The 72,089-nt window shown below is 37.3% G+C and overlaps 2 protein-coding genes across 3 annotated transcripts in view; one reads left to right on the top strand and one right to left on the bottom strand.

Annotated features, from left to right (window-relative positions):
* Positions 1–463: 463 nt before the first annotated feature.
* Positions 464–41,036, top strand: LOC145766461 (C-Maf-inducing protein-like). Of its 2 annotated transcripts, none has more exons than XM_082578176.1 (20): positions 464–646; positions 4,205–4,440; positions 5,896–6,024; positions 6,417–6,467; positions 8,086–8,160; positions 8,944–9,033; positions 10,336–10,380; positions 11,493–11,555; positions 18,475–18,555; positions 25,091–25,299; positions 25,505–25,725; positions 25,994–26,129; positions 26,539–26,604; positions 26,859–26,885; positions 29,341–29,497; positions 31,654–31,779; positions 32,469–32,648; positions 36,079–36,225; positions 36,822–36,924; positions 37,381–41,036. In XM_082578176.1, exons 1-20 carry the CDS (start codon positions 538–540, stop codon positions 37,512–37,514), a joined length of 2,385 nt encoding a protein of 794 aa, XP_082434302.1. In that variant the 5' UTR covers positions 464–537; the 3' UTR covers positions 37,515–41,036. The 2 variants fall into 2 exon arrangements, with proteins under 2 accessions (XP_082434302.1, XP_082434303.1); XM_082578177.1 differs by having other exon boundaries at positions 37,283–37,524.
* Positions 41,037–71,754: 30,718 nt separating this feature from the next.
* Positions 71,755–72,089, bottom strand: part of LOC145766715 (uncharacterized) — a 708-nt gene continuing 373 nt past the window's right edge. Inside the window, exon 1 of the mRNA XM_082578422.1 lies at positions 71,755–72,089. This exon is cut by the window's right edge and continues 373 nt beyond it. Within this exon, the coding sequence (XP_082434548.1) occupies positions 71,755–72,089 (335 nt within the window).

A 72,089-nucleotide genomic window follows, 5' to 3' on the forward strand; every position in this document is an offset into this window, starting at 1 on the left:
CAATGTTGAAGAGGAAGTTTTTCGCTTCCACCTTTTATAAGTCTCTGCTTTGTTGAGATATATTAGTTTTGTTGTGGTCAGAAATAATAACAAACTGCACCAAAAAGAGATTTCTTTCCCTGGCTGTAGTTTGTCATTTTACTGACATTCTGTGTACAGGATTTTGACAATTTAGATTTTACTGGTGATCTGCTAAAGGATGAGTAGATGAGTACCGTACCGTAACTCTTGTTATTACATAATTTAAGTTTTGTTAACAAGTTAACAAATGAGCATAATTTAGTTTGCCATACCCCATACCCTATATCTAAATGTAAAGTAGGTCAAATAGTTTCGTTCATGCATTTAACTTGTAGTTTTGAAACCAAATTTTGGAAAGCATTTACTTTTATCAACAGTAATTTTGCAGCTAATGCATGTTTAAAAAGTTATCCTTTTTGATTTTCTGTTTCTACAGCTGCATTTTAGTTAAGCTATACAATATATGTCTTGCAGAATATTGTTAGTTAATATAAGATAACCTATTTCCTATGCACAATGTCTGATAGTCGGACGAACAGTCTTGGAAAAAGTAAAAGTTTTAGAAGGAAGTTCTCTTGGAAAAGAGATAAACGAACATCACAAAGTGTAAAAGTCACATCCAAAGGTATGAGCACATATTATTATATTGTTTGTTTCTGCCCATTTGTCAAAACTTTTCATGTTGCATACGGTATGTGTTTTTAAAATCTGTTTAATATTTAGGCTGTAAGGTATATTTTGACTATGAAAATGACATTTGAGAAATTTGTGGAAGGTTGAAATAGTTTTTATTTAATTTTGTATTTAAGCTGACAAATCAACTTTCAATGGCACTTCAGTACTATAGTACTACTACACCTAAAAAGTAAATGTATATATAAATGATTAAATTTGTAGCCTATTTATTGGGCTATGGTAAGTTCCAATCGTATTCTGTATAATTCCATTGAGCAAAACTGCCATTTTTACATCATTTTGCGTCTAGTCATATATTAATGGCCTCAGTGATATTGGTTAAATGTCTAAAATTGAACCAAACTAAGATTGCTTTTCAAAAAGAAGTTTTGCAAACAAATTATTCAACCATTAAACTGGTTCATAATGTAAAGTAGCAACATTTTCCTGACTTTATAAACTTACAAATATGTTTCATAATGTATCGCTTCTATCCTTATGCACTGTTTTGGTGTCACTGCTTTAAAGTGATTTTTTTCACCCAATGCGCTGTGCTGTCCTATTACCAGATTTATAAGATTTTTTACTGGGAGATAAATTGTCGTTTGTTTTCCTTATTGCTCTCAATTGTGTCAGTTGTAATCACTTCATCAGATCATGATACTTGTGGACACTTTGAGGCCTTGAGGAAGCCCAAGTTTGAGGCAGAGCTTTAGTCTAATCAGCCATGTTAAACAATCAGGTCAAACGCAAGTCGCCATCACCGAAAATACACGTCGCAATCTCGCTATTCACCTGACGAAGAAATTCAATGAAATAAAGAAATAGTGTTGACGTAGCGAAAAAGCAGCACTGTTGCCTAGTCTATTTTAAATGCGAATCAAAATATATCTATCCTAATATAGCCCTGTCTGCACGATCATCTGCTATGTTTGAAATAAGAAGCTAAAAAACAAACAATAGTTTGCACAAACACAGTTTGAAATATCATTTAATTTCTACGTGGAAGTCTATTATTTTTGTTTTCTTGCAAACAAGTTTGTTTTGAACCCTCGTAATTCCTAAAGAATGATTAATAGCTGAACAATATGACGTAAAGCCACACGCTGTTGAGTTTCGTCACTTTCTGCGTGCTGAGCTTTTCGTGTGTTTTCGTTGCGTTTCTTGGGCACCACAAAGAACGAAGTTTGCCAAGAACATGAAATCGTTTAAATGGCTTTGATCGAATAAAAACTTTAACAATATTTGTCCTGCATAATTGTCATTGGAAATCCTTCCAGACAACAAAATTGTCTGCAGACATTGAGTTAAAGTAAAAGTGACGTATTTTGCTGTCTTGAGTTACCACGTACATGACGTCACGAAAACAAAATTCAGCTCAGTATTGTCACAAAACAGTGTTTTTATATTTCTATGCGATACGTGGTGATTGTGGTTGGAGTTCTAAGTGTTTGCGTTTCAATGTCATTATACAGCACTTGAGGTTTATAAGAAAGTTTTTAAGCAGCAATTATTACATTCTACTTTGGTGAAATAAATTTTCTGAATATTTTGTTGCAGTTGACACTGTTTACTCAACAACGTTAGTTTTTGTTGAAATTGCAACAACTTTTGGTCAAGTACAAAAGCGATTTTCTGTTGAAGTCATTAGATACAACTTGGTTTGGTAATTTGCAGTAGCATTTCGTTTTGATTTTATAACTCTCAGCAATGATATTCATCGGGTTTCGCCGGTCGAGCCATTTGTTAAATTTTCGGAATGCTTAATTGCGTATTTCTAAAATGTCAGACATCCTACGATATGTGTTTATGAATTACTTGACCAGCTTACATAAACAAATCGAATGTCAATCTGTTTTATTAGATAATTGCTTTTATTATTGGATAGAGAGGGCTACAAACAAGTTCCAATCTTGCTGGTTGTGTCTCTATGGAGCAATAAAACCAGTAATATGCAGATAATGGTGTGAAAAAGTTTATTGTGTGCGATTCGATGAAGTTTTGTCAACGGTAGTGTTAGTAGAGGCTGGTGACCAGAAGCTGAGTGACCAAAGGCTGGTTTTATTCACCGTCGAAAATCACAAACCGAGGGGTTTAATTTAACTGCAATATGCTATTTCGCCGTGTTGAATAGCTGGCGCAACTGCTCGCTGCATGTAAGAACCACCGATTCCGTTGCAAATCAGCGTCATAATATTGTACGTGACCTTGTGACAATTTTACTAAGTCTTTAAAAAAATTGGACTACCAACCGGATATGACGTCATACCCTGAAGCTATATTACAAGTGCAAACAGGTTGTTATCACAGCGAGCGTTTATGGAGCGTTGCTGGCACTTGCAACCAGCATAGGTCTTTAATAGTAATGAGCTCGCAAGGTTGTAAACACATTAGAAGCTGTTAAGTTTCATAATTCATCTTTTAGTGGTTACTTTAAGATAATTGAGCACGCATTTGCATTAATGTTTCAAAGCTTGGTGATGGTTTTAAAACCAAGCTTTCAGTTGGAAAACAATATGTGTTCTGTGAAGGGTGTGTACTTTGTGCTGCGAATTCTTTGGATCTTTTTAATTGAAGACTTTGTAAGCTTTCAGTATATATCATTTATTGTCCAGTAGTTCAGAATACGAGTGAGGATGTGTCAATCTATATCATACTGTAGGTTTTGTTATCAAATTGTTATATCACTTCGGACCAGTAAAACTGAAGATGGGATCTTTGGCCTTGAGCGATGATAGATAGTATCACCATAGATGTTTAGACCCAATCAAAAAATTAGTCCCTTTTGCATTGAGTCAGAGTTTGCAGACATTGCATCAATACTCTAAACTTGTGTAAAGAATTCATAAATCTGAGTCAGCCACCTTTAAAGATTGACGAAAAATCTGCCGTTAATTAGGTCTACTTAATATGTATTAACATACAAAACTATCATCTTTTCGCATAAGAAACTACTTATATATGTCATTAGCCTAGCCTACTACTGCAATTGGCATTCGACAATGGAAAACGAAATATTGGATGTGTGTGGTAAATAGATGATATTTTATTGATTTGGTTTTCATATACTTGCCACAAATCTCTGTGTGCAATTTTTGAATGGAAGGTCACTCATTTTATATTTGTTTGGATGATTTTTATATGTATTTTCTGATTCACTCTCTTTGTATCAGGTGTTTCAATGTATTGTGTCACTTGTGTGGTGCAACTTCATAAAAACTCAAGAAAAGTTTGTTTTTAGTGTTCTGTGGAGGATAACCATAATGTAAAGTTCTTTAATGTATTGTTTGTTAATCGTTATGATGTTACTTTACGTTAGTTTTAAGTACCGATTGTGGATTATCAAAAAAATTTGCCTGCACTTCACTTTTGCACAATGTTCTTGCCCAGACAGAAAAACCTGGTTTGCAATGTAAAAGTGACAGATTTTGCTGTCAGGGTGCAAGATCGTGTTCTTTCTCCTTTCTGACTGTGACAAAATTAATCGCGTCCTTTTCTTCTTTTGCAGGTGGAAACACTGATCAGAAGCCAAAAGTCACATCATCACACTCCCTAGTTAACGTATTCTCGAAACTAGAAACGAAATTTAATCTTGCAACAGATGGTATAGTAACAGTCCATCTGTTACCTAACGCACGCCCGGAGGAAAGCTTTTTCATCAAGTTTCGTTCTTATTCCAAATCAGCAAAGCTTTGGGAAGCTCATAACATTTCTTTGAATGACAATGATATCACACCGAAAAACGTAAGTTTTCAGGTTTACTATACAATCACATGATATGGCATAGTGCTAAAGCCATGGCTGGCTAAAACCCATGGATTTCCCTATGGCAAACTGTAACCCACGGATAGTATTTATTTTAATGAGGCCAAAGTTATTTGGATACTGTGTGTGTATTCACGGAGTCAGTTCAGCACGCCTTAACCCTAAGAAAGGCCGTAGACATTATATAACATTTTCAATATAACATTTGCCCTACCTGCCAAGCTCATACAACCTGCAGACTTTACTAGGAATAGCACCTAAATGAACGGGGGCCACAATGCTCCGCACCTAAAATATTCAGACGCCACAGTGTGCGCGCCTATTTGACCGGCGCCTAACTGTCTGCGCCTAAAAGACGTGGACCCTTCACGAGCTACGACATGAAATGTACCAGCTGCAGGAGCAACGGATACAATAGAAAAAAAGATTATTTGAAACACGCAACTAATTAATATTATAACAATTTGTTTTGTATTTGCTTGCTTAGTTTATATATGTGCTAATGTCATCAACAGAGTATGACCAAAAATTTCAGTAATTTCATCCATTGCTACTTCATTATTTCCTGAGAATTTTGTTCTAGCCCCCTTGTTAAGAGATCCCGGGTAGTTAACTTTGGTTTTTTAGAACAGATCTTTTCTATCTTTGCAGCCTTCCTTTACTCTTTACGCACTTCCTATGTCAAATTCACCTCCACCAATTATTTCAAACTAAATTTTGAGCATTTATAATATGTATAGTTCACTCTTCGTACTTTTGTCAATTTGCCCTGCTGATACACGGAATTTGTCGCCAAGAAGGTAAATTTAACTCCATTTGACACCCTGTGAGGTAAAAAATGCTTTTTCGTAAATAAAACCCTTTCGTTTCTATTTATAAAAACTTTGGGTTTGGGGAAACGTCTTTGTTTTCAACGAAACATTGTCGGCTGCAAAATCAAGTCGTGCGAGCTCTAGTATGACGCTTGGAAAGGCGCCACATTGACATCGGTTATGAGCACGACTTTATCTTTGACAGCACATTTAATGCCAAGCCTGAATTAGGTGGACAGTGACACAAAGATGGACTTTTTTGTCTTCTGTCCATTTAGTAGCTTACAAACCTTTATCTACCTGGCAAAGGCCTGGATACGACAACCGATGGACTCAGGGGTTATTACAAATAAATAATGCGGCTTCATTCATAAATCACCTAAAAGATAAATGCCCCATGAATTATTGCACCATGTGGAGTCCCTAAAGCAAGATATGTTTAATATTTTTTTATCCCAACTACGTGCATAAAGATTTTATTGATGCAAGAAAATAGATTTTCAACTATTTTCGATTATTCTTTTCAACGATAACTATTCTTTTTAACGGTTTTCAACTTGTCTCCAGTCTTGTATTTTCTTGAATTTTTCGTCAATAAATCTTCCGATTGGTTTTGTTTCAGCCAACAAGTCTCTTCGCACACCCCATCCCCTACAGCAGCATTGTTCAGCTCGCTCCTATAGACTGGAAAAGGGATTCTCTCGTGTACTGCGTGAAGGTGACTACGGCTTGTTTTTCGATGCTGATTCAGGTCAGTAAACTGATTGACGATACGTAGTACGTACTAGGTAGGCTATTTCTTTCGTGTGTTTGGGGCTTTGAGCACAGCAATCCCTCTGGGAATATTTAACTACTTAGCATTGCACTACTTGAGTACTGAAACCTCGTCTATATAAATCTTGTGCAATGTAATTGTGGAATACTATGCAAATTGTACGCTCACTGAGTCTGTTGGATATGAAAATGAATGACGAGCTTTACTGTATGAATTCTTAGAAGATTTCAAACAATCGGATTGTTCGTGTTATTGTTATGATCATTGGGTGGGTACATATCCTCATATTTTGAAGGTATTTGTCCGTGTTGTTTTTAAGTTAGTTTTTTGAAATATGACCGTAAATAAAACGACATGTGTAATTTCAGGCTAGCAACGCTCATCAACGGGACAGATGGCTGCATTCCATTCGATGGAAGGTGGGTTGTGTCGTCTAGTCAGCAAGCCTGTCTTTTTTGTATTGATTTAACATATTTTGCTTGTTTGAATGCGTGGCATGAAGCGTGGCAATTCTAGACTTCACATAATATGCATGGCTTGCATACTTTTGAATATGTCAAACACAAAGTATTGCGATTTGATCTATTCAAGCCAATATTTATCGGCTCTCAGAACTTATCCTGCATATCCTTAACTGATTCAATCATTGCTGCATTAGGTTGTTATTGACAGACTTTCTGGGACAATCTTTTTCACCATTTATCAATCTCAACCATTTACACACTCGTTTCTGTTTTAAGAAGCGATTCTTTTAAGCAGTTGGTCAAGATCTTCATTTGATTGAAGTAGCCTTAGTACATTGCTAAGAGTTTTATCAAAGAGTTTAATGTAGGAAACGTATTCGCTTGAGTTGTAGCGGTGGCCAATGGTTGTATTGTATCAACAAGCAAAATAATTAAAACGGAATGGATTCGTCCAGCTACGTACAACTTTGCTTTTTATAGACTAGAGCAGTGGTTCTTAACCTGGGCGCTGTTAACTTTTAGAGGGGCGGAAATATTCAGGGGGCGTTATAGGGGGCGCTACATTCAGAAGGTGTAACGATATTTTCCTCACTGCAAATTTGCTTTAGTAGTTCTGCTGGGGGTACGAGAATCCACCGAGGATGAGGAGCTATATACAGTATAGAGATTGTGTTTAACAAGGGAAGCAGTGATTCTCTCTCAGAGCATTCTATGTTGGCCTATACAGCACAATGCACAACACCATCCGACAAGCGTGGACGTCGGATGGTGTTGTGCATGGCCTTTGTTGTTGATAATGGGCATTGTTTCCCTTTCCTTGTAGTAAGTAAATGGCATTTTGTGGTCAGCTTTTGGCAGGGACAGCGGGCAGGCAGTGCAAGCAAACCATAAGGACTGGTCATAATAATAGTCAGTCAATAATGGTTATTAGTGTAACTCTTACTAACTACTAAAAAATCAGCAGAGATGTGCCTTAAGACTTTTAAGTTAAGAGCCTTAAGGCACATCTGTGCTGATTTTTTAGTATTAAAACTAACATCGGCTTAAACTAGTTTTTTCTTACTAACTAATAACTAATTACTACTGGCTGTAGGCTAGCCTTATAGTCTTGGAAGAAAATGTCATTAGTAGGCTACAGCCCTTATATTATGGTGGGCGCCAGACTATGGAAATCTCTGAAAAGGGGCGCTGGGGAAAAAAAGGTTAAGAACCACTGGACTAGAGTGTTCTTGAAGTAATTAAATTTAAACTTTTGTGTGAGTTATTTTGAATCACACACAAAGCGTATAATTTTGTGTGAATCAGAGAATTTAACAAGGTAAGTTTAAAAGCTCAAAACAAAATCTACTTCATGGTGAATATTTTTGAAAATATTTTTTACACACAAAAGTTTTTTCAGGCTCAACGATGAAAATATCAAGTTCGATTTGAAGCTCGATTTTCTTTTCTTTGTATCACATTTGTAGTATCTGTAATATACATAGTACTGTATGTTGTGAAACTGTCTTGGGGTTTATATATATTCTTTAAAACATGTTACTAGAAATGAACACACTCTTGTTGTGCATTGTAGAAAGAAGTCTACAAGTATCGACAAAATCTTGCTGCTAACGCAAATAATCCTGATGTCCTTCTTAAAGAATTCAAGGTAAGAACTCCATTACACACACCGTAGTAGCAAACACACGACTCTTTTATGCATTAAGTGATTTTTTTATTACATCCAAGACTTTGCATTGCCTAATTAAGAGCATACTTGTTCAAAGTGTGTTTTTAAAAGAGCGATACTATTTCATTTTTATACCAATTTGAAATCAAATGTAATATCTAACTTCAAGCCTTCCACGCATGATGGTTGTAACAGTTTAAATTGAGTAATTCCATTTTATTGATTGCATGATGAAGTCGACTTTGGCTATTATATGCGAGGCTGGAAATAGCCACATTTCTTGTTTAATTTTCCACCACTTACTCGACGTACGCCGTCAATTACTTAAATGATTCAATCATTTAATGATAATTCCTACCTAGCGTCTGTAACGGAGTAGAAACTTCGCCTGAGGAACTGTCTGGTGATTAGCTAAGCCCAGTAGTGTTTATTGCCGTGAAAGAATTTCATTGATCTTCAATTGTGGTTAAAAACAATCAGGATGATTGTAGATGAGTAGGCCTTGCCTCAATGGTAACATGACAACTTATCGTTCGACGATAGTGGTTATTATCATCAAATGATTTCGTGAACGTCCGAGTGTTTTCCTTTACTGCATATGTGTGTCCCTTTTACAGCCAGATAATTAGTTCTGTTTTACATTGATTCAACGTCTGCAGACGTTGGATCAATGTAAAACAGGACTGATTTGCTACACAGCCATTAAGTTCCCCTTGTCAAGGTGAATTGTCTTTGAGTAACTCCATCATGACGTGTTTGTAGGAGCTTTTCAAAGTCACATTGGAGAGCCCTTTAGACGTGGGAGACACCCACAAAGTGTTGTTGGACGTGGCTACTTCACTTCTAGTAAAGGTAAGTACTAAGTAGCCTACACATTAAAAAAGCTGGGTTTCATAACTACCATCTGTTATGAAGACACCTTAAATGTATGTCCGTAGTAAAGATACAGTAGTCAGGGTTGATCGGTTTAAACCGGGGCGGTTAAAACCGGTTAAAACCTGGTTTAAACCGAGCAGTTTTGACCACCTATTACTGGTCAAAACTGGTCAAAATCTCTTTGGTGTATGAATCAAGTTGCTTTTCAATTGAATTAAAAATATTACCCTCCATGTTTAGTAATGATGTTCAACTATATTTTGTTTTGATCAACAATAACCTAAATGCTGGATTTGGAACAAAAAATATTCAATTTCTCTGTTTATTTTTGATATTTCAATCAGTTGGTTATTTTAATTGAGAAAATTCAAATTCTAAAAATACGTTTCTGATGAACCAAAGAATGCTTGGTAGAACGATGAACCATTTGCACAGCCAACTGAAGTACAAGAATTTATTCCAACAATTTTTTTATGAAAAACATTTGCCATCAATTTTGCCATAAAATTTGCACAACATTTGCCCTCCCGTTGCGTACCGACGTAGCACGACATGTAATTAAGGTAGTAGTCTTAACGCTGTTTGATGTCTTGCTTTTGGCGGCGCTGAAAGCCTGAAACAAGAGAAAAATCCAAGATAGATATATTATCTTTCGTACGAATTTTACAGGCAGCCATCTGTGGCTGCCTGACAGGTCGGTATTGGCGGCCATTAATGAAAGTTCAGGCGGCCATGGCCGCCAGCTATTTCGAGGCCTGCATATCAGAATGGTCACAACTCACAACTGCTTTTATATTTCCTAAATATCCCATAGCCCAGGTAGCCGACCATTCACTACATAAAATATATTTCTGGGTTTTGACAGGTTTAAACCTAGTTTTTACCGGTTAAAACCAGGTTTAAACCGCTTAGTGGTCAAAACCAGTTTTGACCACTTAGAGATCAACCCTGACAGTAGTTGTCATGCAGAAAAATGTGGTTTGTGAAACTAAACGTGAACTAAAGTATTATGAAACAACGGTTCATTATCCCGCGGTTGCAAGTTCAAACGAGAAAGTTTTTAGTTCAAAGTAATCCGAGTCGTCTTATGTCGTGAAACAAAGTTTTTATTTTTTGTCTCTTTGGAGTGAAACAGCCACCAGTCAATCTTGGTATTCGCTACTTGGCATACATCTGGTGTTAGGCCATAAAAAGGCCGAAGTGTGACATACGAACCTAATGGTCCACTTTTCAAACTGCTTTTTGCTTTCCCTTTGACAATAGTATGTATTTTTTCAGAAAGCGGACAATATGAATCACACAACTCACGAAGCCCTCATTCAAGTGAGTGGATGCTGCAATTATTTTTAGAAAATTTTGCCCTTTTTGCATTAATCCAACGTCTGCAAGTGTTGAATTAATGTAAAAAAGGCGGATTTTGCTTGCAGGGTAGCTTAACACCAGAAAAAAAAAGCAAAGTGTGCACCACTAAAAGTCACATTTTGCAGAGCGTCCAGAAGTTTTCAATTGCACAACACGCCTTACTAAACTCAATTCGCTCTCACGTAGAAGAGTATCATCCAATCTCGCGGTTATTAACTTTGAAAATCCGTGCTTGCAAGCTGATGATGTTGCTAATGATTAAAGAACCTCAAGGGAAATGTCGTAATATAGCAACGCACTCAATTTGGCGACATTATCAAATTGATCCGCTCATCTTCTACAACTCAGCGAGTTTAAAAACATTCCTGAATGGTAGTGATTGCACATGGAGTTTATCGCGCATGTGTCTGCAGTAGATAGTCTTTGATGAGGTTATGGCCGTTGTCAGCAAGCTTAAGCCAGTATGCATTTACTCTTTACTGAATTTCTACTTACAATTTATGTAAGCTCCAATAATAGTTTATTCAGAGGTTATTTCTCAACAGATAATTTTAGCTATAAAAAAACTGCGCATTGAAACGATGTTCTTCTTTCGACGATCATGTCTTTTATCCGTGCAGAGCTTTGTACCGCATCCTTTAGAGAAACAGGCGTTTGGTCGGAATTGCTCAACTTGGCTTTGCAAAACTTGCGCAGACAACGTTGATGTCTTCTCAAGCAAATGCTTCAATTCACACCTGTTAAACCTTTCTTGTCTCACAACAGTAATAAACGTCATTTACTAACTGCGTTGGTCATGAAAGTGTCAGTTCCGTTCCTTTTTTTAAATGTTTCAACCTGACCCACCGATGCGGTTTAGGTGAACCTTCACCACTGAGCACCAACTCTTGGAATTCCCCAAACAACAAATCTGTCGTTTTTTACATTATACAATGTAAAAAAAAACGACAGATTTGTTGCTTGGGTCCTGACCATGTACAGAAGCCAGATTGAACATACACGTAACAAAGGGAAGTGTTTAAAATCGTTTTACTCATGTTGCTACGTGTCGCAAATCAATCGTTATTTTCCAGACACTTTCGCCACTGCTGCAAAAGAACAAGCCTTCACCTGAGATATGCAACTTTTTCACAACTGTAAGTCAACCAGTGTTTTCATGGTTTTCTATTAAAAGCATCACAGCATGTCACACACGTTCTCGAGTGGTTTAAATAGATTTAATGACCAGTGTGTGGATTTTAAAAGATTTCTACGCTGATGAGATTGGCTTTCATTCAAAAAATATTAAAATATCCTTAGCTAAACAAAGGCTTACTGTTTCTCTTTGACGAGAAATCGGATGTTGTGCACATGCTATGCGCTTGTCATCGCTTTGTGATATCTTCTCCCACATGCCTTGAAAAAGTGACTTAAAAGACGAACTGCAAATCGAAACTCTTATTAAGTTTTTTGCCATTGTATAAGCGTGGTGACTTCAGCATGCATATCTGTCTGTGCGGAAATTCTTTTTGTTGTTGTTATAGAAGTCAGTAAAATTTTCCTGGTTCATGCCCTGTGCCCGTTTGTTTTGCTGTTCCGGCATCTTGTTTTGAATTCCCCCTTTTCTGGAAATCAAAATTTGTCAGGAATATCTATAACTTGTAAGTCTTGGAACTATATCCCACAAAATGATTCACAAAAAGCCACGGATGCAGTGTATTGTCCAAGCAAAATAATTCTCAAATTCTTACAGACAGGATGTTGTCATTTACTAAAAAGAAACAACACTTCCTATTGGTGATTCATTGTAGGCTGCAACTCCGACAACACCTATCGCATTTTGTTTATATTTTTTTGCATTTTTCTGATGACCACAGACTTAGCTATCACAAGATGTTGAAAATGATAACCAAATACTGATTGTTATTGTTTGAACTTTTGATATACAGCTTGTGAAACTTAGACTCGTGCATGCTAACAACTGGATGGAAACCATCAAACTTTTGGCAAGATCTGATTGTCCATTATTGCATTGTATTGCCTTCTTCCTCTCACCCCCTCCCCGTGTTTCGCATGATTTAATTTTTTCTGCAGTCTAAGCGGATCGCAGGAAATAAGGTTAGCACAGTTAGCACACCTTTGTCTCCAAAAGCTGACAAATGCAGCGATGTCTACTGACGTTGAACCAATAAGGTTTAATTTGCTGGCTGGGTGATAATGACACTGCCAGACAGAAAATCAACCGTTTTGTACATTGATTCAACTTCATCATGTATGTAAAAAAACGGTTGATTTTCTGTCTGGGATGTCCATATTCAAGCATCTTCATGACGTCTCACAAATTGTGCTGGCGGCAAAAATTCGCCTTTCAGGCTTATGACGTTTTCTAACTTATGGTAAGCTGCGGCAAAATTACGCCATTTTATCATCTTTTTGATGTCACAAAGCATAAACCATTGTCTGTCAAAAGTAACCGTGATATTGGAATGACGAGCCATATGATCAAACTTAACAATGACTGGAGATTAGCTCAGTGGCCTGCAGTTACTGACCAGCCAGCACATCAGTTCTTTTTGCATTGGTTCAATGTCTACAGAGGTTGAATCGATGTAAAAGACTTTTCAGGTTGTACGAAAAATCAGTGCTCCTACATCTTGGGTGATGAGACCAAAAACTAGCTGCTTTTTTGATATCTTTTGTGTGAGACTCCAACACAGACGATCTCCAGAGTAAAATCCGTCATTTTTGCATTGATTCAACGTCTAAATGACGAGTTTTACTGTCTGAGGGGTACCCTCACTTATCGAGTTAGTTTACATTTTTATGCGTTTGTAATTGTTCAATCTGCGTTGAAATATTAATTTTAAGATTACGATATGATTATACACTGTTCGGTTAAAAATAGTGTTGAATCAAAGGAAGCTTTATTACTGATCAGGTTGTCATGGCAATCGATGTGCGTCATCATCCTAATAAGCAATAATAGGTCTTTTGCGTCATCAGGATTTCTCTATTAAGTATTAAGGCAGAAGCAAGCAGTCGCCATGTTTGGTATTTGTTATAAATATATCTCGTTAACAAGATGATATTCACATGCTGATGAGTAATAAACTTGCTCAAAACCCTGGGAATGCATTGTGGATATACAGTATACTGCAACAGAGACAATCTGTTTTTTCTTTTCATCATGAATTGATTACTTTTCTAGCCCACTAATGTTGCTTTTACTCAGTATCTGCAAGATAGCAAATCAATGAAAAAAAAACACTTGTTTTTGGCTTGGTGAAAAAATAAAAAAAAGCGTTCAAACAAGCGAAGCCGTTGTTTTTATTACGATCAACGTTTTTTAACTGCAAATGTTGTGCCTTTTCTTTTTTGATGATTTTCGTGCTGTTTATCACATGGTTGCATTGGACGAAAAGTTATAATTGGTTAATTCAAGTAACGCTTTGTGACTGTCTGCCATTTCTGTCGTATTTATAGGATTGTCGATTTTTAGAACAGCGGATGAGAGCGGTTGTGTAACAACATTACCTCGCACCAGTGGCGTAGCCAAGGGGGGGGGGTTTGGGGGTTACAACCCCCCCCCTTTGGCACGCGTGTGACGTCACGATATTGAGAATGATGCTTTCAGTCTAAAAAAATTGCTTAGTTTTAAACAAAATTGCATTAAAAGAGCAAGTTTTGCCAATACCAAACATCTTAGCCAGGAATTAGCAACAAGAAAACATAGAAACTTAGCTTTATTTCCGAAAAATGCCGAAGAAAACATGATCTTATCCTTTTGCTATGCCACCAGACACCACCATTTTACAGGAATATTCGTAACTACATTTTTGTTGAAAATGCTCTCAGAATGCACCAAATTCAAAGTAATTTTTCAAAATTTTCTGGGGGAGGCCCCCCAGACCCCCCGCCGTTGGGTCGTCAAAACCCCCTCTTTCAAAATTCCTGGCTACGCTACTGCCTCGCACGATAATTTTGGTCAAAAAACACCAAATTTATTTTTATTTGGACCATTTTCTATGGCTAAAATTGCAAAACGTAATAACACGCTTGGATACTTTTAGCCTAATGGTGAATTTTCTAGCTTGGTTGTTGGATTTAGGACTGCAGCATCATCAGTGCTTCAGTCCTAAATCGCATTGAAAATGAAAACAGCTTAGTTTTCGAAACGTTTGCTGAACATGAGAACATGAGTTTAGTATCTTCATTTTGGGGTTTGAGCACTTTATTTATTGATTACATTGACTAGGCGTTCCAACTATTTTGCTTCTGCTTAGTTTTGTTACAAACTTTGCTTTTTGCGTTATGTGTGACTCACGTTTTAATGTAAACAAAGTAACAAACAGTTTGTCCATAAAGCACTAATGTGAAGAAATGTTGTACTCTCAATAAAGCATGTTCAGTGTTTCAGAAATACCACATAGGATGTTTGAATATATTTTTCCATTGAAATGTAGCGTTACGTCCAATCTTATTGATTGAAAAGTTGCGTGGTCGAGTGGTGAGAGCATTCGACTGGCGCTCAAAAGGTCGAGGGTTCTACACGAATAGAAAGCAGTTGTCTTTATCTTGGCACGATACTCCATGAGATATTGCTGGTAGACACGAATATTAGCCTCCTTGCCTTCCTACTAACTAAAATCCAAATCGGAATCACTAGCCATAAGCCTGGAGCCACAGAATTACATGAAATTTGACTTAAAATCTTTAAAAATGTACAGGATATTAGGAAAGAGAACACATCTTGTACAACTTGGAAACTACAATTGTGTGTCCGATTCTAAGGTGTTCAAGCATAAGTACTTCAAAGCTAGGATTGGACTTGCTAGGCATTTAAGATTTCGCCTTCATCGTTTATACGTAGACTATCATTGTCGAGGACAAGAGATAGCCACTACTCAAGCACACCATTCACCAATCACCACATATATTGATGGCGCCACGTTTTCCTGAAGGTTTATCCTTAGTTAATCTGGTAGCCCTGAAAGAATGGTTGTTGTTCGTATATAGATTGTATACTGTATGCTATCTCTTCACAAAAGCTTTCTTTGAAAGCCAAAGTTTCACAGTGCTGACGTAGTTCCTGCCAACAACGTTGCCAGGATTGTCTGACAGCAACGTGGTTCTTGCCAGCTTCCGCTTGCGATGCTAAGGTCGGTGCAGCCCAGACAGCAAAATCCGTCATTTTTACATTAATTTAACGTCTGCAGACATCTGCAGAGACGAAGTTGGGAGAAACAAATACTGCAGGAAAACCTTGATTCTATTTGAATAAGGCGTGCTAACAGTGCGACAGAAAGCCATACAAACATCGTTAGCAAATTTTATCTCCAGCCACTGCCAGGAAGCCAGTCTTGTTTTACATTTATTAAATGTCTGCAGACGTTAAATCAATGTAAACAAGTACTGATTTGCTAGCTGGGTATCTACCTTTGTATCCTAGCGTTTAAAAAAACTCCAAACTGGAGAACTTCCTAATATTCTAATTTCAAGAATAGAAAGGAACGTTTACCGAAACGACTAGTTTGACTTTCATTACCTCTGATCTTCAATACCACTACCTCTACCTCTGTCTTCAATACATCTTCTAATGTGCAATGTGCATATCACATCTTCAATAGTTAAATTACAAATGAGTATTGTTTTTTTTTTCGAAAACAAAATTTTAGGGCAGAAAAAGCAAACATGTATGTATATTTTTTCAAAATCAACCCGTTTACATTTAATGAACATCTGCATAAAAAGTTGAATCAAGGAATAAAGGGCTTGTTGCATTTACAAGAAACACCACATATTCATCGTTTGTGAGCTTGTGATCTTTTGAAACTGAAAGTCTACCCTTTCACCATGTCATGTTAGCAATGGTATAGCAATACACAGCAGAGTATTCTGTTTATAAGAAATAGTGAAATACATCCGTTTTGTCAAGATGGCTGCTTACAGCCCTGTGACACAAGTACACAGACTCCATCTGAGATCCATTAATTAATTATTCTCGCCCACGCTTGTGACGACAACTAAAATACTACGCTACGTTTCTGTAATCTAGAACGGTTTGACTTTTCCGTTTTTTTTTTTTTTTTTACTAAAGAAAGTCTCACAGTGGCAATCGCTCATTTTTTTTAAAAGTCCAATAATATTATCAGAATGCCAGTCTTACTTCTATGGGACGGGTATAAAAAGTACTTCCACACGTACAGTAGTAGGCTAACAATTAGACGGCATCCATGTTGATTTGAAATCTGACATCCCAGGTTTTTTGTTTGTTTCCACGTTTCCTGGTAAAAAAAGTCTAATAAAAGTTATAGTGTGATTTTTCACCAAGCCAGCAAAATGCTTTCTTTTCACATTGCTTTCACATTAGACGAAGTCGACGATGAAATGATGTAAAATGGGAAGTTTTACTTGCAGGACAAACAAACCCTAACTTTTTTATTACAGTCAGCAAAATTCGTCATTTTAACATCAATTTTCAGACGTTAATTCAATGTGAAAATGATGGATTTCGTTGGTTGGGATGTTGATCAAACATGACGTTTCCGTCACGTGCTGGTTGTATTTTGCACTTGCCAGCTTTACCACCGAAGCAGAACTTCCTTTTCACTGCACGATTTTGTGTTTCTTGCTTGGAGCTAAATTCTCCTAACCTTCACGTTAATCAACTCGCTTCTTGTATTATTTTGTTGCTTCAAATGTTCAGATGCACTTTGATTGGTCATTTTGAGTGGGCATGTCATATCTTCTGCGACACGTGCCCGAGACCATTTGTTTCCGATACATATAGGTTATGTTAGTTTCTTTTGGTTATATTAAACATTTTTGTGATTGTACAATCGAAAAAAAAACATTTTCTGCAGTTTTGTTGTGATCAGTTCAAGTTTTAGGTTGAAAGGTGTTTGCGACTCTGCGCACTTGTGTGTATAAGGGTGTAATTAAATTTGTTTATGGGTTGGTAGTTGACTAGATTACCGCTTTTGGTTTTCCGTCAGCATCCCGATAGCATCATGATATCGCCCATTAATTATTATGCAACGTATTGGTTTGAGTCAACAATTCCATTCACTTTTGATGTGGTGTTATTGATGCAATAATTTTGACTCGACCTTTCTTATTCGACTAATTTTTTGTATCGTTTGCAACATCGCAATGCATCGGATTCTTTTTATTGTGATGCTAATCTTTATCGAAACAAACAGTTGCGCCCAGTGAGTAAAATCTGTTATTTTTACATTGATACAACGTCTGCAGACGTTGAATCAATGGGAAAATGACAGACTTTGTTGGCTGGGCGATAATTTGTATTATGACGTGATAACTCCATCATATAAACAACAAAAGCCATTCAAATACAGTTTGTGCCAATAAACCTCTTCAATTTTTCATGTTGGCTTTCAGATAATGCGAAATGGCTTTCAGATAATGCGAAATGGCTTTCAGATAATGCGAAATGAATTTTTCCACTTCAGATAACTATGACTTGATCTGACCAGTTTTGTTAGAAAATATGATACTTTAATAAAAAAAAACGCAAAAAAAAAGATTAATTCATCCAAAGTTCTGGCGTCCATTATACAATTAACCAATACATGCTGGCAGCAATACAGAAATTCAGTAATATAATTGTATGCGATTATACGTCATAAGTTGATTTTTCGCAAACTGTGACATTCGAAAAGACATTCACGCCGTTCGAGATGACGCATTCGTGTCTAACTGGACCGCATCATATCAATCTTGCGATGTGTCACTTTCCGAATGCTGTGTGTTGCAACTTTTTAGTTTCACAACCGAAAGATATGCTATGGAGATATTTTATCTTACCCCATCATGACCTTTCTTGTACTTTTATGGCCCTTGTGTCGTATGGGACGTTTTTATCATTGAAAAATCTTTAAACTTTGTATTGTTTTTTTTTTATATGTATTCATTAGTAGGATTTTCTTATGGCTTTATTGCAACAAATACTTTAGTCGGTGTTTAATGACACAGCAGTAGTATTTTGAAATATTTATTATTTTTTAATGTTTTGGTTTTGTGGAGCCTCATATTAAATTAATCTTTTTTTTTCAGCACTGCCGTCAATGCCCAAGGTCTATTTTGGTTGTAGATGTGTTTACACCTGTGGTCCAGCAAATCTTGAAGAACGTAGGGGTGAGATTTAAAGTCTATCGTTTTGCAAAGTTATTGTATGGATGGTTTGAAGCAGGGGTGTCTAAACCTTTTTTTCCCAGGCGGGCCAAATGGATAATGCGGAAGTGCCCGCGGGTCAATAATCCCTGATGATCTTGTTTTTCTCGAAGAGTGGTGCATTGTATGGTAATATTGTGTTATTTAATATCATTTCATACCACAAAGTACAAAGCAATAGGCAGGTTTACGTATTTTTTTTATATAAGTTACATATCACGGCAAGTGATGTTAGGCTGCAGCTGTTCTATTATGGATTGAACCAACCAGAAATTTTGCATATGGTACAGCTGTGTTAATGTGGAGAAGGAAGTGACTTATTGATTTCAATACCCAGGTCAAATTTGGTCGAGGTTAGTGGTAGACAAGCATAAAACATCACATATGCAAGAGTCGCTCAGTTTTGATCTCAAGCGGTTCTTGTTTAAGTTCATATCCGAGAACGTCTGCCCGAACAAGCTCAACGTTTTCTTTGAAAGCGTTCGCATTTCTGGAATTTATTTTTATCCAGCTGCTGGTAAACAAGTACAAGGGAAAGAGGTTACTGTTGACTAGACGTTGCAGTGAAGCTCAGTTTGAATCTGCTAGCAAGAAAATGAAAGCTATACTCTTCAGGACAATAATGCGTGTTGATTTCACAATTATGACGCAATAATTATTCTAACTTCTTCGCCAGTTTTTTCTTTTGTATGTGAAAAATGCTGGCTTAAATCTATTTTTAAATGGAAGTGGAATTGGTATGATTTCTATGTGTCTGCGGGCCAAAAGTAACAAGTTGTGAAACAACAGGTGCGGGCCATACAAAAATGTATCGCAGGCCGAATTTCGTCCGCGGGCCGGACTTTGGACACCCCTGCTTTAAAGTGACCTTCAGTATGGAGAAGGACGTTGGAAATCCTAACCAGCAAATCAACCGTTTTTACATTGATTCGATGTTTGCAAACGTTGAATCGATGTAAAAAGGACAGATTTGCTTCCTGCAATATTGGCACGGTTAGCAACAGTGACCATTTTGATGGTTTTAACGTCTAGCGACGTTAAAATGATGTAAAACGCAGCTCTTGTTAGTTGATGCAGAGTCGTTCAATCGTGGATAACGTGAAGTTTATTACATCAGCTGAAGGCATCCTTACTTCTTAGTGGCCGGTCTCTTCGTTTGTCGCCGTAGGAAGAAAAAAAAGTAACATGATGCGTTCTACTGGTGCAAATCAAGCTGAACTATCACAAGATGTATAAAGTGATAATCTGCTTTTATTCCGACGCCTCGTCAATCAGACACGACTGACTTCTTCAGGGTCCACAATTTAACAAATTTTCAAAGTAATAAGTGTAAAACTTGAAACGTTTTTATTGATATTTATTAATTCAAACCGTTTTAAGATGGAAGTGGGTGGTGGGACTGTTTTCTCTGGTTACAACCTTCTCAAGTTAACAATTAAAGATTACAAAGTGGAGTAGCCTAGTTTGTTCTCCATGTTCTCCATGCAGTTCCATTGCGCATACGTAGAATAGACGGACTTTTATTTTCTTAATTGATGTGTAGCGGTTATATTTAGATGACAATTTCCGATTATTGAACGGACAAGTCGGCTTTCCCATCAAATTACGAGGATCGTTTTTTTACACTCATCCGACAATTAGCCTATTGTGTGTGTTGTACAAAAGTATTCTTGTGCAACTTTGCATGTTTGCAAATTTGTATATTCCCCTATTTACCTTCTCACGATCTGAAAGCCAAATCTATTCTCTATACCAGTGATTCCCAACCGCGGCTCTTAGAGCCGCATGCGGCTCCAAGCTAGCCTTCTTGCGGCTCTCATTGACCCCTGAAAATCCCACTAAAAATATAAAAAATCTATTTGTAATAATTAGGGCGATTATTTTTTGACTTGTCAATATTGTTTACAAACTGCATTGTCGTTGTGTCGTAGAGGTTGCACTGTCAGTGAACTTTTCATTTTACATCTTACACCTTGTAGCCTACTTTATACTGTTGTGAATGGCCCATTGTCTACTTATTGTGAACCATAAACCATTAAGTGAAATAATTAGGTTGATATGGTGTGATGCACACCTCAAAACGTGTAAAATTTCTGGTAGGTCCTATAAAACAGACTGAGAATAGCAGTAAGTTATTGCCGCTTTAAAACTGTGATAGGATAATCAGCCATTCACTTAAGTTTTTAGTATATTCAGCCAAAAATAATGTCAAATCAGCCTTCAAAAAAAAGCACGTACTCTTCAGCAGGAGAATCGGGTTTTTTAAAGCGCTTTGGAAGAAAAGTATTTTCAAATTGAGGTAGACAACAAAGCGCATATCCTTTTGTTAACAAGCTTTATCTTTAGAAAAAGCAGCTTGCAGGTGATGTTACAACACATTTCCCAACTCTATCTGACCATCGAACCAATGGATCATTTGAAGCATACAGCAGATTTATCAGTAACTTGATTGATGAGTTCAACCGCCGCATTAACGGAATGAATTTATTTTTGCCAATGATGAACATGTTTGCAAAATAGGCTGGGCCAAAAAAAACAAGTTGTTCAGAATTTAATGTAAGTTTCCTAAAAGTTGTGAGTGAGTGTCAGAAACACAAAAATGTAAATTTGATGAAAAAAAATTAACGTCTTACGGTAAGACAGTCTGTTACCGTGGAAACCATTACCGACAACTACATAAAATGCCTGAAATAATGATTTATCACGCTTTGAATGACCCTCAGAGATGCTGCTGGTACCAAATGATGCAGAATTGAAAGCCAAATATGATATGACAACTAGACAGTGGGTGTGATACAATTTAATAAAAAATATTTGCAAAAAAGTCATTTTTGTTTGGATTTTGTGTATAAAATTCAAACTTTCTGTAATAATAGGCATATTTGTTTTCTAATTGCTGGGCCTCATTTCTAAAGGCATGAATACCAAAACCAAGAACTTGCTGTGGCTCTTTTACTTTGCAAGTGTCCCCCTATCTTCAGTGTACCAGGAAATAGAGCTTGACCGATATCACTTTTCCAGGCCGATATCGATAAGATAAAAACATAGTTTCTCAGCATTAATGCCAAGAAGAGAACATCTTTTGTCATCGTAAATCAGTCCAACATGACAGGAGTTTCTGCTAGGATTCGCACAAAGACCGGTGTCACCGCCACTAGCCCGATAAACAGAAGTACAAATACAGCAATTGGAGCGGGAACTCTAACCAGGCAGCACCAACTAAATAGGCAGCTAGAAGAGCGTCCTTCCACGTGCACAAAACAAGACATTCAAAAACATACCCACGTGCTGCGTGCAAAAATGGATTGTGTGCAGCCGCATGCACATAATTAAAACAAGAGAGTTTATTAAATCGGCGAAAAATAGTCGATACAATATATCGGTTGAGCTCTACCAGGAAACCATGGATTCACTGGCCCTTTATCCAAACTGGGGAACAGGTTCTTCTTCAGTACCATGGGTATCATAAACAACTGTAGCAAGCCAGCCATCTTCAGTCTTGTACATTGGATTCCGCCAGACTTGTAACAAAGGACTTGCAGGACTGGTGAGCAAATACTAGTATTACCCTTAAATCGTGGCAAGCGATAGAGCAGATGATCCTTACAGTTATTGAAGAATACAAACTAGAGGAAGAATAAGAGGAATAGGTCAACAGATACAGAGACCAAAAAAAGGGAGGAGTTTTTGGCAACACGAGGCAGACATTTTGGACTTGAGACAGAGTTTGATAGAAGTCTTCTGCAACTGGCATGTAGACACCACATCCATGAGTTGATTGGGGGACATCTTGCTGAATTGTGTATGGCCCAACCAAATGAACAGCTGTTCAAGCGACTGGTCAACAATTGGAGCGAATTGAACCACAACAACTACACATTGGTCGAGGTGACTGCTCCATAAAGAGAGTTGACAGGCTATATACATAACACCATCACCTTCCTTCAGACATGGATCGAGAACAGCACCAAGGAGACACTTCGACATGACTACCTGGAGCTGACAGAACTGACACTGCTATTTCTTGGAGGGACCGTCCCTTCCAGTCGGAGATCCATCACCATCAAAGCGCCCGGGGCATTCCACCACGCCCATTGGATTAGCAAGACTTTGTACACGCTTAAGGTGGCACTCTTCCGATACCAGCTTGGGGATGTATATGCACCCGAAGAATTGGAAGACATCACCACTCACCAGTCTTGCTGTATTCTTGGCAATCTTCTACACAAAAGCATGGTTAACGTGCACGAGTGCTGCCGATGCACCATCCTGGCACTAGTGAAGAACCTCCTCAAGGCAGAGGCCAGTATCAGCAAGGACCCAATGAAGTGGCCTGCCAAATTTTTCTCCTTTGTTTTTCTGGCCAGACAGAAGCTACAAAATCATATGTGGTATTTCTCAGAGAGATTGGTCTCTTTGGCACTCTTCTCGGAACGTACATCATCTGACAAACAGACGATGAGATAGGCTATGCTGATTTCTGAGGTACCATGACGCGACAGACAGTACACAGACAAGAAAACAGGAGATGCCAGCCTCACATCAATTGGGCACAAAAGCCCTCAAAGACTTCATTGGACATGACTCTTGGAGCATGTTTGAGCTCTTGAATATAGACTCCAGCTTTGTCAAGCTCCCCATTTCACAATGGACCACCTCAGACAACTACCGTCATGGCAAGAAAGTTGTGGCCAACCTCCGTGTTGTCAATGACGCAGCAAAGCGGGCACTAGGACTCGCCACAGATTTGAACACAAAAAACCTCCAAATCTGAAAAGCAGCTCCACTCCAGGCACTATACAGAGTTATAAAGGGTGTCCGAGAGAAGGTGCATGGACACTTGGACAGGCAACGTCAACTGAGGTTGTGACAAAAAAGTTTCTGATCTCTGTTTTGTACGGGACTAATATGAATGTTTATTGTATGAGTGTGTATTGATGTTACTTGGAAGTAATTGACTTCCATTGGTAGATTTCGGGATAACTAATTTTCATTTTGTTCAATAATTGACCATAAATGTGAAGAAAATATGTTTTTTTTTATTTAAAAGTGAAATTAATTGTTTCATAGACATTGTGTATATGTTCCATGCTCTTTGGCAGTCTTTTCTGCATATTTTGGTACCAAAATGAGCCCTGACAGTCATTCACAGCCTGAAAAATCACCAATTTAGTCAATTTGTTGTCTTGCCGGAAACGGTTGCTATGGTAACGGACTGTCTGACCGTAAGATGTCATCAAAAAATAAAAAATTTATCATGGGTTTGCTCCTGATACCCATTCACAACTTTTAGGTGACTTACAGCCTCGTAGTATAAATTCTTAAAAATAACCCCTTTTTTGGCCCAGCCTATAATGCAAATCCTATTGCAGTTGATGTGGCCGCTACTCCCGATAATTTTCAATTGGAGTTGCTAGATATGCAGTCAGATATCGAGCTCAAACAATTATTTCAAAGTGAAGACCTACCGTACTTGAGTTTTGGAGCCGAGTTCCCGAGGGAAAGTATCCCAACTTGAAAACCAATGCCCAGAAAAACGCCTCTGTATTTGGATCAACTTAGGTATATGAAGCACTTTTCAGCAAAATGATCATAATCAAAAATAAATGTCGCAATCGGTTGACCGATGACCACCTCAAGCAGCTACTGCATACTGCATCCTCTGCAATTGCGCCTCGCTGTGACAAACTTGTTAAAGCTTAAAGTCAATGCCAAGTTGGACATTAAATTGATTTGTGTTATTTTTCTTGTTAGTGTTGCTATTCGTTGGTACATGCTTTCATGCTTTAAAATTTTCGTCAAAATTACTTGAGTGTTTCATGCGGCTCCATACGTACTCTGAAGTTTGAAATTCGGCCCCGACACCAAAAAAGGTTGGGAACCACTGCTCTATACTGTATGCCAAATTCAGGATTGGTTTTCTAACAGCCCTGCTTTGAATTTGTGCTTTGTGGAACCGCTCAACATTAGCATGTTGTTTGTCTTATTACGTCTTATCGGTATGGTAGATTACAAAGCTCCAAAGTGATTCTTTTACTTGTGAGGTTTTTGTCATTTGTGTAGCTGTGGTGAGAGCGTTTGACTCCCACTCGAAAGGTCCTTGGTTCGATGCTCACCCAGAACGCCTGGTTTCATTGTTGAAAGTCATTCAACAGCTAGGAACCCACCAGCTTCCCACCAGCTCACTTCAAATATTTTAAGCATAGCAGTTCTGCAAGTTATTACGAGGCAGAGGTAGACCAAACTGGACTATGCATCAACGCAGCAACACATATCTTTGTAAATGTGAAATGTTTCTGAAAGTCAATTGATGACAATGTGAAGGTGGACACGAAGATTTGCTTCCTTGCCTTCTCATCCACATAATTCAAATATTCAACCATCAGGCGTACGTGATGACAAAATAATAAGCAAAAGACTTGGGAGATATTGACTATAACACAAACGAGAAAGTGACACGGCATGAGCTATTTACGACATACGTATTCATATCTTTCAGGACTTCGGAAAATCAACTTGGTTGCGGGACTTAGTCATGGAGTACATTCAAGCTTTGCGCTCACAGAACAATGGACTAGTAGCCATTCAAAAATTCGTTCAAGCTATGCATGGCCCGCTTACCGAATGCCCACACAAACGCATTCTCATCAACTTAATCACCGTTTGTAACTCGGCCATCTATCTATGCATTTCTAAAGACAAGTCCACGTAAGTTTGCTTTCTTTTTCATTTGACTCATAGCTTTTGGCGCAGGTTATTATGATTTATCTACGCGGTACAACCAAAAGTTGATCAATTTTTTATGGTCTTCCTTTCAAGCTGTCTACAGAAGTACGATTTTATTAAAAAAAGGCTGGTTTTTGCACTATGTATTTCCGTTTGTTACTCTTTCAAGACTATCTGTTCAACGCAGAAAAAAGCAATTTAGCTCAACGAAGAACCGGAGGTCCCGAGTTCTATCCCCTCCCTTTCCCACTGACAAAAAAACGACCACTGTATTGAACAATTGCAATCCTGCGCAACAGCTTGATTTAAAGAATATGAAGAACGTCTATCAGGAGACTTCAAAGGGAAAACAATCGAACGCAACAAACGAGACTACGAAAATTGCGAACGACAACGTGCAACAAAAAGGTAATTATAACTTTACAATGGTAGGTTTTGCCATAATTGCTTTTTTATGTGGTGTGGCTTAATTATAATTCATTAACTACACCTTATAGTGGAAATCTTGTTTTCAAGAAACAGCAATTTACAGGTTTTTTAACGTTAAGACTTTTGTTTGCTCCAAAGTGATAAATTCTCGAAATAATAGAAACAACTTCTCACCAACCATCACAAGTTAAAAGGTCAATCCCAGACAGCAAAATCCTGCATTTTTACATTGATACAACGTCTGCAGGCGATCCTAATCTGAAAGAGACCTATACCAACGGCGAGAAGCGGTTGTCCTTGATTCTGGCCGATGACCGAATCTCAAGCTTGAGTGAAGAGCAACTGACTACCTTGTCTACGTTTGTCGAAGTTTTGAGAGAGATGTAAGCGAATACAAATCTATGGTTAAAGAAACGTAATTTTGCTTCAGGTTTCTACGATTTTAATAGAAAATAAGCAGGCATACGTTCCAACAGGAACTTTGTCTAACTTCCTCTTCCTGTTTTGTGTTTTTAAGTTGCAAGTATAAACTGCGTCGTTAGATAACAAGTATCTTAGCAACAACAACTTAGCACCAGTAGAACGTATCATGTTATATAACTAAATGCCTGGTGAACAAACTTATTCAATTTTTAACCTAAACAACCATACACTTTAGCCTTAAGACTATTTTGTAACGTACCAGGTAGCTTTGGAATTGATTATACCTTGTTTTGAATGTGTTTAAAGTTTGCGTTGAAGGTAGTCGAAGTTAAAAAAGTATCGCAGTTAATTCCTTCTGCTCGGCCTTAGATCCAAAATACCAGAATGGCGCGCCGGTTTGGCCGATGTGCTGCAGCCTTTGCCTTTCCCTGAAGAGTAAGTTTATGTTTTATATTTCAAAAACCCAACTACTTTTACAAGCTTGTTTTTGCATTTGATGGATTAACTTTGATTTTTAAACGATAAGACGTTTGTTTTTTGTAGTTTTTAACCCAAATTGTACCATTTACAAGCTTATCCATTTTTTTCTTGCACTAACAAGCTGCAATTATTGTTCACAAAGTAGTGCCAGTTTGACTTGTTTCCCCCTCAATAAACGCCACGTTAACGTTCAATAACATGATTTTCAGGGCCATGAATAACCTGCATTTCACTCGGTAAGTTTGTTGAGCATGCTAATGGTGTAATTTTTTTTGACATTAAAGCGGTAGAAAAGATGTGACTTCAACATCGAGCGTAAAAATTGCAACAGTTTAGTCACAACCCGGCCAGCGAAGTAGTCCTTTTTAACATTGAACCAACCTCTTCAGGCGTTGAGTCAACGTAAAAATGACTGTTTTTTAGCTGGGAACGCAACTGACAGTCGACTGTGACAGTTTTGTCCAAAGCATACCGCCCAACTGCACATGCCAAGAATCGAATCATCGTCGCTTGATCTTCCCGTTTTTTTTTTGTTTTTTTTTGTAACGCCTCGTGTTTTCCCAACCAGCAAACCAGTCCTTTTTTACATTGATTCAACATATGAGAACGACTGAGAATCCATTATAAGCGGATCTTCTTACCACACAAATCCTTTATTTTTTGCATAAATTTAACGTCTGCACTCGTTTAATCATTGTAAAAACGACGTATTTTGTTGGCTTGAGTTGTTGTTTTCCAGAAAAGCTCTGTCAACCTTAAAGTGAATATCCTCAACAACAGCTAATAAAATCGACATGTTTAGACATGAAAATTATATTAGAAGAGCTGATTTTGTTGTCTGGTTGTCACGCACCAAAGAGCGCCTTCATTTGCATATATTTCCATACTGGGCAAGTTGACACAAGCTGTCTCCAAAAAGCATTTTCACAACGAATCAATCAATAACATTATAAAACTTTTGGATTGGTAAGGGAGTGACTCTCTAGCGTCACTTAACACAAAAAGCAACGACTTAGATTGGTGACAGAAGCAATTTGGTATTTGTTGATTGACAAATAAAACATCGCCTTTTCACCGCATTCCACCATCAACATCCAAAATTCACACATTTGTTGTGTATTTTTTGTTTCAACGTCGTTGAACGTTCAATGACGGTGCACTGATGAACATAAATGGCAGCATAACAATTTACCAGCAAAGCATCATTGAAACACAGACTGTTCTTCTTCAAAACATTTTTTATTTACTTTTGAAAGCATTCGTTTGTGTTCAGGAGCGAAGCTAAAAATAAGAATTCAATTTATATTACGAAGATCAAAGCAGTTTTGTTTTGGAAATATTTGCTGAACATGATTTTAGTATTTATGTTTTGGGCTCTTTATGTTTTGATTTGATTGACCAGGCGTTCCAACCATTTTGCTCCGAAGTTAATGTCACCCAGCCATTTACACAAACCTTACGTTAATTCAACGTCTACGTGGATGTTTTGAAATTACATGACTTGAGATCTTTCCCTTTCTACCCTGCTGCAATTTTGGGGAAATTTGTTCACTTTTACTGAGCAAACTTGTCTGAATTAAACTCATTCTTTGCAGCCATAAAATTTTGCCTTAAAGTTTACGTCTTTTGACGAAAACACAATTTCAAAAATAGCGTATTTCCCGTTTTTTTTATGTTGCAAAAAATGTAAAAAGTTACAAAGATGTTACTAATTCTGATGTAAAATGGAAGGATTTTGCGAGGCCCATTCAGCAAAGCTGTCTCATTGACTTGCAGAAACTAGAAAGGGCAACTTTGCTTGCTAATTTTAAGCTTCGACCTTTACATAATTTTTAGAGTTGTTGGCCAGAGTTATGCTTCAGATCAAGGGGAAAAATTTTTCTCCGACGAGATTACTCATTTTTGTTGATAGTTTGGTTTACGAAAGAATGTAAACAGCTTGTCGTTTTGCGATTTCGTTTCTTTTGCGTTCGGTGACCGCACACAAACGTCAAACCAGAAAAGACTTCATTGACGTAAAATATGACAACATATGCTGATCCCAGTTTGTAAATCAGTTCCTTTTTTACATTAATTCAACGTCTGCAGACGTTAAATCAATGTAAAAAAGACTGGCTTACTGGCTAGGATGGCTGAGCCAGCACTGTAACGCCTTGAGGCGATAGTTGCTGTTTGCGATTGTGTTTTATCAGCAATAAAAACGTCTTTTATCAATGCTGTGAGAGCTCTACGGTTCAAAAACGCAGAATGTATCTTATCAAACATGTATTTCTATGTTGCTACTACAGCGTTGTTTTATGTCATCAGCGCGCACAGTCAACAGTGTGTTGCTGGGGATATCCATCAAAAGGGGTAGAAATTCTTCCACATGAAGGGAGGTAACTTTGTTTAAATCATAAACAATCATAACTAAGCAACAATACAGCATTTAACATAATAAAAATCAAACAGCAAACGTTTTCGGGTGTGCATTTAGCTCCCATCAAGCCTTCAAAAGAAAACTATGTTAGTTCTGTATCAAAGGCTTGATAAGGGCTTGATGCATAGCCGAAAACGTTTGCTATTTTGCTTTGATAATGTTAAATGGTGTGTCGTTGCTCAGTTATGTCTGTTCAGTGTTCATGGTATAAGCACTTGGATTCAGAGGTAACAATGCCACGGTAACGGACTCGTGAACCTTTTTTTTTACAGGCTGATGTACGCCGTAGTGGAGCGATTCACCGAGGATGACAGAGATAGCGTGAAACAGTGCCTCATCTACCATCGAGGTGGAAGAGACGGTTGGCTCCAGGTCTACAGCCCTGACGGATCCGCTTGCGAGGACGATGGCAAGCTCTTCACAAAAATGGTTCGTGATGAATTTTCTCCAGAAATTATCCTGTTTTTTTAAATTGTCCAACAAATCACGCCGCCATAAAAATTTCCTTTTAGTTTTGTTAAGTGGATCACTTTTTATCGTTTTTGCTGAACGTTACGTTTCAAAGATGTAATTTCTGTATAAAGACTAGCTTTTTATTCAACAACAACACTTCCATCAATATTCAGTACAGTAAATGATAACATTACTTTGAATCATCACAGAGTAAGCGCGACCAAATGAACGCATTATTCACTGGCATTGTCGTCTTATCATGTTTGTTGTCATATAAGAACCGGGCATACCAGTATTTAATTTTTTTTGTTAAGCTAATGCCATTTGGGTCCGCTCAATAATATTTTGTCAGCAGCTCAATGTGCTTGCCAAGATTTTTATCAGCTCGAAACTATTTGATATCATAAAGCTTAGAATGGTTGGGAAAGACGCTGTGTATTGTGTGTAACAGCGTCTGTAAAGAAACAACCTCCTATTGCAATGTCCATAGCACTTGAGCAGGGTTTTGATTATAACATTCCTCATTTCTAGCACTAGTTGCAACGTTCATCTGATGAAAGTAAAAGCAACAGTAAACAGGTTGATTTATTGCTTCACTGACGTTTCGTGCACCATGACAATGCGCATCCTCAGAGTAAATAACATGCAAAATAAAATGTTTTGAATAACTTTGTAAAATTTTGTTTTGTATGTTATTCGCTCTGAGGATGCGCATTGTCATGGTGCGCGAAACGTCAGTGAAGCAATAAATGAACCTGTGTATTGTTGCTTTCACTTTCACTTTCATCAGATGAACGTTGCAACCAGTGCTAGAAACGATAATTATCCTGATGAACACCCAAGCTTTTCAGTATTCATAATATTTCCTATGATGGAAGTCATCGCAATATTACACAAAACGATGTCAAATGACACCTTAGGGAACTTTTTATACAGTCTATTTTGCATCATACCATCATATCATACCCACACACCATTTTGTGACGTTCACGATTGAACTTTAATGATACAATTTTTCCAGCTACCAAACGTTTTTTTATTATAATTCCATGACTACAGTCAAAAACGTGCAAACTAGGCTGATTTCCTTACTGGATTTTTGCGAGGGTGTTGTCGGCCGAATACCGAGTGGTGAGAGCCGTTCGAAAGGTTGTTGGTTCGATAACGCTCTAGAGCATAAGGCTGTGTCTTTGGCAAGTAATTTAAAACTATCCCTGAAAGTGGACACGCAGATTGACTTTCTTGCCTTCCCGTCCACTTAATCGAAATCTTCAACTACTGGGCATCAGCCTGGATACCACAAAAATACGAGGGTGTTGGTGATAGAACATTATGAATCATTCAAAGTTTGGATTCATTTAGACTTAGAGTCATACATAAAGTCTTCCATGACTTCACAATGAATTCAACAGACACTGTTCATTTTGTAGTCTTGCGTTTGACATCGCTTGAATGTCTGCAGACGTGAAATCAAGGCAAGCGTTTATGTGCAGAATTGCAGCTGGCAAATCAATCCCTTTTTGCATTCTGCACAAATGTAGACGTTGAAGTCTGCCTACGTTGAATCAATGTAAAACGGAACTGATTCGCTCACTTGGGGCTTGTTAAAATGATGAACGAATGTTGGAATGCATTGTTGAAGGCGGTTACGCTTCACTTCATGTTGATCACGTGGTAAATTATCCCTGCGTGAAAATGTCAATGTTTTGTTGGCTTTTGTTTGTCAACAACTGACAGTTGAGACTGCGTTGTGTCAAACAAAGCGAGAAAAGAATTATTGTAAACTATCCAGTCTCCTAATAAGGGCATTTTGCTCGTGATCACGTGATTTGTAAGCTTTTTTGACAAACGTCACTGTTTTATGAACCATTTTTGAACAGAACAAAGAAACGAAATTAAATTTTGAAATTCTTCACAAACGTTTTTACCCAAAAGCTTGTTGTCAAGTTATCCCCTTAAAAAACTGTAGACCGAAGCAAATATTATTTTTGCAATTAATTTGAAACCAGTACAAGTCAAATAACACCAAAGCCTCACACAGCAAAATCCGTCATTTTTACATTGATTCAACGTCTGCAGACGTTGAATCAATGCAAAAATGACGGATTTTGATCATTGACTTGGGGTTGCAGATGAAAGCACTTATGAAGCCCGAAGTCCAATTCGGCAACATGAAGAAGTTTCTGACATCGATGGCGGAAACCCAATTGCAAGTGATAATCATGCTGGCTTTGAGAGAGAACCCTGTCATGATCTTTGTGAGTTTAAACTAAAGCATTTTGTTTAAACTTAGATTTCAAGCGTTGGTGACATTGTTGTGACGTAACATAAGAAGGCTCAAAATATGGATATCGATTTTTCTACATTCACGTTTATGATAAGACATTGTCTCAGCTTATTGAATCACATTTCCAAAGCGAAAATCGATTGAACAAGAATGAACGATTTCACGCTGTTTTCTGATCTTATTGCGTGTAATCAACGTTGAAACTGCTATTTTATTCACCAGAGAAATGGGATCTTATAATCGCTTATCGATCGTAATTATTGGAATTTAACTTTCATTTCGCGTTGACATGCCGTCACCTTGACTTGCCTATTAATGTTTCATGATTGAGTAAATCGAGTTCATGCTGTAATCAATATCACAAATTGTCAATGGAGAAGCCATCGTGAATTGAGACCTGGGTTGCCAGATGACCCCGGAGGTTCTTTCCCCGAGACGAAACTTCTGACAGTGATTCACAGCATCTACAAGTATGCGAAAGTACTCGCCATTGTGCTTCAAAAAAGTCTTGAGTCCAAAAAAAGTCCAACTTATAAGTTATAGCTTCAGTGATTATTCGCAATAATCCAAATGATATCCCAAACAAAACCATCCTGATTGAATTTAGCAAACCGTTTGCGAATGCGCTTCTCAAAGTACTAAAACCAACAAATTCATCAGGTTCTACGAAAAATGCTTGAGCTGGGAATTTTAACAGACGAGCAGAAACAACTCCAAGTGGTATCTGCTCTGCGCTGCACACAGACAGGAAAGATCGCCTATACCGAAGTGAAGACTCTACTGGAATCCCTCAGTGATGCGCGGGGGCCTACTGAGTTCACCCTGTCTCCGAATTCCACTGTGAGTTTAAATTGCATCGTCGATAGCTTATTTAGTCAACAATGGTAACTGGAGAATGCAATTAAACTTTCCAGCTAGCAAATTCGTTCTTTTATTGCATGTATTTTACGTCTGCAAACGTCAAATCAATGTAAAAAGGACATTTGCTTGCTGGGTTGTAACTGTAGTGGCGTAGGCTTCAAACACAAAACTTTTGACCGTAGCTTGAACTTCACGTGCTACTGTTATGGCGGCCGGATGAACAAATCTGAGAGTTTAATCAATTTTGGTTCAAAGATGGATTTGTTTTGATTTTTGAGCTTTTAACACACAATTGCATACTTGTAGTGCAATTGCATACACGTAATGCAATAAAAAATGAGTTTCACAGCAGACAGGAAGATAGGAAAGACTACCCAGCCTGTTGAAATCGTTTCTTTTTTGCATTGGTTTAACGTTTGGGAGACGTTGAATCAATGTAAAGCCGAGAAATTTTCTGACTGGTAAATGAGGCCAACGCCATTTAGCCCACTACTCATCGAGTCACCTACTTCCACGATAATGCAGTGTGGGTTGAATAGTAATGGAATCCATCTTGTGTCCACTTTCTAGTGTGTTATTGTGCCTGATCATGGCACAGCTGGTCAGCATTTCTCTCTACTGGGCCAGTAATCTAAACATTCCGAAGAAGCCGTGTTGGCCCGTTTTAAAAATAAAGCGGTTGCCATTTGCAGTTGTAGTCCATATTTCATGTCAGGATTTTAAGTGTTTTTTTGAGGCGGAAAATGCACATAATTTTTTATGCTTATTTAACTCCAGAGTAATTTCATTCATATACAGTTCCAAGCTTTCGTTTTGATCGCGTTGTGAAATCATTTTTATTACTTGCTAAATTGATTTCAAGTTACTTTCCATCATCGTTTTTATTTTTGTTCCTCCGTGTATCAAGTTTCGCTCAGTTTGCATTGACGTCAAAGCTGCGTCAAAGCCAAGCGGAGTGCGTTGACTCATCTTCAATCAACGCGCGGAAGATTTTGCGAGTTTGCATGAAAATATTCAATCGACTCCACTGATGGGATACAGTGCCTAGCCAGCAAAATTTGTCATTTTCACTTTGATTCAATGTCTGCCGACGTAAAAATGACAAATTTTTGCTGTCTGGATTGTTGCTTGTGTTCTGAATTAAATGTATATGTTAAAGTTATTAACATATTTCATTGTTTCACTGCGAAAAAATCAGGGATGTCTATAACCACTGGATTGGAAACTCTTTTCATTGCTATATACATCAGTAGGGTCATCACATTACTATACGACAACAGAAGGATTAACAAAATAAACTACTGTTTGTATTAACTAAAGAATGTATAGAATTCGATTTCACAATAGGCTAACAAAATAAAATGTGTACACCAAAGCTTATTTGATGTATAAAAGTATAAAACGACGAGTCCAACGGATCAAAGAATGAATGAACGCAAAGAATCCAAAAACTGCCTGCTGTTGTTCTTTAGCATTTTGCTTACTACAAACCGGATCAGAAGTAAATGAAGAGTGTTTAACAATCAGTGAAATGTGCTGTCGTATCATGATAAACTTATTCACAGACCAACTCAATACGTTTAAGATGTCATAAGAACTAAAACCAATAGTGGTTCTAAAAAGTTTTAGAAGCAAGAAATACGACTGCACAAACGGAATACAAGCAAAATAAACAAGCGTAGACCCTACAATTTACGGCAGGTGAATTGATTGTTACAATTTTCCTTGTCCGTTGACTACTTGCTGCCCTTTGAGGTCAGTTTATGTAAACCTTTATCACAGCGGCGCAAAGAATAGTGACCATCTGGTCTATAAAAGTGGTTTCATTTCCACAGAGTTTCCAATCCCGTAGTTGTAGACATCCCTGGAAAAATCATCTGAAAACCTGGTTGCATTTCCTCGTCAGATATTAATGTAAAACGTCATTTTGGCTGGCTGAAACTTTGAAATGGCACTGCACTGTTTTGGGCACAACGAATATGCTGCATTCCCAGATAGAAAAATCCGTTTTTTACATTGATTCAACGTCTTCAAACGTTGAATCACGGATTTGCTGACTCGGAAATCGCATTGAGATCGCATCACTTTCAACAAGTCAGTATTTACGTCAAATCAACGCCAGCAGGCTAACGTGCTGGGATGAAACCGTCTTGTCCAGTTGGCTGTTTCGCTTATTTGGAAAATGTTTATCGCTTTATTCAATGTAGAAGTTATATTTGTATTTTCGTAATGTTTTGCTTTCCGGGAACATTTAGTCTGGATGACATTTATGACACAAACATGTACTATTGTACTCGCCTGTGTTGGTTCCCTGTTGTAGCTTACGCTTTGGTTAGTTTTTACCATGGCAAAACAACGATTGAACGTTTGAAAAAGCAAAATATTTCATTATCCTGTGTCATTTCAAGGAAGTGAAATCCCACACAACGATACAGTCGTTTTTTACATTTTTACAGCATAGACGTTAATTCAACGTAAAAAACGACTGATTTGTTGTCTGTGATACTGTCAGTAATTTTTTTTGTTTTTTTACGTTGTTTAAACATAAAAAACATCTTGCATCGGGATTATTAAACACCTCTGACCAGATCCAATTATTTCCAATTCAAATTTTGATTGTAATGTAAAAACTGCCCTGACTTTAGAAGACTCTTAATTTTTCTTTGGCGCCATGTTGTCGATTTTTTTAAAAACTGAGTCAAGATTATTGATCTATTTAAGTTTTTTAATTTTGCATGTCTTAATTTCAAACCGATTGGTTGGCAGAATGACAACGGATTATGAGTAGTCGCTCTGCCCCCACTTGATTTAGATTTTTAATCAATACAAAAAGACTTATAATTCTGTCAGTCTGTAGACGTTGAATCAATATAAAAAAGACCTGGTTTTCAGTTTCATACATTTTCGCTCATCCGCATATAATAACAAAATAAGTAATGCAAACGAATTTATTTTCACACCATCTGTTTATATTTGAACTGACTCATTTGAAAATAAATTCGTTTGTATTACTAGACATGTAACCGAGTCGTTGATACCAAGTATTGTGAGTCTGACACCCGTCAGAAGATATTTTGTTTTCTAAAAATAAGTGATATATTGTTTTATGATCATCATCCAATTTCGGTTTTGCCCTCAACAGTGGAAGTGGCCGCTGTTGTCCATGTAAAGATTCATCAGTTTTCTTCATTTCATTCCGCCCATCTCATCTTCTTCATTTCAACGTTGTCCACCTCATCCATCACTTGTTCTTGTCATGTGTTTGACATCTCCGGGTTTTTTAAATATTGAAAGGAAAATAATAAAAAATTGAAAGATATACATGAACATGCAATTAGCAATTATTTTTAAAATATAAACTAGAATATCTTTTAGATTTTATTGTATGAAAAATCCTCTTTTTAATTAGGATGAGGATCTGAAGACTCTGCTGCAAGATGGAGCATGTGGGAGCCTTGTGTCTCTGACGTTGGCATCCACCAATGTGACGTCACGGTCGTGTATGCTGATCGCTGGACTGCGCAACCTCAAACGTCTGGACCTGTGGGCAACGAACGTAAGTGAATATCGCATTTCGTCACTGTGACGCCATGGTTTGACGTCACAAATCTTAAATGAATAACTTGACGCCATAAAGACTTGACGAAATGTTTCTTTTTCAATAGAAAAATCTTAAAAAGAAATGTCAGAATTTTTCTTCCAGCAGTTTTTCGATACTGCAGTCGGGGCTTAGCGTTTTTCTTTCGGGTGTGATCAAAACCCGGCTTGAGCAAGTTACCATTTTACATTATTTTAACGTTCAACGACGTTGAAACGATGTAACAAGGACAACATTTGATAGCTTTGTGTCACTGTGCAGTGACGGCAATGTCGATGTTGTTACAGTGAGCAGTGCGGCACCAAACATATGCACGCAACTCTGCGCATTGATTTGCGCAACGATGTAACATGCAATTAGGCCAACATCAAGACAACCAAGTATGGAACTCTCATTCCATTCTTAAATTCCACATTATTTATAGCATCTGTTCTTTTCCTTTGACTAAGGCACGAAGCCACACTTACAACATCCCAGACAGCAAATCAACCGTTTGTTTGCTGCCTGGGTGCATTTGTAGTGTGCTTCATACCCACAGTTTCATATATTTTCAGTTTGACGACCGTGGTCTCTGTGCTCTCTGTGACTGCCTGGATCTTGAACATCTCAACTTGTGCGAGACTTTAGTGACAAACGAAGGGATACAATGTTTAGAAGGTTGGTACTGCAAGTCAACTTGTTTGCTGATGACACAGTGCAGGTTGTGGACTCCAAATTATTGAAAGAAATATGAAGAAATAAACCAGCAATTGTGAACGCTTTTCGGTTGTAATTTATCATTTGCAATCTCTATTTTGTTTCTTTTATGTTAAATGCTTCATGATTTGGTTTGATCTGCTTATGGTTCAATAATGTTATCTCTCACCAAAATCATATTTTTGAAAGAACTTGCTTAGTTTAGTCAGTTAGGCTAGCAATTGTTCCTTGCTTCCCAAGACAAATGTTTGGTCAAAACCTCCCTGGGTTAAATACGTTTTTTAAAAAAAGTGAAGTTAAGTTCCGTGTTTTATTTCAGTTGTTCAAGTTGGAGTTAAATTTTTGTTCCACAATGAACTGAATCAGTATCTTATTGCATACGGTTCTGTTCGCATCCAACGTCATTAACTTTTGCAGCAATGCCGAGTCTTCGATATCTCAATCTCAACAGCACAGATTTGAATGACAGAACATTTTTGAACTTGAAGAAAAACCTTCCGAATCTAGTCAAGTATGACATCACATACACCGAATGCTCCCCATACCTTTGAATTGGTCGTGAAACCTCATGCGACTGAATCAGGACGTTTTCTGTGAAATGCGCCATTCTTCTGAGTGTTGAAAGTGGTTTGGTTTCGCTCAGCAGAGACCTGTCCATCGTTGTTGTCACGTGATTTCTTCTGTCGTCAACACATTTTTCTGTCTCTAGAAGTTATTTTGAAGCTGAATTCGTTCAGCTGCAGCAAAGACACTTGCAGATTAGCTGCTAACGTTTTGTTTCATGCCAACTCCAAATTCTTCATGTTGCAGAAAGAAACAAATAGAAAACAATTAACTTTAAAAGCAGCCTACACGGATATGTTCGTTGAGATGCGTATTGCGTATCCCTTATCGTCTTAAAGACTTTAGCTAGTGTTTTTTTTTGTATCTATTATCTTGGTTACTTTGCATTTTTGTGTGAATTACTCGTTCAGTGTTGTTGTGCATCTGAGAATGTTTTAAGTCGTTTTATTTGAAGTGTATCAATGATTTAGCTTGTTCGGCGAGAAGTCATTGTCTGGTGTTATAGGATATGCAAGGCCAAGGGAAAGTGTAGGATATTTGTTTTCGATTTCTAAGGTCCAAATTACTGCAGAGTAAATATTGTCGGTGAATTCCTGAGGCTACCTGCTATTACATCATCAAAACTTAAATTGGTTCAAAAATTTATTTCTTTTGTGCAAGCAACCGAAGTTGCACGTTACATCAATACTCAATAGTGAAAAACAGAATAAATAAAACAAAGCACTTTAGAAAAGACGTGCTTCAAAATCTGCAAACGTTAGCTAAATGTGAAAAGAACATAATTTTTAGCTGGATGCCCGGTTCGAAAATGAAATTAAACGTAGCATCACTAAAACTTATTGCAGACAGTCACCGTATAAAACTCCACCGCGGAATATTTAATTTGCTGCTTTAATCTAATTTTTGAATTGATGGAATATTTTTTCTGTTTAGTGATGTCACTGGTGTGGAGCCCGTTTAGAATCGCACCCAGGCAACCATAATTGCTTTTTTTACAACGTCTTTCGGGGTTGAAACAATTTAAAAACGCATTTTGTTCTTACTTTTGTAACTACTGCTTTGAATTGCATTAACAAAATCATGTTTGTTCTTGGTGAATCCCAAGATACCGGACTGCGAAAGTTCCCAGGTAATAAAAGTTACTGCTTTCGTGTCGTTGAAATTTTTCTCTGCTGAAGTATGGTATATTTCTTGCAATTTTGGGTTTATAAATCTGTTGCATTCATTTTATTGTTCTGTGTTCTCCCGCAGTGAAATTCTGTGTTCTCCCGCAATATCGAAGGCAGTGAAATTGATGACGTGTCGTAACTTTCTCGGTAACTGCGATGAACGAATTACAATCGTCGTGCTTCTGTTTTCGAAGTTATATACATTGCAAAGTTATTACACAATTACTATTACAGAAATTACAATTACAAATATTACACAATCTTAACATTATTTTAACTACGCAATGTAAAGTTGATACAGTTTTTTAGCAACACTTTTCAATAAGATTTGAAATTCTCGACTTGCTGTATAGGAGTGATAGAAAATGAAGCAGGATGTATCTCTGTGTTTAAACACTTTGCATTCAAGTAGGATATCGTATCATACATCGGCTCTATAGAACCCCAACCAAATGTTTAGTAACGTATTGCAGCTCTTACGAGGATGGTCGAAAATCGAACTTTGACTAGTTTTTGGTTATCATTTGCTGAATTTTCTAGTTTGCAGAACTCTTCAATAAATTCGAAATGTTGTTTTCCTATGTTCCCCAAATAGGAAAACTGGGAGGATGTTGTTCTCCACCTAGACTACAAATCAAACGTTTTTCACATGTAAAAATCTCCTGATTTGCTGATTGGTTGGTTGCAGGCTTGTTTTGAGATTATAGCATTTCCGCATACGTCAGTTGTTTTATAAATCTTATGCTGCTAAACATAGAATTGCCGCTCAGCAGTGAAATCCTTGACCTGTTGCGTTTCATGTCGCCGGAAAGAGTAAGAAAATTGAATCAGAAAGCACTTTCCGGTACGAAACTTTGGCCGATCACAATTTTCTTTTGATCGTCTGAGACAATGCACTTTATTTTTATGCATAATTTTTGATGAATCAGCGTTATTTTCAGATTTACTTTTCCAAGTCAAACTTTATTTGACAAGAGTAGCTGAAAGAACGTGATTTTTTACGATAAAAAATTGTTCCTTCATGTTTTTAGAATTGTTTTAGTATAGAAAAGCCATTGATTCAACGTATTTCAACAATTTTTCAATGATGTTTCATTCCAGTTTTTGTTATGCATTTTGTTACTTTGCTGACTTCACATTTCTGCGTTTAACTTTGTAGCAAAAGCAAACAAACTAGTTTGCTCTAGCCAGCGAAAGTTGTCTTTTTACATTGTTTCAACGTCACTAGAGGTTGAAGCAATGTAAAGCACCAGCTGTGCTGTCTAACACTGAATTGCAATCTTGCTGGATCTGTATTTGCCAAGGCCGTTTAAAGTGAGTTTTTGTTATGATTAACCCGAAATGAAAGATAATGATTTTTGTGTCAAAGCTAAACAACATATTGTCGAAATAGTTTTAATAGTAATATATATATAATAATAATAATCACAAGCCTGAGTAGTTGACAAAATGTTTCGTTTCACACCGAAACAAATTTGTTTTTCTTTCCGAATAAAACAAATCTTTCGTTTCAATATTTAAAAAAAATCAAATGGTCTGTCTATTTATCTTGTCCAGTTTGCGGATGAATATATCTTTTCAGAAATTGCGGAAATATTTTAACTCACATGTTAAGTTGTGAAGCTGGGCTGCAAAAACTGTTCCTTACACGTCGTCTATCATCGTTATACGTTTGATCGATGTAAACACTACGCTTTTCTACTGTTTTTTTTTGCGTTTGTCAAAAATAATTGAAACTTAACATCAAGCATTGAAACCATGCCGTTTTGTTCAGTAGCCCACTATACTTCTGCAGAGTGTTGTGTTGTTTATATACCACAACAATTTGTTTCTATGTTACAACTGCTGCCATCTTTCTCAACATTGGTTTAGTTGAGTTTTATATTGCAAGACGAAGTCGGGAACGTATAATTTTTTTCTGAAATATCCTAAAACAGGCTATCAAACCTGTTTCATGGATGCAGATGAAATTTAAACTCCTCCTTTTTTCAAGTCGGCACACCATTCTCTTTTTACATAGATTTTTCATTTAGAGAACGTCTGCAGACGTTGTATCAGTCTCAAGAGCGACTGATTTGTTTGGGTTGCAATAGTTGAAGCTCTGCTGGATGGTGCAGAAGTTGCTTACTGACGAATTTATTTTTAGTGTAACTCGTCAGGTCATGATGCTATGTCCTTTCTCTGGACAATCACAAAAGGCATGTGTTGAATTTACGCAGCAGCGCAAAACTAAACTGAAAAAAAACAAAACAGATTCTCTTTTGTTTGGAAGATTCGCGTGGTCATTGCTCGTGTTGATTGTTAATAAATTGTAACTTATAAATATCCCATGTAAGCATCCTTCTTGTACTTACTTCTGTGTGTACCAGTGTACCCCGCGCAGGGTTTAGCAAAGTCTTTCTCAGCTATCTTGAAGATGCTATCTAGGGGTACAGCGAGTGAGGGTAGGGGTGAACCACCCTTGAAAAGCAGGTTGTTATGCCCAATTAATCCTACCCATGTTATGTACATTTTGAGCTAAAAAATGACCAGTGTCACTTCAACTACGCGTGCCCTAATAGTCCTAACGCCTAGTTACTCTCCTTGTTGATAACTACATGTGGATCGACCGACGTCGGCACTAGGCCACTTTTTTTATGGGAAATAAGTTAAGTGAAAACGTGCTCCTGAGTTTTTTTTTTCTTCATCTCGCATCTGGCAAACGTAGGTGAATAATTGCAATAATGAGGTAATGAACGGAAGCCAGTAAAAGTAGGCCTAGATTTCGAATCAGGCGGAAAAGTGATACGTAGCAAACTTTTAGTGGACCTTGCTAACTATGGTTCTTGCCAGGACATGGTATTCCGGTTTTGCTGAATGAATCGTGTCTATGTTAATGAATGGTGTAGCCTTAAATGACTTGCTTAAAAGTCCAATCGTGCGGCATTATTGTCTTGATCTGGCAACCTCAGTACGTGCTCGATAATTCAAGATTAACTCTTTTGCGCCCAGCATCATTTTAAAAGGATTTGCGGTTTAATGCGAAACGCCCAGCATCATTTTAAAATGATTTGAGGTTTAATGCGAAACGCCCAGCATCATTTTAAAATGATGCTGTTTGATGCGTAATATAAAACTTTGTCTTTGTAGTAGAATATCTATAAATTTACTGGTCCCTTGTAACATGCTTATTTTATTGATATTCTCGTGTTTTCAAAAAAAATTTGCTCAAATTTGACATAAGTGTGGTTACTTTAGTCAACAGTTAAAAGAAAAGTATATAGGCTACTAAAGGAACAAGGCATGTTTGATTTTTCCTCGACTCTTCATATCATTAGGAAGTCCACTGAAGAAAAAAAATCTTTTTAGGTTTTACAGAAAAGGTGGGAGTATTTTTTTTTGTAAGATGCTTCATTTTCACAAAATTTTTAACAAAAAAAAAGTTAAAAAAGTACACATTTTGAAAATACTGCATCTTCAAATATGTTGTATTAGGAAAGTAGGTTCTAACATTTATAGTCAGAACTTGAATTTATCTTTCCAATGAGATATTCCATGTCAAAATACACAATCGGTGTCACGCGTGTCAACTCGTTAAAGTTAAAGAAAAAAATGCCTGGGTTTTGCAGTCAAACCGTGCAAACTCGCTGGGCACGAAAGAGTTAATAAGGAGCTTTGTCCCCCAATGTAGCGTAGTTGGATCAGCCTCCAACTTTGCAAACTACTACCGGAAAGAAAATTATTGATTATTTGAGGCAGGTTTAGATTACTTTTAGCTAAATGTTATTTTATAGCCCACATAACATTTATTTTAGTGTGTCAATATGACTGCAATAAGGGTCTACCTAGCAAAGGCAGCCGAATATAACAAGTAGCAGTTATAACTCTTTTCACACCAAGTAGCCTAATACTTTTCTCGTTTTAGTCAGGGTTGGAAGTAACGACTAGTTGTCACTATTCGATAGCGTTATTCGTTGCTTTCTGAATATCGAATGCTTATACCCATTCCTTTTACAAATAAATATCGAATGCGCGGTATTCACTGCTTTTTTATGCAAGCAACGAAATCGTTATTCGTTTTTCACTAATCGATATTTAGGAGAACTGCTGAATCATTTTTTGTTGTTTACTTACTTCGTCGTCAAAACGAATTTACGAGATTTAGTTTTCGGATTACTATCCGACTTAGTCCTCTTCTAATTTTCGAACTTTAAAGGATTAAGGAAAATTTTGCGGCAACACAGTTCAGAAAAACCATGCCAGTGAGAGTCGTTAACAGTGTTGCCAACCTTGTTATCCCGCAAGTTTGGACTTGTTTTTTTCGAGTTTGCGTACCTTTTTTTCGGTTTGCGAGTTGCTTGTTTTTTGGCCAGTCAAACTTTTTTTAACTTGTTTTTGACACTGAAATTGCGAGGTTTTTATTGTAGTCAACATTGTATCCCTTCTTTTCAAGATAATCATTTCTTGGAATGGCGTAAACAAATGTCATTCTTGAAATAAACATGATGTATGGACATGGACTGCAAAGGTTGTATTGAAAATTTTGAACTGCTAAACTGCGTGCTTTATGCTAATTGGTATTGGTTGCAAATTATTATTGGAATTGATTTGCCTATTTTGGGCTTGTTTTTTAGATTCAATTGCTTGTTTTCAAAAAACAACCTGGCATCACTGGTCTTTAAATACGCAAATGCAATATTTTTAGTTATCGCTAATCATTGCTTTTTTTAAGTATCGAGAGCGGAAAGTCATTGCTTTTTTGGACATTATCGAATAGTGAAATAGTCATTGCTTTTTGACTAACGACTTCCAACCCTGGTTTTAGTCTAACAAAAACTCTCTCTCTGGTAGAGAAAACTAAAAAATCTAACAACCCTAAAGCAGGGTTGCAAGTATCGGTTCCAAATCGCGATTCTCTACTTTTTCAATATCGATTACGTCCAAGTCTTTTCTTTTTTTTGCCAATATCGTTTATGGTTCTTTACTTTTTTTGACTGAATCGATATTCTTTATTCGATTGTTTTGCGACTTTTTTCAAGCCTTTAATTCTACTAACATAAGACGGACAAAGATATCATAGCATATTTTGACGCTCATGCGATAATTGAACTATACCGATCAAGCGGAGTTAAAAGAATAAGCATTTTGTTTGAAGTTATGCTTGATTGGGCAAAAAGGAAACACTGGTAGGCAGTATAAAATCAGATAGGCCTACTTGATTTGTATTTTTTAAATTGCGTTTAACACCGATTAGCCTACTCTTTATTCTCTACTTTTTTGGGAGGCTATTTAAATCGGATATTTCTCTACTTTTTTAGGAAGCTATCGAAATCGGATATTTCTCTACTTTTTTGGGAGGCTATCGAAATCGGATATTTCTCTACTTTTTTGCTTGACTGTCGATATCGATTTATCCCCTACTTTTCTCAATATCGATTTGCACCCCTGCCCTAAAGAATGGGACATCACTAAAGATGGAATCAGTGTCCGCCAATTAGGCCTAGTCTATAACCGAGAAGTAGAAGTTGTACGTTTTTCGCTCAGCTTCACAGCCCTGCTTATACTGTATTACAACCTAAAATTATTGATGCAACTTTTGTTAACTCAACAAATATTCGCAATGTCGCTTTTCAAACTTAGCCTCAGAAGATTACATAGTCAAAGACAAAGCCTTGATGGGCTATTCCTGGTAGTTTCACATGCTTCTAGAGGCTCTTGACGCAGGGCCGGTTACCGAGATTAGCTGAGTGAAGTTTTCCGATTGTTGAAGTCTTGTTGCCGGGGAATTATTCCATGCACTAGGTGCCGCTGAATGAAGATCCTGAAATGCATTGCTCAAGCGCACACCCCAAGAGTTGAACCAGCGCCGCGCGTGATCTTGAGCCGGGCGCGTAACCACTGAGCTAACGGGGCGGACTGAAAATCAAAAGTCATATGAAACAATTAAACCAGTGGGCCATGGCTCACTGGTGGGCCATAGAAGCATTTTTGAGGTGGGCCACAGACGTATTTAAAAAATTGAGAGATTTATTGAAAAAATTTGTTTCATTTTTCTCGCTATAGTTAATTTTACACTTGTGTGTTTTTTTAGTAGTTTTGATCGTAGTAACAGTGAATGATGCTGCTGTTTTTAGCTAGGGTAGTTCAGGGCAAAACAAGTCGTCGGGTAAAACCGGTCAGTTTGATTTTAATCAAGCATAACTTTTTTGTTTGGAAATAATACACTCAAAAAAATGCTTTAGCGCACTTAGTGGTTCTTTTGTGATGCGACAACAGCTCAGTTCAGTTCATTTATTTATTTGTCACAAACACAAACATGAAAAGAATACAAAGTATACAATAATAATCGGTTGTGTGTCATATGACGAGGAGACTGCGAAAAGACCAAACGGTCATCTAGTCAGCAGCCACCTCAAGCTTGGTGATGTAGGCCTAAATAACATATATACAGTAAATACACAAACACACATACAAAAAAAGAAAATCAAGCATTTGGTGATACAGATACACATGTTTTCATCATGCAAAAGAGAAACAGCAACTGCTATGCAGTTTTTGCTTGCTATCTTGGTCTAGGCTGCGAAACGTAAGTTGGTGTAAAATTTTACCTTCATATTTTGGACTAACTTTTTTTTAGACTAAACAGAGCATTACACTATGAAAATTGTTAATTAAACCAAGACTTTCTAGTTTAAACAAAATTACAATTATTGTAATTTGTCTCAAAACAACTCATCTTGTAGTTCTTCCTTGGAAATTAGTTTTATTGGGTATTTATTTTTGTTCAGTCATGGCTATTTTGGTTGGGGCAACACAAGTCAGTCATGAAGTGCTGTGCCAAACTTTTGGTGAAAATGCTAAATTCTTTACCAAACTGTCATGTAGGCTTAGGCTACCTGGTTCATAGGGTATTAGTTGCCTATTACATCAAAAATCAGCTTATCCTAGTGTGAGCGAAGCATTTAGTTTGGGGGGAGTCTACCAATGGGGCACGATTTATTTTTTTGGCCATGTTTGAGGCCCTATCACTGCTAAACCAAATTAGGTAACAACCCAAATTTTTTACAGATGCTAGTACTTCTGCCAAATATTGAAAAAACAACATCGTTCACATTGTAACTCTAAAAGGTCAAAGGTCATAGACATCCAAAGATGGCCGTTTCCAGCTCTCGTCTAAGATTTTCTAAAATTTTAAAACCTCGCCAAGACCTCATTTGTGATTGGTTTTGGCTGAAATTTGGTAAAAATGTTGTATATACGATTCTCTATCTACTGAGAAAATATCAGTACAAAAAATTAAAGGATTTGGGAGTTATTTAATGTGAAACGTGGGTCGAAATGAAAAAAAGCAAAAAGGTGGGGTCCTTTTAATATCTTGGTTACCCCTGACCCCAGTGAAAATTTGCACTGAAATGTTGTCCACTTATTCACTAAGATATGATAAGTTTACCACGTAAAATTCATTTATGGTTCTCAATGTTTTCTTATAGAAAGTGTGCGTCAAAGTTTGGACAAAAACGCAAAAAATCACAAATGAAAGATTTAAAAAAAATGTAACAATATTGAACTATAGCCTACTAGAAAACGTTTGAAGTGTATTTTTGATTGTGTTTCTATCAATTGTTCACAAAAGCAATTCTTCTAACATTTGGCAACTGTAATGTACCATGTATACCTCATTGTTAGTGAACAAAATGGCAAATTTTGTCATAATCTTCCTTGCTCAGTTTGTTTTGTCGTCCAGAAGAACCATGGATATTTGGCACAACAATTGAACAAATAATGTCATATCAAAAAACACTGACCTGTTTTACCCTTACTTAGGGGCAAAACCAGTCATTTGACTCGGTCGTAAAAATGATGTTTTATTAACATAACTTAAAAATAAATTTCACTTTTTTTTTGCTATCTTGTTTAAGGAAGCCTTAGTATAACTGTTTAACACTAAAAATTGAAACATTTTTAACTTTATGTGAAGATATACACAATAATACCAAAATGTGACTAGTCTTGCCCGCACTACCCTACAAAGTGGCAATCATTATTCTAATTATTGCAACACACAGTCTTACATCAACTCAGTTTTTACAACACTTTATGGTATAATAAAAGTAATTTGCGTTCTTCTGGTGACTATTTACTAGGTTACCTCCTGATGTTAAAGATGATAACTAGCTTTTGTATTTCCGACGTTTCGTCAGTCAGCACGACTGACTTTATCAAGGTGGCTAAAACAGGTTAACACAACCTGTTCAGCAACGATGGCACAATCACAAAAACGTACTGATAAAATGAATAAAGTAAGCAGCAAGAATCAGAATTAAAACACGCAACAAGACACCTAGAGGTTAAACTGAATGCAGTGAATGCCTAAAACCAGTAGGCTGCTTTCCAACAGCGTAAATTTATCTATCTATTGGGCCACCGTCAAGAAACATTGAAAAGTCATCAGACAAGACAGAAACCAAGGGAATTGGCAATCTGAATTTACGCTGTTGGAAAGCAGCCTACTGGTTTTAGGCATTCACTGCATTCAGTTTAACCTCTAGGTGTCTTGTTGCGTGTTTTAATTCTGATTCTTGCTGCTTACTTTATTCATTTTATCAGTACGTTTTTGTGATTGTGCCATCGTTGCTGAACAGGTTGTGTTAACCTGTTTTAGCCACCTTGATAAAGTCAGTCGTGCTGACTGACGAAACGTCGGAAATACAAAAGCTAGTTATCATCTTTAACATCAGGAGGTAACCTAGTAAATAGTCACCAGAAGAACGCAAATTACTTTTATTATAAAATGCCTGGTGAACAGTCTCTCTCTGTTTTTACTTTATGGTATAGTAGACTACTTTGTGGTTACAAATAAGCCATCTTTGAAAGCGATTGCCTACTTGAACTTCTACAGAACCTCTTTTTAGTACGTGCAGAATTTTATTTGGTGGAGGAATTGACCATACAGTACTTGAAGCTTTCAGGGAAAGTTAACACATTACCACGTGAAAGACAACACTTTAATCCAGAATATTTTCCTGAAGGACTTTCTCGCAGATATCCGCACCAAAGGAGAACTGACCGAGTATTTAGATGAAATGGTTGTACATCACAGCAAGAGCTCCAACAACAGACTGAAAAAACTACTGGTGACATCGGAAACACAAACCAAGGGCAATGTTGATATTCCAGACTCGCTCCTGACTCACAGCCAAGAAGAGGCAGACACTTTGATTGTTCTGCACGCTCCAACTGTTCCCAATGAAACAGAATTGGTTGTCAGTTCCCCAGACACAAACATCTTGTTGCTCATCTACATGTATCCACACTTACCCGGGTCTACAACTTTCCTTACTAGAAAGGACAGATTGAAGAGGGACATTTGTGTGCGAAACATATACAACAACTTGGGACCAAAACGTGCTTCTGCACTTCTAGGTTTTCATGCTCAGACTGGTTCCGGTATGACTGGGAGATTTGCTGGCAGAACCAAAGACTTATGCTTCAAGGCGTTTATGTCTTGTGATGATGAGATCTTGGATGCACTAGCAATGCTCGGGAATAACACTGATCTTCCTGCTGATGTATGCTCGCAATTGGAACGCTTTGTCTGTATTGTATATCGATCCAAAATCTACACGAAAGTGAATGACCTCCGTTGGTTCCTCTTCTCCAATCGTGCATCCGAAGGAGAAAACCTCCCACCAACTTCTGGTTCACTAGATTTGCACATTCGCCGGGCTCATTATGTATGCATGATTTGGAGAAAAGCTAGCAAAGCCCATCCCTGCCTTCCAGCACCAACTGCATTTGGTTGGACGTTTGATGCAGGTTCAAGTCACTTCACGTCAGATCGTTGTTTAAATCCACCAGCTCCTAAAGCAGTATTGCAACTCATAAACGTGGATGCGAAGGAAGGTGCAGCTGCAACAAAAACAACATTCCATGAACTGTACAGAAGTCTGTGGCTGTAGTCTCAGCTTTAAAAACAAAACTATCCAACCAGTGATAAACGAAGACTGAAAATTTGAAGATGAATTGCTTTCTTTGACATTCAATAGATATTATAAATTGCGTAGATGTAGGTTGTTAACGATAACTGCCATTTAATCAGAAGGCCTAAGACTTCTTACATCTTTCGTGTGTAATACGACTTAAAGGATCGAACATTAATTCAATTTTCATTGTATTTAGATCAGGTCATTGGCTTTCTAGTTGCGTATTCTTTGTGTAAAATGCATGCACTTAAGTCAATACAGTCCTTGGTGTAAAATTACAAAATTACGTGGGTAGCTTAGCATACGTTTCGGGTGCGCGGGGGCATTTTGAATAACATTTTAAAATTTGGCACATGTAGCCTATGTCATATATGTAACCTAAATTTGATGATTCCATTAGATTTCCTGTCACAGAAAACATATATTCAAATATTTTATTTCTAATTGTAGCCTATATACTTGCAAAAATATTGCATAATTATTGTTGTGCCCCATTTTGGACGCCATCTTGGATTTCGTGCCCCAAAAATGTTCAGAAAAAATGCCACCCTAATTTTTTTTTAAGCTTATCATGTTTTCTTTTAAAAACAAGTGAGTTTTTGCTTTTAACAAAAAAAAAACACGAAATTACAAATATGCCTACACTATAAGTCTTCATCACCAGGCGTAAACTTGTAGCCTACGTAAAAAACTTATTTCGTGCAGTTTATATTGTTATCGATTAATTTTTAACGTTAATCTGTCTGCTCCGTTTAGCCTAATCGAAATTGTAGCATTACGTAGCCTAAACGAAAAAATGATTTTCACCAGCAAACTTAAAACGCGTGACATTCAAGTCACAAGTCAGTTGTCTCGACCAGCCGAAGACAAACCACAAAAAAGATGAATTTTCTGGTTAAAATTTTTACCTTCTATTTAGCAATAAACCTTTCACTTGGTAAGTGTTGTTTTATGATTGAACTTTATATGCTTTTACTGTATTTGTAAAATATTTTGTTGTAAAAAGGGCATAGAACCTTGTAAAATATAGATTACTTAGAATGCACGTGATATGCTTGGAATTGGTGACATTTGATAAAGTGTTTAGGTAAAAATATTGCAAGATAAAATGCACTATTGTATTATCTTGCAATTTACTTTAAGTTCTTGTCTCAGTTTTAAGCAAGAAATAAAAAAATTGCTCTTTAAAAAATCTAACATTTTTATCTGTAGTTTAGCTAATAGGCCTACTTAGTTTTGCAATACTTTTATACTCAAACAAAAAAGAAAAAGATAGGTCAAAGATTTTGAAGCATGAACAACGTTTTCATTGTTTGACTCGTAGATTAGTTCTACATGTTTGCAGCCTAAAATTTACTGAATTATATCTTACCTACAAAATTGGTCTTCATGTATCTACATAGCCAGTCTATAATGTTCTGTAGTATTCCGGGTGTTTAAAAAGAAGTTTGTTAAATATGAATGATAGATGGTATTGTAAGTTAAAACCGAAAAAGTTTAAATTACAGTTTCTAAAAAGTTAATAAAATTGTAAGCTAGTGCCCTATATAAACAGTCTACCGATTGAGTTTCTTTTGTACATGATCGCATAAGCATCTGCAAAATTAACAACCAATAGGGTGAATAAAAATGAGGTTAATTTTTCATGAAAAGTTATGTGAAACATATCGCTTTTTCTTTCAGAAATTAGGCTCATCTGCATTTCTTGAAGAATCAGTTAAATTGAAAATATTTGAAATTAAAAGCTATAGAATTAATTTGTCAGTTGGAATGAATAATTTTCTATATAAAGTTCTGTTAAGATTGTAAATAAAAAAACTAGCTTGAAAAGTCAGTGGAATGAAGTAATTTTTGACAGTTAGTTAGAAAACCACTAAACAAGTGTCTCATTATACCACTATTTTATGACGTATTTCATCATCAGTTGTCACATTTCCTCTATATAGGTGGCTCTAAATGCAGCATCTCATTCAAAATTGATTGTCTCTTGTATCTCTTTCCACGCTCAAAATTTCAAGCTTTAGGCTACATGTATTAATTTGTTGGTAAAAAAGTACTTCACCGCTAAAAGTGGTTTATTAGCTGCTGTAAATCGTATCAGTTTGCGTCGTTTGAGCGAAGAATTTTAAATTAAATTTTGACGATATGCGAAAAACGTTTATTCACAGATTTTAGATCATATTTTAATGTATGTTGATGTAAGAAAGATGCAATTCTTTGTTGTTTTCCGAACTCTTTAAGAGTCTTGCTTTTCTTATGACAGCCACGGACAGAGGGTATTAATTTACATATTTACTTGTTATTCTTAAGCTTTCTGCCATTGCCGTACAAGCATTAACTTCAAATAAGAACGTGTCATGTTTTTCTCATTATCAGCGAAATAACCAAAAATACACAGTGACATGCGGTGAGGTTCCTAGATGGTGAGGCACTAAGTTTTTCAAGTCACGTTTAGAATAATTTTACTCTAACAACAACAAAAACGGTTGGTCACAACGGTAAACCATAATCTCTTCGTGGGAAAATTGTAACATAAGATTCTCGGATCCGATCGTCTGTATGCAATGACCGAAAAGAAACACTCTTCTGAAACGTCTATTCAAGAATTGTATTTCTGTAAAAAATAGCCCACTGGCCGTCGAAACTGGAGTGCAACGTGATACACCACTAAACTTGTCACTACAAAACAAATTACTTGGATAAAGACGGAAATTTTGTCCAGCTGGCAAGCACTAAGCAAAACAGTTAAATATGCGATCAACTCTCAAGTAACAATTTTAAGAATGACGAGAATACATTGCAATATCTCAAACGCACGTAGGCAGTTACTGTGACGTAATAATCCATAAGCAATGATAAAATACTCAAGCAGCTGTTCAAGTTTGGCTCACACCTGTTCAAGCCCGGCCAACACCTGTTCAAGTAATTAAAGATTTAACGATGATGTAATCTTTGCTATTTTCTAGCAACAGTCCATGACGTAAGACGTCAGGTTCAGTACACAACGGTTCTATGTGACGTTTGATATGAAAATTGTCCGTAACAACGGTATCGTAACAATCAAAAATAAAATTAGTAGCATGTTTTCACATTTGTTTAAAAATAAAATCCATGCGCCTATCCTTTTGGACAGAAACATCTGTGACTTTGTTGTAGAAATCCCTTCTTTAGTCCAAACATTATCACTGGATGTTGAAAACAAGAGACAGAGAAAGCAGAAAAGGAGATTTTTTAAAGCATAGCCACAGCGCCACTCCCTTTTTGAATACCAATCTTTTTGAACGTTGCAAGTTTTTTTTGTCTATAGTCGTCTGATGCAAACCTTTTAAATCTAGAACAGGTCTTCCTTTATTTATGACTTCAACTTTAGATTGAAAGTTTAGTTTTGAAAAATTTCTCAGCTTAGATACTAAATATTCTTCAATTTTAGTTAAATTTTATAAAAAACACTGAAACAGTCCTTTACACTGCAAGAAGTCACATACATGTACTATGCGGGCAATTGCTTCCACTGCTGCTAGTATAACGTTTTTGGATCAGTATACTACTTGTTCCAGACGGTTGTTCGCCTGGTCAAACGTCATGTAGAAACCGTTCAAGTCTACTGAATATTACGTCATGGAAATTCCTAAAACATGAGCCAAAATTGCACCATCGATCGCAAGACTTGTGTCAAACCTGTTGAAACCGGTTTAAACCTGTTTCAGTTTGAGACCTGTTTGGACATGAAATATTGCGTCACGAACTGCTCTCGTGCCTTTGAGTTATCACAAATTTTTCTGATTCATTCTTGAAGTTGTTTGTTGGAAGTCGGTCGCACATTTAACTGGTTTATTTGGTGCTTGCTAGCTGGACAAATTCTCCGTCTTTTATCCAAGTAATCTGTATCGTAGTGACAGTTTTAGAGGTGTAGGCGTTGCATCTCCATTTCGATAGCCGCGGGCTAATTTTACAGAAATACACTGTTTGAAAAGAAGTTCAAGTGTGTGTTTCTTCGGTCATTATATACAGACGAACGGATTCGGGAACTTTATGTTACAATTTTCCCACGAAGAGATTATGGTTTACCGCTGTGACCACTACTGTATTATGTTTAGAACTTGTATGCTATGATTTTGGTGTAGCAGTAATATGATTTCTAACTCAAGACTCAATTCTCAAGTCGATTCCGGTTGTAATCGAGCTAGTTAACAATGTAGATGCGACAACAGATTGTATCCAGTTTTGGTGGTGGAGCGTTAGTCATTCGGGTGTTTTTCTTGCTTTTTGTGTTACTGGATTCTGTTCCTTGAAAGCGCTACTCAGTCGAAGATTAAAATCAATAAACAAATACACTTGTAAGCAAGCACTATTCGGTTGAATTTGAGTCAGTGGACGATACAGCAGTAAAGACGACTTCGTGTCCGATCATTCCTTGCCGACTTCGCCCAGGAATGTCGCCGTCTTACTGATGGCTATGTATGAGCGTGTATGCTGAACAGCAGCGTCCGCTACAGTTTCATAGCTGTGACATCACAAACGGTAACATTTGAGGCACGCTTCAAATCATAGCTAAATCCTTCATCATGTTTTCTGGGCGACTTTGCAAAAGAAAAAGGCACAAATATACAGTGAATGGAATTTTGTGATCCAAACAGAGGCACCGCAGCTTGTAGTGCAGTCGTGGGACGTTATAAAGTGGTGTTTATGGGAATTTTTTTTTATCAAGCTGATACGTTGTTCAGACCTTCCTCATACTATGCAGATGTCTTAGAAAAAAATCCCCATTAATCGGATGATGGGAAACCCCCTTTTGGACCCTTTTTCTAAATGACGTCCCTATCCCTTTGGGTCCAACATATGAAAGTTTCAAGTTTTTCAAAATAGGACATATGATACATCATGTTTTAGATTTTTTCAAGGGAAACAACCTTTTCTATTAACCAGAACTCTGAAAATGTACAGAAAAAGAGTTATTACCGATTAAGCAAAAGGATAAATCTATAAATTTCAGGAAAATTTGAAATTATTCGTCGCTGTTGGACTTATTCTTCTATATTCTTTAACAAGAATTAAACAAAGTATGCGAGACATAAATTTAAGCTATCATCATCATAAAAAACGTCAAAGATGTTGCTTTCCTCCTCGTCTTGTCCCGTTTCATCTTTATTGTACGAGCATTCCTCTTCTTCTCTACCAACATCGACATTCTGCAGAAGTGAAAAAAATTCTTCATTCTTAAGTTTTTCGTCTAGTCTCTGGAGTATGTCGTTCATACTAATTATTACTTAGATACGAAAAAGATGTGAAACCATCTTTGTATTTCAAGCATACTTACTATACTATTACATTCAACACCATGACATTCACCACACGAAGAAACACATGCCATTCCATACTTGCGACAGGTGCAAGTTTTCGTTCCAAATGGATGTTTCGTTGATTTCTTACATCTGCATCTAATTACTTTGGTCAATGCTTCTGGTGCTATCGTCATATCCGTCATTATTGAGACAAGTTTGTTGTTGCTGTTGTTTTTCCATCCCCATTCACAAACATTGAATTTAAATTCTTCACCAAGTAATGACGTAGCTCATGGAAGTAGACTGCTCTTTGGCTTGGTGGTAGGTTTTCTGGTGCAATTATCCCTTTGCATGCCATATGCATGTATTTTCCATGTCTAAGAGTAAACCAACATAAACATTAGCCTACATACAGGGTATCTAGAATCGGACAATATCTTAAAAGTTTAAACATTATTATATAACCCCTATGTAAAAATGCATACCTGATTGTATGTACAGTGTAGTAAGCGTTGAATCTTCCTTGCCACCATACCAGATCTTGAATGCAGCTATAGATGCTTCTCCGACCTCATTTTGGGAACTCCAGACATTGCTGATAATTGCAGAATTCTCTTTCAGCGTTTCTGATTTTCGCAAACTCGTAACCAAACTTCCTTTCCCTTTTACAAATATAGATGGCGTTGTGTCGCATCCTGACCATGCATGGAGGAAAAGAAGATCTTTTTTAATACTTGGGTTGACTTCTTTGATGCTCCAGGCTTTGTTGAAGTGCTCCTGGACGAAGTAAATATCATCATGAGTGGCAGTCTTCCAATGATGCAGTAACATAATAACTACATCAGTATCATCGGCAATGACATTTACTAGACCTTTTCGAAGAGAAGCATAATCAAGGGATTTCGCTACAATGGAACTGTCAGCATCATCAGAGCAGTTGTGAACTTTAACTTCGAATTGTCTCAGAAGAGTAGAAAAAAACTTGATGAATTCAGCCTTGTTTTCGATGCAGCTGAGGTAGCGATCCTGAGTAGAAGGAAGTGAATTGCTCGGATCAATTTTCACAAACGTGCTCTGTGGAACGAATTTCGGCGCAAGTGCTCGTGACTTTTAGTACTTTCGTCATCATAGCCATTAGCCATCAAACACAACAAACAGCATAGGTATAATGGTTTTGAATATACTGTATTTCACATATGAATTTCAAACTTCCGAAAACTTCATTCCTTTTTTCCAGCGAACTTTACGTAGTAATGCACCACAGTCGATAAATAGAAGTCACTTGCTTGTTGATTTCCTCCAAGGCATGCGACCAAGAATCAGGTAGAAGAACTTTTCGAAGGGAGGGTTTGTCAGGCTTTCTCATCATGCCTTCCTTGAACATCGACATTGGCTCTGAAGTCAACTCGAATTCGAAAAATTGCTCAAGGCTTTCCTCTCTTTCAGCAACAGCAATCATTCTATTGAACATGACTTTCGAACTAATACCACTTGCACCACTTTTTGTTTACTTCCATTAAAGATTCGAATTGGCTTGATCAATCTTTGCGCTTAATTGGTGCGTTAGTAATTGTTACCCCATCTAAACCTTTCTGGATATGTTGACCAATTTGCTCCGCTTGTTCCCAATTGACGTCATCTTTTCCAGCGATGGACACTAGACCATTTGAAAGAGAAGATAGGTTTACATCTGGTACCAAGAATGTTTTTTTTTTTTTGTTAACCAGGCCAGAAACTTTTCACAATCTTCGTAATCCCTCTTTTTTCTTGAAGCACCCAACTCTTCAGTCAATCAATTAATTAAAAAACTTTATAAAATTACCTTGTTAAATTCTTATTAAATAGTTAAAATTGTTCAGTTTAATTATTTTATCTACATGTAACCTCGTATTTGTGTACTTTGTGTTATTATACCCGATATGATCATTATTATGCTTATGTTTTTCCTAGCTGGTCTTGATTCATTTTCCTACAAAACCTCATATGTTTCATTTCGATTTCGAAGCTACTGTTCAATCATGCTGTTTATTGATTTAGCTAATGTAGGCTATAACCTGTAATGTCTAACGCTGCAATGTATGATGTCTGATGTCAGGCAGCACCTTGACTGGTTAACCGCAAGGTTGTTCGGTGCTGCCAGACCTTTCTATTGCTATATTTTAATTTGTATGTAATTGTGTTTCTTTTTCTCGACTCGTATTAGAAAGGCAAATAAACAATCATCTCATCTCATCTCTCTCATCTTCATGCTGGTTACTTCATAGAAACTGAGCCTTGTTTAGTTGCGTCATTGCTTCATGAATACTTGCCAAGTGACTCAAACTCAAAACCCAAAGATGTCGAACACTTTCTTTCATACTTTTTCCTTACATCAATCCTCCACGTGACTTACTTGAGCGCAAAAGAGTTTGCTCGATCGCAAGATCCGTCCAAATTCCGGTGAAGCTTTTTGCTGTCCTCTTTACTGTGTGCTGCTCGGTTAGGAATTGATCGTACAACCATTGATGAAAAGATAATTCTGCAATTAACAGCAATATCTGGAGTCATGGTATTGAATGTAATAGTATAGTAAGTATGCTTGAAATACAAAGATAGTTTCACATCTAAGTAATAATTAGTATGAACGACATACTCCAGAGACTAGACGAAAAACTTAGGAATGAAGAATTTTTTTTACTTCTGCAGAAGGTCGATGTTGGTAGCGAAGAAGAGGAATGCTCGTACAATGAAGATGAAACGGGACAAGACGAGGAGGAAAGCAACATCTTTGACGTTTTTGATGATGATGATAGCTTTAATTTATGTCTCGCTTACTTTGTTTAATTCTTGTTAAAGAATATAGAAGAATAAGTCCAACAGTGACGAATAATTTCAAATTTTCCTGAAATTCACAGATTGATTCTTTTGTTTAATCGGTAATAACTCTTTTTCTGTAGATTTTCAGGGTTCTGGTTAATAGAAAAAGTTGTTGCTCTTGAAAAAATCTAAAAAATGATGTATCATAATTATGCCCTATTTTGAAAAACTTGAAACTTTTATATGTTGGACCCAAAGGGATAGGGACGTCATTTGGAAAAAGGGTTTAAAAAGGGGTTTCCCATCATCCGATTAATGGGGATTTTTTTCTGAGCAATCTGCATAGTATAGGGAAGGTTTGAACAAAGTATCAGCTTGATAAAAAATAATTTCCCACAAAAAATCTCACACGATTGCACTATTGGCGCTGTCTCTATTCGCGTATTTCAACGACTTTGACCACGTCAACCCTTGATAGGAATATTGCCACAAAAATAGAAAAAGTTAAAGCGCAGTTCAGGTAGGCTATAGAAACGTTAAATTTAGGGAAAGGGGGCATGACTAGCCTACAGAAATTCACACAAATTAAAGCTCCTAATAACGTGCAATTTTTACTACTTTTTAGCAAATAATATTTATTCTGTGATAACAATCACTTTGATATAACTTTTGCTTTGCCAGATGTATGTAGGTGAGGCACTGCCTCACTTGCCTGCACGTCCCTGACTACAAACATAAGTGCAATGCTTTGCAGAATTAAAAAATTTGCACGCAGAATACCAAAAATAAACATTTTATTTTACGTATAGACTTTCTGCACAAGGTTTTTACTTCATTTAGCTTAAATGGGTTAATGAACACAAAATTTAAGCTGCACCCATTTCATTAGTTTTGGCAAAGTCTCAGTAACCGTGACAAAAATGCTATAAAAAAGATGACTGTCACTTTTGAGCCTTAACGGAAGAAAAAGCAATGCAGTAGACTACCTAACAAATACCGCATTGTGGTTTTGTGTTAATTTAAACCGGCTATACTTCAGGGGTCACCAACCAATTTTACATGCTGGCCACTTCAGCACTAAGGAGAGCTGTGGCGGGCCGCACTAATAAAATTTTAGGTAGGTTGACTCTTATGTTATCTTATGTAGGCTACTCTTATATTATCCAGCGTTACATGTTGTTAATATTTATCTTAGAATACCGCAGCAACAAAATTAGTCGAACAACGCTACTGCCAGGCCAAACTCCTTTAACAACACCTTTGACTTCTTTAACAATGCCTAATAAACGAGGCCACTTGTTTTGCGCAATGGTAGCGAGGCGAGCGGTTTCATCAGAATATTTATCGGCAAGCAAGAGCGGTGTTGTCACTTCGCTTCACAAAAGATATCTTGCAATTAACAGTTTCAGTAAATAAGGAAATGTTTGACAAATCGCAATGCAGGCAACAATAGGCTAGAGACCTGCAAACATATCAGTGAAAAGTAAGCTCCAATAACAGGGAGAAAGAAACCAGGCACCATAAAACAAACGCTTGTGGAAATCACCGAAGAAACGTTTCTATCGTAACTCATGAACAAGTGTTCTAAGCAATGAATTGATTTTTCATCCTTTTTGTGAGAGTCTCTAAAATCGTATTTCTTTGATTATTAGACAACTGTCACTTGCGATGCTTAGCAGCATGGCAATAATTGTTGATTAACAACATTTTGCCGTAGGCTACTAAGCTAAATATTTTCGTATTACAACTAGAAAAAGTGTTTAATATTTTGCCAATTTATTATAAATTGAGTTGGCACACCGACTTATTTTGCCAACAAAAAACTTGCATAAAGGGAGCATTGCTCGTGAAACACCATAACGGTGAAACGCACACTAGTGTTTACATGACATTTGCAAACATTAAGCAGCCCTATGCTCACAGACAATTTCGAAATTCGAAAACAGACGTTTTAATCAACCACTGGGACAGTGTGGCTGGACATCGCATTGGAATAACTTTAAGTCACCCCCACCTAGAACTACAATCTGATTGGTTGGTCGGTAGAATCGCATGTAAAGCGAAAACATGCTGCCCAGAAAGTATTTTTTCCCTTCATGCTCTTTTAACTCCTCAAGAAAAGTATTTTTGGTTATACTTGTACACTGACACCCAGTGGCGTACGTATTCTGAGAGCATTTTCAACAAAAATGTGGGTATGAATATTTCTGTAATATCCCAGCAAACATTGATTGCTGGGCCAGCATTGGCTATATGCTGGGTATGTTGGCACAAGGTCGGCAATTTCGTCCAACATTTTGCCAACATTGCCAACAATACGCCAACAATTTCAATACTTCTTATTGAGCGTTGAAAAAGGTCTCAAAGATTTTAGTTCAGGTTTATTTGTTTTAAACTTGAAAAATACTAACACAAACCTCTTTTCATGTGGTATTGCTTCAAAACACAGTTGTGTGATTGGTTAACATCGGTCAGAAGCATTGCCAACGTTGTGCCAATTCATAACAATTTTGGCGTTTTCTTTCAAATTAAGCAAATGTATGCCATCATTTTGCTACAATTTTAAATTTTAATAATAGGCGATCAATGCTGTTATTATTTTCTGATACCGTACAAGTATATTATGAATATTTAAGACCAGCGTTGGTCAGAAGAGTAGCCAATGCTTTGCCAACAAAGTATAGTTTCATTTCAGTTTGTTTATGCCAAACTGAGCAGAGGTCAAGAAAAAGGTAGGAGCAACAAAACGCGAACGAAATAACGTGCTTGACCGAAACAGTTTTACAGTTTCCATTAGCCTACACGTTTCCACAAAATAAACAATTGCAACGTTGGCTATATGCTGGATGTGAGGGCACAAGGTCGGCAATTTCGTCCAACATTGCCAACAATATGCCAACAATTTCAATACTTCTTATTAAGCGTTCAAAATGGTCTCAAAGATTTTATTTCAGGTTTATTTGTTTCAAACTTGAAAAATACTAACACAAACCTTTTTCATGTGGTATTGCTGCAAAACACTGTTGTGTGATTGGCCAACCTCGGTCAGAAGCATTGCCAACGTTGTGCCAATTCATAACAATTTTGGTGTTTTCTTTCAAATTAAGCAAATGTATACCATCATTTTGCTCTGATTGTAATAATAGGCTATCAATGCTGTTATTCTTTTTATGATACCGTACAAATATAACTTACCGGTACTATGAATATTTAGGACCAGCGTTTTAGTTGGTTTATGTCAAACGAAGCAGAGATCTTGAAAATGGTAGGAGCAACAAAACGCGAGCGTGATAACGTGCTTGATGCCGAAACAGTTTAAAGTTTCCATTAGCCTACACGTTTCCACAAAATAAACAATTGTAAGGTTGGTTATTATACGCTTGATGTGTTAGCACTTCATTTCAGCACTTGTTTTATAATTTAAAAATACCAATAGCCTAAATGACTCTTTCATGTGGTTTAGTAGAAAAACATAGTTTCTCCAGCATATTCTGGCACCAACAACATTATGATATAAATCGTTTGTTCATATTCAATTGCTTCAGATAATTTAGTGCAAGAGATGTCTTGTGATTCAGAGGGCACTTCCAGGAAGTTTACGCTTTGGCGCCACCAATATATTGTTAGCAACAGCTAACAAATAATAAAAATAAAAACGTGGTTGCAAATTCAAGTTGCCAGGTCTTCATTTTTTTTCCTGGAGTCAACAACAGCTTTATTAACTTTCACGTTTAACAATACTATAATGTGTTTTAATATTTTGTCAGGAGCAGTCATGTTGCGTCGAAATCTCTCCTCAATTTCTTGAAGCGAGATTTCACAAAACGATCGCTACTTTTACTTTCAACGATCCGGCAAATCGTTTTTTCTTCTCCCGCGTTGCATAGAACAATACTGCAGGCACAATAATTGTTGTGAAAACTCCATTATGACGTCACTACTTAAACTTTGACTGGGCAATATGACGCGTTGAAGTGAAATAGGCAACAAAGCTTTAGAAATTTAGAATGCGGCGATGTGGTATATCAACGTGAGGAGACGCAATTTAGAAGAAGAACTTGTTTTTTTTTATGAAGGAAGACAAAGGCCATGACTTAATCCTTTGCTAAAGGGATTATGACGTCACTCGATTCACTTCGACTGTTCAAGCGTGGCGGTTGTGCGCAATACACAATTTACGTGGAGAGCCGAAAGCACAATGCTGATGTGAACAGCGCTAAGAGGAATTTTCGCTTCTTGCATCGAAAATATAAAAAAATCGAATTCAATTGAGATATTACGACCGAAAGGAGTTTTAGAAATAATCAAAATGAAACTATAGGATTGACTTACTACAATGTTTATGAAAACCTGGTAAGTGAATGTCTTTTATTCATTGAACCTGAAATAATTGTGTAAAGTCGTTTTTGTCACTAGGCTACGTTTACTCAATTTAAAGAAAGTTATAAAACTCAATGACCAATGGAAAACTTTCATATGAAATATTCTCGTGACAAATTTAGTGCCAGTGCTCTTAGATGAGTGCTAAGAACATATCAGCAAAGTAGCAGAGCTTGTGATGTCCCACAACATGTGTAGGGTTTTACTCAATCTTTGATTTTGCTGCTCCGGCGGTGTTTGCCTGACTGCTTGAATGTGTTCGTATTTTTATGTCGTGTGGATAGGTTTGTGATGGTTGTAGAGTATTTGCAAATGTAGCTTTCATTGCAGTCAGCTGAATAATAATAATATGTTTTATTTTGCGCCCATTGCGACAACATATAGACTACAGTAGCCTACACTGCGACCTACATACGCAACACAACAGACGACTGGAATCCCAAAATAAACTTTAAACGTTAGTTGTCATTTGTAACAGTCGAAAATGTCTGTAACAAGTGCTGAAGCTTTTTAATATGATGGATGAAACCCCTGTCATTACATTCGATTTACATTTTGCAGGTCGCAAATTTAAGTCAAGTTGTTGGCAAAAATGCAAGCGATTGCATCAGTGAACTTATGTCAACTATTATTATCTAACACAACACAGTTCAAGTCATGTCGAGAACAAAGAAAGAAAAGAAAAAAACATCGTGAAGTCTAAGCACTCGTTTGATTGTTTAAAAAAGAATCTGAAAAAAGTTGTTCTTGGTGAGTACGGATAAATGTTTCTACTACGACTAAATGATTATGTCATAACTATGCCATTTTGCTCTTTTGATTAATGTATGATGTAATTGTGAAGAGTATTGAGTAATGTATGAAAATGTTTTAGTGGTGTACTCGCATTGATGTGAACAACGAACATGGTGGTTAGTAGGCTATGTCGGCATTTATATACTGATTTAACACTTCTTTTTTTACTTTCATGATTAGACATGGTGATGGCGCACGACAAAGCTGCTGCCGTGCAGCAAATTGATGAAGAGTTTCAGAGTGATTTCGAAATTGGAAGGACAGGCAATTGGTGGCCGAAAAGGGCAAAAACTAACTTTTGGTGAGCTTGTTATATGTTTGAAAGACAACAGCGAATGTGTTGCTTTAGTTGTTGAATAACTACTGTACACGCAATTAGAATGTATTGGAACTTGATTATTGCTCTGCGTGGCGCAGAATCGAATGATAATTTTTTTGTCACGCACGTTGGAGAGAGGGATATTACATTGATATTGCAGATTGTCAATTAACTTCGTATTATCCTGGACGACAACTGATCAAAATCCTACACTGTTGCCAAACAGCCCTCTTGAATTAAATATTTTTGTTTCATTTGCAGGAATTCAGAATGATAAAGATACACAAGAAAAAGCTGCTGATGTGCAATGAATCTCCATCTATCAATACGATTTGATGTGGCTTGTTTCTAATAAATGTGAAAATATACGAAGCTCGGCTGTTACTTTGCTTTGTCACAAAGGGAGTAGTGTTGCTTATAAATCCGTGTTGCTGCTGTTCTTTCGCCCAAGGATTAGCTAGGTTCAACAATAAACTTTTGGTGATGAGCGAGGTTTAGGTACAGAGACGTTTGGCAAATGTAGATGCCAATGCTGTTCAGATGTTTTATGCACCAGCTTGCTTCGCATGTCCAACCTTGGTCAAAGCGCGGGCATCACAATAGTCAATAGGTCAGAAGCAGCATCATGATGCATAAAAGTCAACCAGAATTTAGGCGCCAGATGAAGCAAAATGGTGTACAAGCCATCTTGCCAACGTTGGCCAGACACAGATGCCAACGTTGGCAAGATGAAGCAAAATGGTGCATAAAACATTTTGCCAACGTTGGCAAGATACAGAAGCCAACGTTGGCTAGATGCAGAAGTCAACGTTGGCTAAATGCAGACGCCAACGGTGGCAAGATGCAGACGCCAACGCTGGTCAGATGCGTCCAAATGGTGCATAAAACATTTTGCCAATGTTGGCAAGATGCAGAAGCCAATGTTGGCAAGATGCAGAAGCCAACGTTGGCAAGATGCAGAAGCCAGCGTTGGCAAGATGCAGACGCCAATGCTGGCCAGATGCATCCAAATGGTGCATAAAACATTTTGCCAATGTTGGCAAGATGCAGAAGCCAACGTTGGCAAGATGCAGAAGCCAGCGTTGGCAAGATGCATAATCCAATGTTGGCAAGATGCAGAAGCCAACGGCGGCAAGATGCAGACGCCAACGCTGGCCAGATGCATCCAAATGGTGCATAAAACATCTTGCCAACGTTGGCGTCTGCATCTTGCCAATGTTGCGGCCACCTTCTTGCCAATGTTGCCCCAACAATCAATGTTTACTGGGATGGTGCTGTCAGGTGGCATAGCAAAAGGATAAGATCATGTTTTCTTCGCCATTTTTCGGAAATAAAGCTAAGTCTCTATGTTTTCTTGTTGCTAATTCCTGGCTGAGATGTTTGAATGTTTGGTATTGGCAAAACTTGCTCTTTTAATGCAGTTTTGTTTAAAATTAGGCAAGTTTTTTTTAGACTGAAAGCATCATTCCCAAGCATAAAGAGACTGAAAGCATCATTCTCAATATCGTGACGTCACACGCGTGCCAAAGGGGGTGGGGGTTGTAACCCCCAAACTCCCCCCTGGCTACGCCACTAGCCATTGATATCCCAGACGTCTTTATGATATCCCAGTATGATTTTAGTTTAGACTTTATCCATTTCTTTTTCACTATAATAGGCTTACAGAACACAATGCTACATTGATGGCTTACCTGGGGTGGGGTAGGTGGATCGGGCCATGTATTTCGTATTGGCTTAGTCTATAAAACAACATTGTTAATTGCTTTGACAGTGCAATCCTAAACATATTAAATGCCTTAATCTACGTCGTTAACTACTAAAACATTTTTAAGAGGGGATGGGCATGGCCCAATGCCCTCCCCTGCGTACGCTAGTGCTGACACCTTCCGCGGGCCGCACATAGCCTAACAGCGTGGCTCCAGCGGGCCGCATGCGGTCCGCGGGCCGCCAGTTGGTGACCCCTGGGCTAGTTGAAATGTGAACATTTCTTTTAGTTTACTTTTAATTTGGGCGATTCAAACTCGACAGTTTAAACCCACAAGAAAAACCTGGCAGGTTTTAATATGGGCTGAAATGTTGTAGAAGCTCTCTCTTACCAAACGATTAAAATCGATCGCTTGCTTGTGCTTTTGATTAATTGAAACTATAGCTTGAGGGGTTTGCATTAAATAGTAGGCAAGCTATAAAAGAAACAGATCCATTGTATCAAAACAAGCATATTTTACTTCAATAAACTAGCCTACAACGTTGATGAACGTTCTGAAGAACAAAGCTCACTTTTTTCTGCTGTGTTTCCCAACTGTTTGCACAATTCCATAAAAACAATAACTTTAGCAGTGGAAATAACAACAAAAATGAGGTTTATCATGGCCACCTAAAGATATGGCCTGATTTGTCACATTTTGCAGAAATTTCCAGGTTTTTCTAACTTTGGGCAAACGTTTAAATAAATGTTTCTAAAAATTAGATTTTTACGCTTTCTTTATTCTTTTCCCCAGATGACACAATAGGTTTTAACATCCTCACATGTTGAAAAACTAAGAAAATTTGATTTCGAAGATTTTAGTCAGACTGTTAATTTTCAATAACAGTTTGATTTTGCGTTTTTCAACTTACTTTTTCTCATTTGCTACTTCTTCCCCAAGGCAGCAAAAAAGTTTTATGTCATTAGAAAACCGCAAAAAGTAAAAACATCTCAAAAAATGTCAGTCAAGCACTAGCAGTAGCTGTAATCAAAATCTGCAAAATGTGACAAATCAGGCCGCTCCAGGTGGCCATGGGTTTATTTGAAAGTCTAATCAAGTTTAGTAATTTTGTTTTAGTGGCCCAGGCATGCCCAGGTTTACCTAGCGCACCGGACTACGGAAACATGCAGTGTCAAGGCAACAAGGAGCCTGGAACAACTTGTGACTTCACTTGCCACCAAGATTACTATATTGCGGGCCAGCCAAGGCTGACATGTCGTAAGAAAAACAACAATTTATCATTCAAACATTTTAACGCCTTCTTGCCTCGTTTTAAAATGATTTGACGTTTAATGCGAAACGCCTGGCATATTTTAAAATGATGCTTGTCAAAAAGTTTGATGCATGTTGCTAACTGGGAAATATCAAAGTTGTTGGAGGCAAAAATTTAGAAATCTGAAATTTTTCCAATTTCTAAAATTGTGTCAGAAATTGAACTTAGCAAAACCGTTTCGGTTTTTTTAATCAAATTGAGGAAAATTGATGGGCGCAAAAAAAAGAAAAGATTTTTTAGTGTTGAGCAGAAAAAAAATTAATTAGCTTTATTATCTTTTCTTCGGGCACAATTTTAATAATTGCTTCATTATGCTTTTCTTTTTTCTAAACATCCAGCAGAAACAAAACTATTTAGGCTACTGTTTGAAAAATGAGTTAAAATATTTAGCAAACTTCGCAATAGGCCTACTACTAAAAATGCTGCATTTCTATCAAAAATGTAGCTAGGTAGCCTACTTTTTTCTCTAGCTCAAACTTTTACGTGCGATAGGATCATAATCTACTGGCGTTTCCTGTTTTTGTTTTTGTCATGAAAGTATATTCTTTACAACCGTGTTTTTGATTTCTTTTTTTATGTATTTGTTTCCTAATTTATGGGAGATATAGCCTACCTTAAACCAATTAACTTATTATATTGGTAGGCTACAGCCAATTATGATTGGTGTTTTTCTTTTGTAGTTGAAGACCTCACATGGGATTATCCCGAACCTGAATGCATCCTTAAAAAGTGTTTTCCTGAACGGTTAAGTTTAGGAAACGGTACTGTGACTTGCTCAGATGATAACAACCTCCGAAGTCGCTGCAGGTCAGTGACTTGCATTTACCACTGTGCAGTATTAAAATTTAAAATAGGTTTAGTTCACATCCAAAGTTTAAACGCAAAAGATTACAAAAGCAATATAAATCTAATCCTCAGGGTGGAATTTTACAAAGCGCAGAATCGAAAATTTGTTTAGTCTTTAAAACGAGTTGTTACGTTGCAAGTAGTAATTTGCTTGTTGCCGATTGTCGTTGTTGTAGTGTGTAGCTGTGGAAGGATTAATTCACTGCTTACCTTGCATTGTTTTTAGGTTTCAGTGCAGACTAAATTTTGCACTTGTGGGAATTGAATTTACGGTCTGTCGAGATGCTGGAGACAGATTTCCAAGAACCGGCATATGGTCGAATCCGGTTCCAAGGTGCAGAGGTAACTAATACCTCCGGTTAGCCTATATTAACCAACAGATTAATATATTTAATTAGATTACACTATTTCAACATCATGTACGGTAAATTTAGGCTGGATACTTTTAACTAAACACAACGAAAATGTTGCTGTAAGTTTAATTATTGTTGAAGTTGAGTCTTGTCCATATTTTGAAGCTAAAGATGTACCATAGGATAATGTCGTTTTTTAGTAACAAATGTCACAAACGTCTACGGGTAGCCTAGTAGGCTAAATGTCTAAAAGCTAATTTGCAATCAAGTCAAACTTGATGCGGTAATTTAAGTGGTCACTTATTACAGTTATGTAGGTTTACAAATTTACAATAACAACTAAATCAGGGTTGCCCAAGTGCGCGGTCCGCAAGAACAATATCTACGTCTCCCGTCTGGGTTCATAACTTCCTTAAACTATATCGCGATTAAGAAAACTTAGTAGCAGACAAATTTTCCGAACTTTTTTAAATTTTTGTATTTGAAGCAGCATTAATTGCGGCATCCAAAACTAATAGCCCAATAGGTTACACTACACAGTGTCAAGGTATTTTGTTAGCCTGAAAGACCAACAAGCAAAAATAACGCAGACAAGCCTACGTACTTGACTTTGGTTTGTAATTCTGTTACCGGTACGTAAAATCACACATCATTTGTTAAACAATTGGCATTGCACTTGCACATACCGGTGAACTGGTAGGCTACGCCATTTGTATCATTAAAATTACAAGTTGGGTTTTCTACACCATTTTTGCTTCAAAGTCAGATTAATATTAGTGCAGCAGGCTGCGGCTTTTATTAGATTTCGCATTTTCAAACGTTCCGCATTTTCAAACCACACCACAGAAGTAAGAAAAGGCAGGTTGACGATGAGTGCCTGCCTGTTTCAAAAACAGTGGACGAATCCTTTTTTTTTGAGCACTCAGAAAAAGCTTTGTGTTTGATGTAGAAGCAGAAAGTGTCGTTTATGGTCATGGAAGACTATAGCCTATCTTGAAGCTGCATTACCAAAAACATGGCTTTTAAGATGTGATTTCTACATTATTTCTAATTGTTTGAATGATGTAAAATTACGAACAAACAAACTTAGAGTTTTGTTGTCTCTAAACTCTAGATATAACTAATAACGTATTAGTTAGCCTACTAAATACCATCTTAAAGCTTTGGCCGAATTTCAAGGACAAGAATGAGTGAACAATTTACCGCGGCCAGCCAAGACTCGTAAATAGCTAAATGCAGCCCATGGCTCAGGGATATCAAAACATGGCTACATGGTTATGGATACAAAACTTTGGGCACCACTGAACTAAATGGTGAAAGCGCTTGTTCAAATCTAGGAACTCCGTAGGTTAGACGTTCATTGAGAACAGGCGGTAATGTCTTGCGTGATGGTGCTATTTTCTCTTGGTGATAAAGGTAGCTAACGAGCCTGAACCTGAATCAGCTTTATTCTGCATTTGGTGCGATGTATGTAATTTGGCCTGAATTTTTCTAAATTACAAATATAATACAACTAGGCCTGCTGTATATAACAGCAAAAACTTTCAATTAAAATTACTTGAAAATCTGTAATCAAGCAAATGTAATTACAAATGTAATTGATCTATCTCCAATTAAACAATTAGGCCACTGTCGTTTAACAATTTCAGACCGAAACAATTTCTTTCGTTTCATTTTCATCAGTCTTTCATAATGTAACATTTCGTTTCGATCAAGCTTATCCATAAGGCTTAGCTGTCGCTGTTTTAAATGGTGTTTGATTGCATATTTTTTTACAGCTTTGATCTGTCCAAGACAAGGACCAATTGCTCAAGGCAGTTTCAAGTGTACGGATAGACGGAAATTAGGCTCCGTTTGTACTTGGCAATGCGAGGGGGATTTTGATATTTTTCCGGCAGGATTTGAACAAAACACTTGCCTTGAGAACGGTCAATGGGACAAACCATGGCCCTGTTGCAACTGTAAGTTAGTTTATATTTTATTGAAGGCCAGAACCATACCTATAACTTATTAAATATTTTTCTGTGATAATGAAAAATATTTGCCATGCAATAACTTATTGATTTATCATAACAATAGTTTTTCAATGTTTCTGATAGGTTATGCATTTTCAACAGATGATAAAACATTTGATGTAGCCAGGGCCTCCGAGCAGGGCCGGATTTAGATGATGGGGGCCCCCGTGCAAAAACCACCTCTACGTCTACAGTAGCATTAATCCAGCACTGCACAGCATTTTGCAGAAACTTTAAAGGCTGCAAGAAAAAAAATAACACAAAATCACATTTTTTCCACATAGGGGCTCTTCAAAAGTCGGGGGGCTCGGAGCACCTTCACCCTCTGCCCCCCCCCCTAAATCCGGGCCTGCCTCCGAGAGAAATCAGGACAGGTCGGAAACTATACGAAAAAATGGACCCTGAAAAAATAATTTCGAGCAAAAATACAAGCAACAAATTTGTATCATGCAGGGGATCCGAAAGGGGGGGAAGTCGGGCAACTTCCCCCCTAGCATAACATTGTAAAGGAAAAACTAGTAGTTTTTTGTTTTTTCACGTTTGAGGGGGGCCCATTTTTGCCACTATAAAATAATAGTGTACCAAATTAAAAAATAAACAACTTTTTGAATGAAATAGGCTGTTCCAAGTATTTTTCGATTATGGTAGATGCTACTTCAGATGTTTCTCATCAAGAACAGATCATTCTTGTATTAAGGTGAGCTATGTTAAACTGCTTCAAGACGTAAAATTTGATGCTGTTAAGCCTACTGATTTCTGCATCATTAAAGGGTTTCTATTGTTTTAACTTGAAACCTTGTGCTGCTGCGTTTGGCTAAGCGTGTAGCCTACTATTTTTGCTTGACCAACCAAACCTTGACTTCAAAAACTGCGTTGGCCAGTCATATTGATCCAACATGTCTGAAAAGGTTAAAAATGTTCAAGCAAGATTCAATTTAAGGGAAGAAAACCCGTTTTGCCTGTTGTCTGCTTATGGATGTCATTGCTTAAATTTGGTTGGAGTTCATAGTGTTGTCCAGATGTCATATCATTTTTGGAGTAATTGATCGACTGTAGGCTAAGCTTGTGTCATTTTTAATATTGTAACTTGGTGGTCACTGGTCACAGGGGTAAACCATAATCTCTTCGTGGGAAAATTGTAACATAAGATTTCCCGGGTCCGTTCGTCTGTATGCAATGACCGAAAAGAAACACTCTTTTGAAACGTCTATTCAAGAACTGTATTTTTGTAAAAATAGCCCCAAGGCTGTCGAAATTGCGACGCAACACCGTACGCCACTAAAAACTTGTCACTACAATACAAATTACTGAGATAAAAGACGGAAATTTCGCCCAGCTGGTAAGCACTAAGCAAAACAGTTAAACATGCGACCAACTTTCAAGCAACCATTTTAAAAATGACGAGAATAGCTTGCAATATTTCAAACGCACGTAGGCAGCTACTGTGACGTAATAACCCATAAGCAATTCAAGCACCTGTTCAAGTTTGGCTTACACCTGTTCTCGTAATTAAAGATTTAACGATGATGTAATGTTATGCTGCAACTGCAATGTTTTACAGGTCTTGCAAACGATTGTGCAATCTGCTCATTTTTTTGAAATATTCCATTACGTAATACGCTAAGATTCAGTAGACCTGAACGGTTTTACATGACGTTTGATTTGGTGAACAATTGTCTGGAACACTTGGCCAGATAGAAAGTTCTGAAGAAAGCTGTCTCATCCAAGCAGCCTAGCCTACTTGAGCTTGCTACAGTTTCAAATCCATGCTTCTCTGCATTTTGTGGTTTGCAGTTCTAAGCAACATTCACTCTACTAACCTATTCATACAGCGATAAAGAACTGTTCAATGGATAGCTAGATAGTCAATGGATAGGCCTAGATGTCCGTCCCGATAGCTTAGTTGGTTAGCGAGTGTGCGCTTGAGCAACGTATTCTGAGGACTGCTCTCAGTTCAGCCGCACCAAATGGATGGAATAATTACACGCAAACAACACTTCAATAATCGGAAACTTTACTCTGTCAATCTCGATAACCTGCCCTGCGTCAAAAGCCTCTACAAGTGTGAAAATTTACCAGGAATAACCTATTCAAGGCCTTGTCAGTCCAAGGATAAAAGTTCAAAACCAAACTAACCAACCAAACTAATTGCAGCTTCATAGCAAACCTGAGCTGCAAACCGGAACACACCACCCCATGATCTCTAGTCAAAGAAATCATTGAATGCAACTTTCAAAACACTTTTCCAAATGGTTTTGTTGCTTTGAAAAATTTTGATGTAAACTGGTTGTAACCACCACAGGTTGAGTTACTGATTCTATTTGGCGACCAATAGTTGTTATGCGGACCGCACATACATTAAACAGAGAGAATACAATAAAGGGGACCCAACACACAGCAAAACCTAGAAAATTAACATGGTTTAGCCCCAGTGAGACCAGGGAGCTTGCAGGGCGTGGTATAAGAGGGCTAGTTAAGCACCATCCAAAGTCACGAATTTATAAACTGAGCGCTAGTAATGGACTAGGCCAGCATAGGGGTATAGCAGAGAAAAGGGATAAAAGATTTACTGAGCAGTAGCACCAGCAGCCATTCAGTTTTCACGAATCCAGTAGGCAATTACATCTACATTGATCTTTCAGTATGATACAAATCCGATATCAATTAGTTACTGATCCCTTATTCAAATAGAAATATAAACATTAAGTTAGTTTAAGAGTGTACTTACATACTGTGTGACTTCCACGATGATAAATATTTAAACCCTAAATAAAACTGCTTTCGAATCTTCCGCCTCGCCGTCAAAACATCATCGCGGTGACAACATCCGGGAATGTGCATAAAGCCTATTTTGGGAAGGGCAACGCAGTCGACCGAAACTTGCCATGTAAACAAAGGCTTCGTAAAGGGTCAGAAAGCAGGCATAAACAATTATGATTAAATCGGAACTGAGCATGAGATTATGAAACCAACATACCGGCCTCAAAAACATTACTGGGGTAGAAGTAGTTGTTTTTCCCAAGAGAAAAATAATCGAATGCTCTTATTACATGAGCTTGCTCAGACAATACAACGTTTCAAATGTACAATGTCGCATAACTATGGAAAATATTTACGATTTCTGAAGTGGGTCCCCTGAGGTCGTTTTGAACACAAAACCAAAGCTAGGCAAACGTATTGGAAACAAAACGCAAGCAACAATACCATACACTAAGTTACGTAAATGTTCGCGTCGCGCGCGTAATAATAAAACTGTCTCTATCAGTAAGTCCAATCATCAAGGGAAATCGATTCAAACGTCTGCTTCCAAAAGACACACCTTTCGAACATCACGCACATAGGTTGAAATCGCAGTCTTTAGACGAACCGTGCGTACAACGTCGTCTTGATCTGGAAACACTTCCGTCACTCTCGCTTTGGGCCACAACCCTCTGGATTGACAGTCATTTATTACCAAGACCACGTCGCCAACGGCGAGATTTTCAACTAGCTTCTGCCACTTGCTACGGGTTTGCAGTAATGTCATGTATTCTGCAGACCAACGCTGCCAAAACTGGTCGGCAAGGTAGTTAACTAACCGCCATGATTTACAGTAACTGTCAGCAAATGTAAATATATCACATGGCA

Source organism: Aplidium turbinatum, chromosome 3 (assembly GCF_918807975.1).
Source record: "Aplidium turbinatum chromosome 3, kaAplTurb1.1, whole genome shotgun sequence".
In the NCBI taxonomy this organism is placed as follows: Eukaryota; Metazoa; Chordata; class Ascidiacea; order Aplousobranchia; family Polyclinidae; genus Aplidium; species Aplidium turbinatum.

What these genes read in the sequence shown, in the direction of transcription:
- LOC145766461 (XM_082578176.1), top strand. Translation starts at nt 538, where the DNA reads ATGTCTGATAGTCGGACGAACAGTCTTGGAAAAAGTAAAAGTTTTAGA. An exon ending in ATTTCTAAAGACAAGTCCAC is followed by an intron (nt 25,300 to 25,504) that starts GTAAGTTTGCTT and finishes TGTTCAACGCAG; the next exon opens with AAAAAAGCAATTTAGCTCAA. An exon ending in CGACAACGTGCAACAAAAAG is followed by an intron (nt 25,726 to 25,993) that starts GTAATTATAACT and finishes CAACGTCTGCAG; the next exon opens with GCGATCCTAATCTGAAAGAG.